At 55.6% G+C, this 68,880-nt stretch overlaps 2 protein-coding genes and 1 non-coding gene across 3 annotated transcripts in view; 1 reads left to right on the top strand and 2 right to left on the bottom strand.

Annotated features, from left to right (window-relative positions):
* LLGL1 (LLGL scribble cell polarity complex component 1) overlaps positions 1-30,032 on the top strand; it is an 84,226-nt gene extending 54,194 nt beyond the window's left edge. The window contains exons 5-23 of the mRNA XM_029055148.2: positions 1,127-1,285; positions 1,614-1,776; positions 2,690-2,825; positions 3,428-3,482; positions 4,578-4,732; positions 4,842-5,059; positions 5,661-5,728; positions 11,520-11,673; positions 13,211-13,315; positions 13,842-14,134; positions 15,504-15,657; positions 16,067-16,220; positions 16,874-17,157; positions 17,504-17,768; positions 19,284-19,398; positions 20,468-20,562; positions 21,254-21,380; positions 22,387-22,466; positions 27,197-30,032. Of these exons, the coding sequence (XP_028910981.1) occupies positions 1,127-1,285; positions 1,614-1,776; positions 2,690-2,825; positions 3,428-3,482; positions 4,578-4,732; positions 4,842-5,059; positions 5,661-5,728; positions 11,520-11,673; positions 13,211-13,315; positions 13,842-14,134; positions 15,504-15,657; positions 16,067-16,220; positions 16,874-17,157; positions 17,504-17,768; positions 19,284-19,398; positions 20,468-20,562; positions 21,254-21,380; positions 22,387-22,465 (2,779 nt within the window). The 3' untranslated portion in view covers position 22,466; positions 27,197-30,032. The remainder of the gene's footprint in view (positions 1-1,126; positions 1,286-1,613; positions 1,777-2,689; positions 2,826-3,427; positions 3,483-4,577; positions 4,733-4,841; positions 5,060-5,660; positions 5,729-11,519; positions 11,674-13,210; positions 13,316-13,841; positions 14,135-15,503; positions 15,658-16,066; positions 16,221-16,873; positions 17,158-17,503; positions 17,769-19,283; positions 19,399-20,467; positions 20,563-21,253; positions 21,381-22,386; positions 22,467-27,196) is intronic.
* LOC114809475 lies at positions 12,443-12,580 on the bottom strand. Its single transcript, XR_003757259.1, has one exon. It is a non-coding gene; the product is annotated as a small nucleolar RNA SNORA7 (small nucleolar RNA).
* A 2,576-nt stretch (positions 30,033-32,608) lies between the features above and the next one.
* On the bottom strand, positions 32,609-63,168 carry FLII (FLII actin remodeling protein). The gene is made up of 30 exons (XM_029056703.2): positions 63,022-63,168; positions 56,700-56,810; positions 56,449-56,520; positions 52,978-53,058; positions 51,475-51,560; positions 50,904-51,065; positions 47,869-47,972; positions 47,295-47,470; positions 47,015-47,172; positions 44,773-44,857; positions 43,914-44,061; positions 42,895-43,028; positions 42,183-42,395; positions 41,888-42,067; positions 41,395-41,477; positions 41,147-41,221; positions 40,705-40,788; positions 40,330-40,501; positions 39,974-40,078; positions 39,001-39,192; positions 38,570-38,758; positions 38,263-38,402; positions 37,652-37,889; positions 37,266-37,420; positions 36,880-36,940; positions 36,460-36,588; positions 36,021-36,127; positions 35,626-35,731; positions 35,290-35,355; positions 32,609-33,994 (listed from the first exon to the last, which is right to left on the bottom strand). Exons 1-30 carry the CDS (start codon positions 63,082-63,084, stop codon positions 33,860-33,862), a joined length of 3,810 nt encoding a protein of 1,269 aa, XP_028912536.1. The 5' UTR covers positions 63,085-63,168; the 3' UTR covers positions 32,609-33,859.
* Positions 63,169-68,880: the final 5,712 nt, after the last annotated feature.

Here is a 68,880-nt window from a genome sequence, read left to right as displayed (position 1 = left end):
GCCCCTGCCCGGATTAGGAAACCCTGAGATGGGGTCAGAAAGCCAAGCTCCCACAAGAAAAGAGAAGACTGTGGCCATTGACATCTCAAGGTGAGGCCTAGGGGATAGACCACAGGCCTGGGAGTCAAAGGACCAGAATTCTAATCCCGACTCTGCCACTTGTCTGCTATGTGACCGTGGGCAAGTCACTTCACTTCTCTCTGACCCAGTTATCTCATCTGCCGAATGGCGATTAAGACTGTGAGACCTATGTGGGACAGGGACTGTGTCCAACATGATTAGCTTGTTTTGTGCCCCAGCGCTTAGAACAGTGCTTGGTACATAGAGCATAACAAATGTCATTATTATTTTCATAGATAAGGGATTCACAGCAGCCTGACAACTCTTTGTTTCTCCCAGCTTTTGATTTTTACTTCTAATTAGCTGCAGAGCCCTTGGAAGCAAGTTTTCTGACAGAGAGACTAGAGCCGCATCCCCTGCCCCTTTTCTTCAATGTGATTCCACCTCAGCTCACTCTCTTCCCGCCTCCTGGGCCCTGCCAACTGAGGTGGATCAGCTCTCACACCACAGATGTTTTTGTTTGGTTCCTCCCCCCGCCACCAACTTGTGCCATCCTTTCTGCTTGGTTGTTCTGGTGATGTCCTTCTCATCGGGGAACGGAGGCCCGGCTCTGTTCGGTGGGAGAAGCCACGATCCTCTACTCCGCTGAACTATTTTTATAAGATTTCCCATGTCTTAATGAATAATTGAGTGTGATAATTATGGATCTTTGAGCAGATTTCTTTTTCATAATTCTCTCCTCCTCCTGCGTGTTCAAACACAGTAATTAGCCACTGGTAGGCACTTTGAAAGCACAAAGTGCTGGCTGAATGCTAATAAGGAGATAATAACCGAGGTCAGAATCCCCCCCCCCCCCCCGCCTCCCCACCCCCGTGTGGTGCACTCCTTCCCTGTGGGAATTGCACAGCCAGAGCAGAGTCGGCTGGGCAGCCCCCCCACCGTTTGACTGACTGAGGGAGGCCTTCTGGTGGAAACCAGAGCTTGCGTGTGAGTGGCTGATGTGTCCCGTCCCGACCCCCAAGCGGCCCAGGCTGGGACGTTCACCCCCACACACTTTTTCTGTCAGCTCGCCTGCCGGCGTCACCCGGGTGACAGTGATCCTGCTGAAGTCCACCTGCGACGTGGCCTGCCTGGGGACGGAAGGAGGCAGTATCTACTTCGTGGATCTGACCAGCCTCACCCTGCTCGACGACCAGATGCTCTCTCAGGATGAGATCCTGCGGAGGTGAGGCGGCAGAGGTCACAGATACCTGGGCCCTGGTGCCCGGCTGTTGATCTTGGGGTCTGCATGCCTCCCGGGTGTGCCAGGGCCTTAGGGGGTGGGGGCGGGGAGGAAATGGTGGTGGGTAAGGGTCCATTGTGGCGGCTCTGCCCTGGAAGGATTTTTACAGCCGGGTCCCAGTTCCCCTGCACTGTCCGGACTCCAAGTTAAGAGTTAGAGGTGGGAGCCTGGGCCTCAAGGGGGTAACTTGGTGACCTCCAAGAGTCTGTTCCGGTATTCTGCTCAAAAAGGCCTTCCTTCCACCTTGCCTCAATCACTTTGGTTTTCCCAGCGTCCCAGATGATTACAGGTGTGGAAAGGCCCTGGGCCCGGTGGAGTCCCTCCAAGAACACCCTCAAGACCCCATCAAGATCCTGATTGGCTACAGTCGGGGCTTGGTGGTCATATGGGACCAGAGCATGAGGCGCATCAACCACCTTCTGCTGGGAAACCAGGTATGGGAAACCAGGGCTTTGGGCTCTGCTGGGCCCTCCTGCTGTGGTGGCAGGAACAGCCGAAGAGCCTCCCCTTGAAATCTGGGAACTGCGACTCTCAGTGGCCAAAGGGCTGCTTCTTTAGCTCTCTGGCTTTCAGAGGCGTGGCATCTCTCCAGCTCCCTGTGAAGCAGAGAAGTGTAGTAGAGCAGTCCTTTTCCTCCCAAGGCTTCTCTGCAGTCATTTTGCTTCCTCTGGATGACATCCCCTTGAGACCAGTATGCCCCCAAGCCAGGGGCCTGGGCCCAAGTTTGGGGATTTCAAGAAAGCCCCAAAGGACTCCAGCTTGCTGACCTTCCCGCTGATTATTATTATTATTATTGTACTTGTTAAGCACTTTCTATGTGCCAAGCAGTGTTCTAAGCCCTGGAGTAGACACAGATTAACTTGGTTAGACACAGTCCCTGTCCCACATGAGGCTTTCACTCTTAATCCTCATTCTACAGAAGAGGGACCTGAGGCACAGAGAAGTGAAGCGACTTGCTCCAGGTCACACAGCAGACGTGTGGTGGAGCTGGGATTAGATCTCGCGTGGCTCAGTGGAAAGAGCACGGGCTTTGGAGTCAGGGCTCATGAGTTCGAATCCCAGCTCTGCCACTTGTCGGCTGTGTGACTGTGGGCAAGTCACTTAACTTCTCTGTGCCTCAGTTCCCTCATCTGTAAAATTGGGATTAAGACTGTGAGCCCCACGTGGGACAACCTGATTCCCCTATGTCTACCCCAGCGCTTAGAACAGTGCTCGGCACATAGTAAGCGCTTAACAAATACCAACATTATTAACATTATTATCTCAGGTCCTTTTGACTCTCAGGCCCGTACTCTAACCACCTCCCTTGCCTCCAGTTAACCACCCACCCTCTGATTTCCCCTACAGCAGCTGGAGAGCCTTGGCTGGGAGCGAAGCGGCAGTGCGATCGTGAGCTCCCACAGCGACGGTGGCTATATGGTCTGGTCGGTGAGTAGCGGCAGTCCTCAGACTCTGCAGCCGACCTCCTCCACCATCCCCTATGGTGAGTCTGGGCGCTTAGCTAGGCTTTAGAACACCTACTGGGCACTAAACGCCGGGGTGGGTGCAATGGTAATCTGATCGGACACAGTCCTCGACATTTGGGGCTCATGGCGTAAGGAGAGCCCGGATCTTCCCATTTTAGAGATAATTATTAGGCCCACACATAGATCTGTACACAGTCAATGCAGGGTGGATTTCAGAAGATAAATTCCTATGGACTCAATTGCATTTCAATCCAATAAACCTTCCATCCTTTTGTCAACTGATATTCTTAGTATTTTAGAAACTGGGATTAACAAGAAAGTTTAACTGCCCCAACTCTTCCCACTCCAGGAGACTAGAAAGGGTTGGATCCCAACATTGTCTGGGACATTGATACTGTCTTCTCAGCTGCTGTGGCTGGTTAAGCCCCATTGAGCCACCAGGAATCAATCAATGGCATTTATTGAGCGCTTACTATGTGCAGAACACTTTACTAAGCACTTGGGAGAATACAATACAACAATTAGCAGACACGGTCCCTATCCATAACGAGTTTACAGTTTAAAGGCACAGAATGAGACAGGCACACACCCTGAACCCTAACCCTTCTCTTCTTTTCAGGACCCTTTCCCTGCAAAGCCATCAACAAAATCCTGTGGCGCACCTGTGAGTCAGGGTAGGTGTTACTGGAGGTGATGATCCTAGAGGCTGAATGGGACTGTCGCAGACGAGAGTGTGAATTTGACTTCCCTGGGTCTGATTGAAGGAGCAGTGGGGAGTGATCTTTGGTCCGCCAACTCCTGCAACGAGAAGATTTATGGGGATCTGTGAAGTGACGGGAGGGCGGGGTCTGGAGTGGCAGATCCCTTGTTGGGGCTCGGGCCTGGGGCGGAAAGAATGGGCCGAATGAGCCCGAGGAGAGACCCCAGGGCCTTCTCATTGGGGTCCTTACTATCTTGACCATTCCTCTTGGCTGCTAATGTGATCTCAGACCAGACCTCCAGAACCATTGAATGGAAGTTCATTTCTTCTTCCCTTTCCCTGACTGAAAATTGCAAAAAATGGAAGAAATCCCGACATCATTTCCACCTTTCCAAGGCAGAGCTGAGCTTCTGTCTTGTTAGTGAGCCCATCTTGGCCTCCACAGAGCCTCTCTCTCTGCCCCCAGAGACCGACACGCACTTGGACTAGCCCGTCCGGGTCTCCTCTGCCCCACTAATGTCGGGGCTGCCGACTGTCGTCTGGGGAGGTGGGTCAAGGTAGGGCAGGAGGAGTTACTGCCATGGAGGCTGACTAGAGCAAGCGGGTACCCAATTGGCTTTTTCAATCTGTTGTGGTCATTGACCCCAATCCCCTGAGACATGACTGAAGGCGTGTCTCAGTACGGAGGAGCAACTGAAAGGCCTCAGTGCTCCTCCTGAGGGCAGACACTGAGTGAACTACCCACCGGGCTGTACTGCCTTGAGGGTGGCCTCCTCCTGGCTCCTTGCCCTGAGCCTGGGAGACTTCTTTCCCTGGCTGATTGGCGGACACCCCCTCAGAGCATTCACAGGGATTCTTCCCTCTCTGCTCACCAGTATTGGTGCCCAGCACTTGTTAAATGGTGGGAAAGAGTGAGAGATGGAGATGGAGGGTAGTGGTGGTGTCTGGAGAGCTGTGAGGCGGGGGCCTAAGGGTCAGACAGCCTGGTGGGAGTGCCTCAGTACAACCGTGGATGATGCTTGCTTGCTCTCTGTCTCTCCCTCTCTTCCCTTCTCCACCTGTTCCACAGGGACCACTTTATCATCTTCAGTGGGGGGATGCCCCGAGCCAGCTATGGAGACAGGCACTGCGTCACCGTCCTGCAGGGCCAGACACTGGTCACCTTGGACTTCACCTCGCGGGTGATTGACTTCTTCACAGTGTACAACACAGAGGTAGAGGAGGGTATGCAGCCTGCTCCTTGACCCCCTCGTTCCCCCCGTCGTCTCTGTGTCTCCTCTCCCCTCTGGCCCCCATGTCTAATCCAGCCCTCGTGTCTCGTTCCGGGTTCCAGACTTCGATAACCCCAGCGCCCTGGTGGTGTTGGTGGAGGAGGAGCTGGTGGTGCTAGACTTGCAGACTCCCGGCTGGCCCACCGTGCCGGCCCCGTATCTGGCCCCGCTCCATTCTTCAGCCATCACCTGCTCCTATCACATCTCCAATGTCCCGCTCAAGCTCTGGGAGAGGATCATCAGTGCTGGGGAGCAACAGAGCCCCCGGATGTCTTCTGTGGTGGGTGACTTCTCTTCCCTCTCCTCCTCCCTCCTTATCCTCCTCCCTCCCTCTCCTCCCTCCTCCCTCCCTCCCCTCCTCCCTCCTCCCTCCCTCCCCTCCTCCCTCCCTCGCTCTCCTCCTCCCTCCCTTCCTCTCCTCTCCTCTCCCCCCACCCTTCCTTTCCTCTCTCACTCTCTGTCTCGCTCTTTAGCTCACTCTCCCACTCTCACTGACTCTTTCCTCCCTCTGAAAGTTGGGGGCAGACATGGGGAGGTGGGAGGGCTTGTTCGGATACCTGGCCTAAGGGACCCCAAGGTGGATACGATGGATTATGATGGATTCTGGATCTGTGCCTCTGAGCTTGAGATGGAGAAATATCTGGGTTGTTGGGTCTTGTGGGATGAGGTGGCCAGTGGGGTAGAGAGTGAGGACCCTGCATATTGCGGCCTGGCTTTTGGTGGGGTGTGTGGTTTAAGTGAGGTGCCCTATTTGGGGTCCTCCCTCTGGCCTAGCTGGCCCCTGCCCCGAAGGCCACGATAGGGAGGGACAGGGAAGGAGGGGTAGTAAAATTTCTAACTAATTTTTTTTCCATTTCTCTTGGGGTGGGGTCTCTCTGCAGAACTGGCCAATTAACGGAGGGAAGAATTTAGCTCAAGAACCCTCACAGCGGGGGCTTCTCCTGACAGGGTATGGACTTCAGGCCCTCCAAATCTGTGCTTTCTGCCCTTACTGATGCAGCTCCCCAATCCCACACCTGCCGCACCAGAGACCACCCACCCAGGGGCAGGAGACGGGGTGGGTTTGGACAGGTGACAGCCATCTTGGGGGCCGGGAGTGGCGGCAGCTGCAAAACCATCCAGTCCCCAGGGAGGGAGGGCCCGGACCCTCAGCTGATTGAGGAGGGAGTGGAGGAGGAAGGGAGGGAGTAGGAGGGCAGCCCCTCCCCCTGCTCAGTTGTTGGGTGGGCTAATGAGCCCCTTTGTTTCATTTGGCAACTTAACAAGAATGCCTCACTTTCTCCCTCTTCTTTCCCTCCTTTCTCTTGTGTGTATGTGTGTGTTTGTATTTTAATCTTGGCAAAGTGTACGTCAGCTGAAGCCAGACACATCATAAGCTTAATTCTGTGCTGGGCTTTCTGAATACACAAGCACAGTTTGTCAGTGGCGGCAGATGTTTGGGTTGGGGGGAGGAGAAGGAAGAGGGGGTGGAAGACAGGAAAATTCAAGACAAATAATGTGGTTGGAAAGAGTCAGCTTTCCAGTGACACATACATAACCTAGATCGATCTCCCTCCTCTCCCTCCCTTCCCTGCTTTTCCCTGGCTGGGAGTGCCTCCTAAAGTCCACGTCACTCAGTTCCAGGAGCATTTCAGGGACAGCCACACCTAGAGCCCGGAAGACAGCCATACTGCGGGCGGGCTGGCGGCCCGCTGGTCTCCCCGAGGCACGAGAACTGGAGTCGGTCCTCGAGGCTCATCTGCAGTTGAGCCGGCCCGGGGAGGGGGAAGGCAGAGAAACACAGCCTGAGGTGGCGAAGGAAGCGTCGTCGTCCCTCACCAGAGTTGAGAAATAGGGCGGGCCCCAGCATTGGGTTGGAAGTGGCTGGCTGAGCCGGGTCTCTGAATTCCCACCGGAAGGAAACCGAAAGCCAGCTGGGCAGCTGAAAGCTGTTGCAGCCCCAGAATCTGGAAGAGGCTTCCTTCTCCTTCTTCTCCTTCTCCTTCTCCTTCTCCTTCTCCTTCTCCTTCTCCTTCTCCTTCTCCTTCTCCTTCTCCTTCTCCTCCTCCTCCTTCTCCTTCTCCTTCTCCTTCTCCTCCTCCTCCTCCTCCTCCTCCTCCTCCTCCTCCTCCTCCTCCTCCTCCTCCTCCTTCTCCTCCTTCTCCTCCTCCTATCATCATCTTCTTCCTCTTCCTCCTCCTCTTAGCAACTTCACGTTCGGGCTTCTTCCCATTTCTCTGCTGCTCCGGCCCCTGCTTGATGTCTGACAGGTGCCAGCTGCTGCCTACTCTCGGGCATCCCTAGAAGGATAGTGTCTTCCATACCAGCTGATATGGTGTCCAGCCATATTCCTCTCGCTCCTGCCCCGAGCCGCCTTGGAGGGGAGGTCGTGCTCTTGCCAGGGAAGATCCCTGGGATGGCATTCAGTTGGAGCCTGCTATCCATTCTCTCCTCCTGCCCCTGTCTAGGGGAAGGAGTGACCTGGAGTACTGTCTCGTGACCTCTCCCCCTCTAGTGCTGCTGTCTCTTCTGGGGCTGGGGAGGGGGTGTCCTCTGCATTGACTGTGTCTGAGACCGAGACCGGGCCTGTGTAGGCATCGGTCCACCGTTTTGGGCCACGCTGCCGACCCCCACCTGCCCTGAGTCTGTGAGTGATGGGAAGAAGGTGCCGAGTTGGTGCTCTCCAGCTGGCCCATGAGAAAGCCTTACGGACTCTCTGCATTCTGCAGACCGCACGGCCGGCAGGCGGCTTGAGAGCAACTTGAGGTGGGCTGCCGACAAGCCGGAAAATGTAAATGCAGGGGCCTGAGCTCACTAAATGGTGGTAAAAGGCTCCCGGCCAGGCAGAGGACTCACCTTCTGCCGCTCTCCCCTCAGCCCTGGCCCTGGCACGCTCCGTGGGACGTGGCCCAAACCCTTCTTGCCAAAAGGCAGTGCCAGAGCAAGAGGAGCCCTCTGGGCTGCAGCCGCTTTTTACCGCCCGGTTTCACTTTGGGAGTTGGCTTGGAGGGACCCCAGTGATAATGCAGGCATGCCGATGCCCCTCTCTTCCCGGACCTTGGGGAGGGCCGGCAGGGACTGACGCCTGATTCTGTACAAACCTTCTGAGTAAGAGGCCAACGTAAAGTTTGCCTTTACGTTATCCCACCATGCTTGCGGGCTCAGAGCGGCTCTTTCCAGGGAGGTGAGATGAGAATAGTTAGAAGGATGGGTGTCCTGAGGGGTCTTGGATGAAGGAGGAGGAGGAGGAGTAATAGTATTTATTAAGTGCTTACTATGTTCAGAACATTGAACAAAGCCCTAAAGGGGATGAGAGGGCAGGATGGAGCAGGGAAGACCTGGACAGAATGTGGATCTGCTTTAACTGGGCCAGTTTGCTTGCGTTCTGACACCTGGACTTGGGCTCCAGTGTCCCTAGTTAGTGGCTCCCCATTCTGTCCTCTGGGAGGAAAAAGGCTCCACCTGCTTGTGCATGCTGACCCAGAGGCAGCCCAGTAGTCAGGATCTGGAATATGGTTGCTCCATGTGTAAGGCTTCTGGACTAAAGGCCTTAAAGCTGATATTTGAATCACTTCAGGAAGTCTTTATCGGAGCAAATGAAATTGAGGTCACCTCCTTTTGAGTTCATTTTGACTGGCCTCTTCTTTTCCCCCCTTCTTCTTTCCCTTTTTTCCCTCCCTTTTCCCTCCCCCTCCTTCCTCTCCTCCTTTTCTTCCCACTCTGGGGTGGTGAAGAGGGAAGAGACAGACCTCTGAATCCTTTTCCATGAGTCAAGGCGTTCCCAGCTGTTCGTCCTGATCCCACCCCCTGATTCAGAGCAGATGTACCTCTCCGTCTTCCCTCAGCCTTGGGACGGGTCAAGCCCGAGCCAGACTCTGGTCCCGGCTCTGGGCCCTGGGCCTCTTTCTCTTCCCGTGAGTGTCCAGATTCCTCTAAGTCCGTGCTCTGGGTGTGGATGGGTGGGATGGATTATATTTACCCTTCCCTACTGCCATCCTGCTTTGAGGACCTAGGATGTACCCCTGGCCCAAATCGGGCAGATTTTCTCCCACTGGAGCGGCACTCTTCCTCTCTTCCATCTCCCTCTCCATGGATTGAGGATTGTCTCATCTCAACTCTCAGAGGAAGTCTGAACTGCAGTCCTGAAAATGCAGACCGGGGAAGACTGAGGCTTCTTGCTGACCAGTCACCCCCAAACATCATCATAATAATGTTTGTGGTATTTGTTCAGCACTTACTGTATGCCAAACAGTAAGTTACTTACTGTGCTAGTAAGTAACTTACTGTGTGCTAGTAAGTGCTAGGCAAGATGAAAGATAATCAGATCTGGCACAGTTCCCATCCCACATTGGCTTCAGTCAAAGGGATGGGAGAACAGATTTGTAATCCCCATTTTATAGATGAGGGAAACTGAGGCCCAGAGAACTTGTCCAAGGTCATATAGCAGGCAAGGGGTGGAGTAGGGAATGGAATCCAGATCCTCTGACTCCTTGGCCCCTTGCTTCCCACTGATCCATCAACTTCCTTCTTAATAATAATAATTATGGTATTTGTTAAGTGCTTAGTAAGTGCCTGGCACTATTCTAAGGCGCTGGGATGGATACAAGCTAATCAGGTTGGACACAGTCTCTGTCCCACATAGAGCTCAGGTCTTAATCCCCATTTTACAGGGGAGGGACCTGAACCACAGAGGAAGTGAAGCGACTTGCCCAGGGTTACACATTAGGCAAATGGTAGAGCCAGGATTAGAACCCAGGTCCTTCTGACTCTTAGGTCCATGCTCTATTCACTAGGCCACGCTTCTTTGTCATATCAGCATGCCTCAATGGAAAGAGCACAGGCGGGGGCGTCGGAGATAATGGGTTCAAATCCCAGATCTGCCGCTTGTCAGCTATGTGACTTTGGGCAAGTCACTTAACTTCTCTGTGCCTCACTTACCTCATCTGTAAAATGGGGATTAAGACTGTGAGCCCCACGTGGGACAACCTGATCACCTTGTATCCTCTCCAGAGCTTAGAACAGTGCTTTGCATACAGTAAGTGCTTAAATGTCATCACTATCATTATTATTATTGTTATCTGCCAGTGGTGTTCTTTCTCCAGTTTGCCCTCCAAATTTGAACTCTTGTCTGCCAGGACTCCCCCTCCAGACTGAGGCCCATGGGGATGGAACGTCTGAGGGGGTCGAGGGGTGGCGGAGCATCGTGCTAGGACTCTTGGGACCTCAGGGCAGGGCTTCCTCTAAAGATCAGGGCAGGCTGGAGCAGCCTAGCCTTTGCACTGTCAGCAGGAGAGAACCTGCTCCTCATGGAAGGCATCCAAGTTGGCTTGGCCTCGCTCTAGGAATTATTCCTTCATTCTGGCTTCTTCTCATTTCCTGACTCCCTCCCCTTCCTCTGGCTGGGCGAAACCCCTTCCTGGTTCCTGGTGGATCATGACCTCTGGGTTGGATGCCGGAGCAAGTGTCCCAGACCGCAGCAGGCGGCTGTGACACCTCAGGGGAACCAAAATGACCACCTGGTCCACTGAGGTTGCCCCCAAGGCCAGCAAGTTCCACAGCCCTCACCACTGTCTTTTCCCTCCTGGATCTCAGTAGCCCCCAGGGCTCTGCCTGACCCCTTGGGTTTGGGTCGGAGTCCCTTTCTGAACAGGACGGCTCTAATCCCAGTTCCACCACTCATCTGTTGTGTGACCTTGGTCGTCACTTAACTTCTCTGGGCCTCAGTTCCCTCATCTGTAAAGTGGGGATTAAGACTGTGAGCCTCATGTGGGACAGGGACTGTGTCCAACCCGAATATCTTCTATCTACCTCAGTGCTTAGAAAAGTGCCTGGCACATAGTAAGTGTTTAACAGACATCACAACTATTATTATTTTGGCTGGGTAGGTGGGCTACGAGAAGCCAGGCAGGTTCCCTAGACCTGAGATCCTGGGCAGGTGGGTTAGTATGGCCTCTCTGCCCTCCCTCCTCAACTGATGGTTGAGTTTCACCTCCGGTCAGAATTCATTCGGTCCCCTCCCTCCCCACAGGATAAATTGCTAAGCATTAATCTGACCCTGTGCTACAAGGAGTGGGACTGAGGGCTGCGTTCTTTCACACCCCCACCCCGATCTCAGCTCCCCCTCCTGAGAGCTTTACTGGCCCAAGGCACCCCTCTCCTTCCCCTCCAGGTGAAAGCAGGAAGCTGTAGGTGCCCTCTCCTCTTCTGCCCCCTCTCCCACCCTGTCTGCTTGCTTTCTCCCTCTTCCCAGAAAAGGATTCCTTGGCGTAGTCTGTCTGAGTGTTTTGCAGGACACGCACACGCGTGCGCGCGCGTTCTCTCTCTCTCTCTCTCTCTCTCTGTTATAACCACTGTCTAATTTGCTATTAATTGGATAATTAGGTGCACTTTGATCTGGGAATCAACTAAATATATTCTAAACACTTGTCAGGAAAGTCACTGGCCTAATTACTGACTGCCAAGTCAGCCACTTCCAACCCAACTTCTCCCCGGACCCATGGGCTCCTGTGAGTCCGGCTGATCCGGCCAGGAAGGGAGGGCCCGTGGCCACACCTGACTTCTTGCTCCTGTGTTCACTGTGGGATCATGTCTACCAACTCTGTTCTAGTGTACTCTCCCGAGCACTTAGTACAGTGCTCCGCCCACAGTAAGTGGTCAGTATATACGATTGCAGGCTGTGTTTGCCCTCCTTCCCCTCCCTCTCCCATCCCTACATTCCCCCTCTAACTGGTGTCTCTCCCCTCGGTGCTTCTCGGCCCCAGGCACGAGGATGGGACGGTCCGGTTTTGGGACGCCTCGGGCGTGTCGCTGAAGCCCCTCTACAAGCTGGGCACAGCCAACATCTTCCAGACGGATTGTGAACACGCAGACAGCCTGAACCAGGCGAGCGAGGAGGAGTGGCCCCCCTTCCGCAAGGTAACCTGCCTCTTACTTCCCTGGGTCAGATTGCCCACTGGGCTATCAGGGATGCTGCCCCCTCTGTCCATCGCCCCCCCCCCCCCCCCCCCAGTAAGTCTCCATCCCCCTCTCCAGCCTCCTTTTCCCCTCAATAACCTGCAAGGTCAGAAAGCAGCCAACCTCTTCTAGGCTTCAGGCTGCTGGTTGTACAGGACAGATTTGAGAGTCTGAAGTAGCAGGTTCTGGTCCCATCTCCACCACTGCCCTGCTGAGTGTCCTTGGGCAGATTACTTAATCTCTCTGTGCCTCAGTTTCCTCATCTGTCAAATGGGGAGAAGATCAATGCTTAGGCTGTGAGTCTTGGGTGGGACCGGGACCATGTCTGATCTGATTATCTGGTGTCTACCCCGGTGCTTAGCACAGTACTTGGCACTTAGTAAATGCTACTGTTATTATGTTGATGAAGAGGTGGAGGGGAGGGGTCAGGCCTGAGGTCAGCTCAGCCTCTCTGCTCCACTGGCAAGGGAGGGAAGAAATTCGTCAGGAAGCTAGAGTTGAGTCCTTGCACTTATGCTGTCGAATCGTTTCTGACCCATAGTGATACCACGGACACAGCTCTCCGAGAATGCCCTGGTCTCCATCGACAATCATTTCGTTAGTGTATCCATAGGGTTTTCTTGGTCAAAATATGGAAGTCGATTACCACTGCCACCTCCTGTGCGGTAAACTTGAGTCTCTGCCCTTGACTCTCTCCCATGCTGCTCCTACCCAGCATGGGTGAGTTTTGACTTGTAGCAGATGGCCTTCCACTTGCAAGCCACTGCCCAAGCTAGGAATGGAATGGATAGGACTCTGCTTGATTCTTCCTTCCGTAGCCAAGACTGGTAGAGTACTGGAAACTCTCCAGTTGCGACCCTGAGTGGGGTGGCCTTGCAATGTCAGCCCCAAAAAGCCTCTCCTCTTAGCCATTTCTTGAGGTGACCATCCGCCTCTGAGAGTTCCAGGGTATAAGGAAGAGACGGTGCCCCAAACTCAATTTCTGAGACTTCTAGACTGTGCACTCCTTTTGCTGGGAACGTATCTACCAACCCTGTTATATTGTACTCCCTCAAGCGTTTTGCACAGTGCTACATACACAGTAAGCACTCAATAAATACAGTTGATTGATCGAAACTTAGCTGATGCTCCAGGACCTCAGCACTGTGACTCCCAGAATCATTACAGTAATAATTGCAGTTTTTGTTAAGCACTGAGATAAAAACAGTTCAGTCAGATCGGACACAGTCTGTGTCACAGATCCAGGTTATGGTCTGAACGGGTATTAAAGTGTATTCTCCCAAGCGCTTATTATAGTGCTCTGCACAAAGTAAGCACTCAATAAATGCCATTGATGATGAAGAAGTGGGCAGTAGAGGGTTTATTCATGTCTTGGTTGTGGAAAGCTGAGTAGTCCTTTGCTGGGCATCAGTTAGCCTAGGAAAAACTCAGTTGTTCTTTATTGTTATTGCTCTCCCTCTGTACCCATGACCCTTCACCTTTCCCTATCTGTACTCAGGTGGGCTGTTTTGACCCCTATAGCGATGACCCTCGGCTCGGCGTCCAGAAGATCGCGCTCTGCAAATACACTGCCAAGATGGTGGTGGCGGGCACAGCTGGACAGGTGAGAGAGACTCTGAGATGCCACTGTTCGTGTGCCTGCCTCCCCAGTGTGTCTGGGGAGGTCTCTGGCTCCCCTCGCCTTTGCTGCCGGCCCCCTGGCTGATGGGAATCCCGGGAACCCACTTGAGGTTGGTGGGAAGGCTTGGTGGTCAAGAGACGAGTCTCTCCCCGCTTCCTGGCCAATGCTCAGGCCCACGGAGAAGCAGTGTAGCTTAGTGGAAGGAGCATGGGCATGGAATTCAGAGGTCATGGATTCTAATCTCGGCTCCACCACTTCTCTGCTGTGTGACCTTGGGCAAGTCACTTCACTTCTCTGTGCCTCAGTTATCTCATAAAATGGGGATTAAGACCGTGAACTCCATGTGGGGCAGGGGCTGTGTCCGACCTGATTACCTTGTATCTACTGGAGTGCTTAGAACAGTGCTTGGCACATAGTAAGCACTTAAAAAATACCACAGTTATTATTATTATGTCCACGTCCTGGTTCCGGGGCCCTGCTGATGCCGCCCTGGCCTCCGCTTCTCCAGGTCCTCGTCATGGAGCTGAGCGACGAGAAGTCAGAGCACCTGATCAGCATCGCCACCATGGACCTGCTGCAGGACCGGGAGGGCTTCACCTGGAAGGGGCACGACCGGCTGACCCCGAAGAACGGCTCTCTGAGCTTCCCCGCGGGCTTCCAGCCCAGCGTGCTGGTGCAGTGCCTGCCCCCCGCCGCCGTCACCGCCGTCACCCTGCATTCCGAGTGGAATCTGGTGGCCTTCGGCACCAGCCACGGCTTTGGGCTTTTCGACTATCACCGGCGGAACCCGGTCCTGGCCAGGTATAGGGGCGGGGAGCATCCCGGGAGGAGGGGGCTCCTGCCAGACCTGGCTCGCTGGCTGCAGGCTATCAGTCAGTCATTCAATCATATTTATTGAATGCTTACTGTGTGCAGAGCACTATACTAAGTTCTGGGAAGAGTACAGTATAACAGACACATTCCTTGCCCACAACCAGCTTACAGTCTAGTGAGGGAAGCAGACCTTAATATAAACAATACGGCAGGAGTTGGTGGCCGTGCTTGCCAGGGTCCGTCTTGTTGGACCCCCGCCCATCTCCCCTGGTGGTCGGTCTGGTTTGCCACAGGGGTCTTTTTCTGGAGGAAGGGACTGCCGGAATAAAGTAGATTTTTTTTCTTAATAGTATTTGCTAAGTGCTTACTATGTGCCATGCACTGTTCTAAGCCCTGGGATAGATACAAGGTAATCAGGTTGGACATAATCCATGTCTCCCTTGGGGCTCCCAGTCTTAATCTCCATTTTACAGATGAGGTCACTGAGGCACAGAGAAGTGAAGTGACTTGCCCAAGGTGACACAGCAGACAAGTGGCGGAGCTGGGATTAGAACCCAAGTCCTTCTGACTCCCAGACCCGTGCTCTATCCACTAGGCCATGCTGCTTCTCTACGTGCATGCTCTTAACGACGAGCTCCCTCGAGGGGCCCCCACTGATCTTGGAAGTGGGTGAGCAGGGGACTGGGCCCCCCTCTGGATCACCGGACCCGGTGTCTGCCTGACTCCAGCAAAGCCTGGAGCAAAGCCCGCCCTCCACCCCAGACAGCCAGCATGTCACCCAAGAGAAGCTCCAGCATGTTGGGTTATAATAATAATAGTCTTATTTAGGGTCCACTAGGTGCCAAGCACTGTATTATACACTGGGACAGATACCACAGTACCGCATAAGCGGACCGAACACAGTCTCTGTCCCAGAAGGAGGTCTGAGTCTAAGAAGAAGAGAGAACAAGTATTTCATCTCCCTTTTACAAATGAGGAAACTGAGGCTCAGGGAGGTTAAGTGACTTGCCCAAGCAGGCAAGTGACTGAACTTGGGTCCCTTGGCTCTCAGGCCCATGGGGGTTCCAGTAGGCCACACTGCTTCTCACCAGCCTTCGCAGGGAGGGGAAGTTCATCCCACAGGCCACTGAGTTCCACTGCCCCCCCAGGTAGAGTGGTCTGCTACCCCTCCCGTGCCACGCGCCTGGCCGCTTCCCCCTTTGGGTCCCCAGCACTCAGGTCAGGGAGCCGGGCTTTTGGCCAGGGACACCACCGCTGGCCCGGGGAAACCCCCCCAACCTGGGCAAGGGGTGGAAGGAAGGGCCCGGGGCCAGACCGTGTCGCAGGGTGAGCGTCTCCCCGTGGTCCTGTGTCCCAGGTGCACCCTTCACCCCAACGACTCACTAGCCATGGAGGGGCCGCTGTCCCGCGTCAAGTCCCTGAAGAAGTCCCTGCGCCAGTCCTTCCGACGGATCCGGAAGAGCCGCGTCTCCGGCAAGAAACGCATCACTGCCAACAGCCCCAATAGCAAGGCAAGGGGCGCTGGGGGTCTCGGGTCTACCGGGCGGGAGAGAGCATGCAAGCAAGAGGGAACCCGAGGGTGTGGGCTGGTGCCTGGGGACTGCTGGGTCAGGGAGCGGTGGATGAAGGGGTGGCCAGGACTTGGTAGTGTACACAGAGATCTCTGCCTCCTCCGTACCTCTCTGGCGGGCTTCTCTCTGGACACGGCCCGTGGAGAAGCCTCTCGGCTCTTGTTGCTGAAGACATAGGGGGAGGAGAGGACTGATCTTCCTCTTGCCCGAGTTGGTCTTCTGCGCCGGCTTTTGGGGAGGAGGGTTGAGGGACTAGAGTTTAGTATCTGAATGAGCCGAGCACGGGCAGAGCGAGGTATGGTTTGGGGGTACAGCCCGGTAGGCTGACCACCGGGCCGGCCCCCATCAGGTGCAGGAAGCCAATGCCCAGCTGGCGGAGCAGGCCTGCCCCCACGATGTGGAGATGACGCCGGTGCAGCGGCGGATCGAGCCCCGCTCAGCCGATGACTCGCTCTCCGGGGTCGTGCGCTGCCTCTACTTTGCCGACACCTTCCTCCGAGATGGTGAGGCTTGGGGAGACGCGACCCGGCGGGGGACACCTGGGAATGAGGCCGTGGGGTGGTGCGGGGCCTCAGCGGGGGCGGGGAGGCACGCCAACCACCCATCCCAGCAGCTTTTTGGAAGTCGCCTTCGGAGCCCATTCCCCGATGCCAGCCCAAACCAGGGGCTTCTGGAAAAGGCTGCACATTTCCTCGCCCTGGTTGGGGATCAGAAGCCCGCTCCGAAGTCCCAATCTTCCCTCGCCCGATCTCTGGTGCAGGACCTCCCTCTCTCCGCACTGGCAGGCTCTGAGACTTGCACAATAGTGATAATAATGCTAGTAATTGTGCTATTTGTTAAATGCTTTGTCCCCAGCACTGTAGTAAACTCTGGGGTAGATAAAAGCTAATAGGTTGGACACAGTGTATGTCCCACATGGGACTCACAATCTTAATCCCCATTTTACACATGAGATAACTGAGGCACAGAGAAGTGAAGTGACTTGCTCAAGGTCACAAAGCTGACAGCGGAGCTGGGATCAGATCCCAGGTCCTCACTTCTAAGCCTTTGCTCTATCCACTAGACCACGCTGCTTCAACAGTGGGTGGACCGGCCTGGGCGGGTTTCTGCCAGACGCGGGTCCCGCCCATCTGGCTCACCCCCCTCTCTCTGACAGCTGCCCACCACGGCCCCACCATGTGGGCGGGGACCAACTCCGGCTCAGTCTTCGCCTACGCCCTGGAAGTGCCGTCCCAGGAGAAGTTCTCGGAGCGTGCGGTCGAGGCCGTGCTGGGGAAGGAAATCCAGCTGATGCATCGAGCGCCCGTGGTGTCCATTGCGGTGCTGGATGGGCGGGGCCATCCCCTGCCCGAGCCCTACGAGGTCTCCCGGGACCTCGCCAAGGCTCCGGACATGCAGGGCAGCCACGCGGTGCTCATCTCCTCCGAGGAGCAGTTCAAGGTGAGGGGGGCTAAAGGGCTGTAGGAGTCCGAGGCCTGGGAACTGGGCAAGGCTGGGGCGGAAGGTCCCCTCCGACCTGCCCAGGGACTCCGAGGGAGGTGCTGGCTTCTCTCCTTTTGGATCAGTGATTGGGACGTGGGTGAGAAATGGTGGTGGGGCAGAGCAGTTGGCAGGGGGTGTGGACTGGCCACCGGCACCCGGTGCCTCAGCCGGCCTCCCGGGTAGAGGAAAGTTGGCCGCCCGGTCACGTGGGATATAATGGGCGGGGTCTCTTGTCTGTACCCGGAACCTTGGGCTCTTAGGCAGCCCTGCGTCCTGCTCCATAACCGGCCTCCTTCCCCCGCAGGTCTTCACGTTGCCCAAGGTCAGCGCCAAGACCAAGTTCAAGCTGACGGCCCACGAGGGCTGCCGGGTGCGGAAGGTGGCCCTGGTGAGCTTCACCGGCGTGGCGTGCGAGGACTACACGGAGAACTGCCTGGCCTGCCTCACCAACCTGGGAGACATCCACGTCTTCACGGTGCCGGCCTTGCGGCCCCAGGTCCACTATAACTGCATCCGCAAGGAGGACATCAGCGGCATCGCCTCCTGCGTCTTCACTAAGCATGGCCAAGGTGAGCTGGGGGACCCCGGCCGGTGCAGGGGGTGGGGCGGTGGGCGTGGTGGCCCGGGGAGCCCCGTGACCCTCTCCGTCCTGCCCCATTGGTGCATCATTTTTTTTGTTTTGTTTTTAAATGGTATTTAAGCGCTATGTGCCAGGCACTATACTGAGCACTGGGGTAGATACAAGCTTACAGTCTTAATCCCCATTTTAGAGATGAGGAACTGGGGCACGGAGAAGTGAAGTGACTTGCCCAAGGTCACACAGCAGCCAAGTGGCAGAGCTGGAATTAGAACCCAGGTCCTTCTGACTTGCAGGCCCTTGCTCTGTCCTCTAGTCACACTGCTTCTCACAGTGTGTTCAGGAGTGACACCTGTGCCTGGGCAATGAGGAGCCTGTGCGGACATGTGACTTCAGAGTTACCCATCTGCCAGGCTTTATTCTAGGCCAGCTGACCGTGGATGGGGTGGTCCTGTCTCCTTTCCCCTGCCTGGTGGGCTTCCCCAGGGCCCCCAGCAACCTGGCTGGGTGCGGGGAGACCCCACCTCGGTGACTTTTGCTGATATATGTGCCGTGGGGTGGCTTGGAAACTCCTTCATCATAGATGGTAGTGTGCGTTCTCGGTGGCTTTGGCGCCGCAGGGCTGGCTTGGAGTTCCGATTCCACCGAGGGGGAGAGAGTTGTGGCGGGAGGAGGGAGGAGTTTAGGGGGAAGACGATAGCACGTCCTTAGTGCTGCCTGAGGCTTTCCCTCCTCGTAGTTGAACGGTGCCTCCAGGGCCGCAGATTCAGCCTGCGGCACCGAGGGCCAAGCAGAGACCTGCCCCTTTCTGGGCCGGTCGCCAGCAGGCTGGATCCCCTGAGGTGGAACTCTCCGCTGCTCCTCGGGAGTCTGACCACATGAGCCACCGTCCCGCTTGGACAGGAAGCAGTAGGCCGAGGCTTCTTCTCTGTCAGGGACCGAGCCTTTCCTCTCCGCTGACGGTGGCTTTGGACGCGATCCAGAGTTCTGTTCCATGGTCTCTTGGGGTTTGTGGTTCCTGAGGGTGGTTGTGGTTCCCGAGGGTGGCCAGAGAAAGGTCTGGGACCTGTGGAGAAGATGAGGAAGGCACCCAAGAAAGCTCTCACACCCAGAATGCCTCCCTGGCCTTTCTGGTGGAGCCCGAGGGCCCCTTTCCCGAGCTGCCAGGAAGGGAGTGGAAGAGTTAAGCCTTTCACACTACATTTCCGTGGGGCTTGGATCGAGCCACCAGTCTCCTGGGACTCCCACCATGATGGACAGCTCTACCTCAACCAGTCTGCCCTCTCTGAGCCTGTTTGCTGGCGGAAGTCTCCTGATGGGAAATGATAGTGAACGAGACTCTCCGGTTGACATTTCGAGCTCGGTAGAGAGAGACGCCGAGAGGGCTCTAGGGTTTGTCACCTTCCGGTTGTCACGTGGATGTTGCCGGAGGCCATCGGTCGGACGCTCTAGGCAGTGGGTAATCTGGGCATCTCTTCCCCTGTCCTTCCTGCTGCCCTCCCCGCAGGTTTCTACCTGATCTCCCCATCGGAATTTGAGCGCTTCTCCCTCAGCGCCAGAAACATCACGGAGCCGCTCTGCTCGCTGGATGTCGCCCGACCTCTCACCTCCGTCTGTCTCGGGTATGTGTTCCCAGGAGGAGGTGTTCCCGTTCTTAGAAAGCGGTGACCGCTCTCTCTCCCCACTTTGGTCCGGGGACCTCCATAGCTGCAGTCCTGCGAGGGGGGCTTCACGGCTGGGGGCTCTTCCATGGCAGTTTCATGTGGGCCCTCTGGTTCTCATCCTTTCCTCCCTCCTCGCCCGGCTCCAGGGGCGGCTCCTTTGAGCCCTGACCTTCTGAGCCGCTGCACGTGGGGGCTGGCCTGACATTTAGCATGAGAAGTCTGACTGACTCATGTGTGGGGATTCGGCTGCCCCGGAGCCCGGAATCGTGGGGATTCCTTCCCTTCTAGCAGCCGTGGTGGGCAGAGCGATTTTATATCCTGCCTGGGATCGGGGTCCCCAAGAACTCCATCCTCCGTGATAAAGTCCTGTTGCTAAGCAGTGGGTTGGGGTGACCTGGAACTGGGAAACCAGGAGCCAGAGGGTGAGCACCACAGCCTTGCTAGTGGGATCCAGCGATCCTCTAGTCTGTAAGCTCGTCCTCTGGACTGTGAGCTCATTGTGGACAGGAAAAATGTCTGTTCATTGTTGTATCGCCCTCCCCCAAGGGCTTAGTACAGTGCTTTGCACACAGTAAGCGCTCCATAAATATGACTGACCTAATGAATGAATCCAGGGGCAGCCATCATCCATTCATTCAGTCGTATTTATTAAGTACTTACCGTGCTTGTATTAAGTACTGTGTGTACTGTGTGTAAGCACTTGGGAGAGTACAATATAACAATAAACAGACACATTTCCCTGCCCAGAACGAGCTTAGAGTCTAGGGGGGAGACAGACATTAAATAAATACATTACAGATATATATGTATCTATATATACATTCACTCTGAGCTCTGACCTGCCGTCTCAGTGGCCGGGCAGAGCCGGTGTGTGGTGACCTCGTGGACTGGACTCTTAGAAAGCTCTGTTGGGTGGTCCACTCCCTCAGCCAACCCTCCCACGCTCCCAGCCATTGGTCCCGCTCCCCGCCCGGGCCTGGTAGGGGGACCCGTGGTCACGTCTCCCGGTCGCCCCTCTCTCTTGCAGTAACAGTTGGAAAGGATCTCCCAAACTGAGCCAGGCCAATGGTACCCACCTGCTGCAGAGCTCAGCTGCAAACCATTCCCTTGGTGATGGAGCTGGTGAGTGAGCAAAAGAGATGAGAGTATGTGTGCGTGCACACGTGCATTTGTGTTTCCAGTAGACTTGTAGGGTCCCAAGGTGACCACTGTTCATTTCTCCCCATCCACCTAGGACCTCTTTCAGCACAAACCTCATGGAGGGGGTGGGAGGCATTCTCAGAGAGGGGACTCCATGAAGATTATGGTAGCACGAGACAGAAGCCAAAACCACTCCAGGCCCGACTTGCCCCAGCCCAAGGATGGTCTCTGCTCCAGGCATTTGAGCCTTCTCTGAGCGATGCTGCAGGGCCAGGCGTTGTCCATTTTCCTCACTCTCAGTGGGCCAACTGTTCTCAGCTTGAAACTGTGCCCGAGCCTGATGTCCTCCCCCAGAGCCTGCTTTCCTCCCTGGGTGTTAGAGGAGGCCTGGCTGCCCCTGCCGGTCAGCATTCCTTCCCTGCCCGGAAAGATCGGGACTGGCCGGCACGCAGCCAGCGTGGCCGACTGCTTTAGCCAACTGACCGCCCTTAACTCCATCTTCCCCCTGGTGGGAGGGCATGTGGAGGAATGGGACGGCTCAGCCAGCATCTCCGGGATGCGGCAGAGTGCTTGAGGCAGAGAAAGGGGTAAATGGGAGGCCATTCGGGCCTGGGAGGTGTCTTGTTGTTAGGGCTGGTCCCCAGCCTGAACCCCAGGCCCTTCTTCCACCCAGGGACACCACTGGAGCACCCCCAGGCAGCCTTCTCCCCGGCATCAGTGGGCTCACCCAACAGCAGCACAGAAAACCCCCTGGACACCACGGGAGACATCACAGTAGAGGACGTGAAGGATTTCTTGAGGTGAGTGCCAGGGGAAGAGGGCTCCCGGGCAGCAGATGATTCTGTCTCTGCTTTGGGTGGGGATGACCCTCGGGTTGCTGAAACCTGAGGTCATCTGAGGGACATCTTGCCCCTCCTTCCCCTCCCGATGAACTCTGCCTGGCCTGAGCCATTTCCTGCTCTGATTGAATCTGAAGCCAACGCAGGGGTCCCATTCAGTGATCCGTGAACCTTAGTGGGGGTCCTTTCCGGACGACTGAAAACAGGTCAGGGGAAGCTGAGCTTCCCCTGGAGGGCCGGAGGCGAGAGTTTGGAGGCCGCGTGGTCTATAGTTGGACTCTCCGGGGCAAGAGAGTGACTAGCAGGCCTCCTGTCGTCCTGTTGGGCGTGGCATGGCCTCAAGATCAGATTTAAAACTGCATGGCTTAGTGGAAAGAGCACGGGCTTAGCAGTCAGAGGACGTGGGTTCTAATCCTGGCCGGGCCCACCACTTGTCTGCTGTGTGACCTTGGGCAAGCCACTTAATTAGCCACTTAACTTCTCTGTGCCTCAATGACCTCATCCGTAAAATGGGGATTAGGACTCTGAGCCCCACGTGGGACAACCTGATTACTTTGTGTCCACCCCAGCACTTAGAACAAAATACTATTATTATAATTATTGTTATTTTGCCAGAACCAATCTGGGAACTTGGCACCTCAGGAGCCCTAAAAGAGAGGGAGCAGTGTAGCAGCAAGAGCCCCTTATTTGGTGGAGGGCAAAGGGGAGACAGGATTCTTGAGATCCAAACCCCAAATCTGTCCAGCCCTTGGGAGCTTGGGGAAGCTTCATTTGGCCGACTCCTTTCTGCTAGGTGAGGGATGAAACTCTACTTCCTGCCCCAAAGAGCAGGGGGCCCAGTGGCCACCTTGGGACCCAGAGGGAGGGAGGGAGGTAGGAGCCTCACGGAAAAGCTCTAATTCGCTCTGCCTTCCCCCGTGGGTACGGACCCTCTCTCTGCCTCTCTGTCTTGACTCCCTCCACCAAGTTCCTCAGAGGAAGCAGAGAAGAACCTCAAGAACGTGACAGAGGAAGACAACCGGTCTCCAGGGATCCTGATTAAATGAGGTGAAGTTTGACTCGGGCAGGACGGGTGGGGCAGGAGCTGCTGCGGCCGGAGGGGTCGGGGCATAGAGTAGCGAGGGGTGCCGTGGTAAGAGAGGATCCCTAGACGCTGGCCTCCACGGCTCCTCCTCCGTTGAAGAAGGAGCTTGTGCCGGGCTCCCGTGTTGCCCTGGGCCAGCCGGAACTGGAACTTTTCCCGGCCGGATGTGTAGATATCCCCGAGGACTCCCGAGGCCCACGGCGTCTTCATTCCACCAGTGGGAGAGGGCCCTGGGAACAGCCGGTTGTCATCCCCACCACACACACACTTCCCTATCTGTCCCTTGCTGCCAGATTGAACCTCTCGTGCCGAGACCCACCTAAGGGCCGGCCTCGCCCAATGTAGAAACGGGGAGAGATGCTTGTTTTTCTTGTATCCCATCATCTGCTCAGCAGTTTGTTGGCCTTCCTTCCTCCAGCTGTGGGGCAAGAACCACTGCTCCCGTAGGAAGGCGGAGGAGGCGAGAGGTATGCGGCAGCAGGTGCCGAAGCCAGTTAGGCCAGCCTGGAGGGTGGCACTCTGATGGCTAGGGAAGCCCCCCCAGCCTGGAGGGGGAAGCAGGAGAAGGACAATCTAGTCCCAAATTTCCTCTTTCCGTTGGTCAACCGGGGGACGGGCCTGAACACCGTCCTGCTGGAAATGGACTCCTGGAGTCCCCCCCCCAACAGCGGGCTCTCCCCTGGGCATAGGGAACCGAGCCTCCTGGCCCCAATCCTGGTGTTCCCCGAGCTCCACCCAAGCTTTTCTGAATGAGCGCAATCTGGCATTGCAATTTGAGGAAGTTTAAAGTGGTTAGGGCAGGGAAGGGGGAAGGGGATATTCCAGGAAACCAGCCCAACCCGTCCCTCCAGGAACCGGTTAGCAATTGCCTAATCTCAGCTAGGGGGGTGACGGCAGCAGGGGCAGGGTAGGGCCGTGTACGCCAGGATCACGGGGCCATATCCAGGGCAGGCTGGGAAGCATCCTAGAAACCCGACCCGGGGCTTGGCTCTGGCCCAGACCCCGTCTGTGGAATCCTCGGGGACCCGCGTGCTCACTCGCTCCACTGGGAAAGATGCGTGGGGCTGCCTCCGGGACCAGGCCACCGAAGGCTCCCACTTCCCCCGCTCCCTGAGACGCTTCACCGTTGGAACCTCGCTGGGACTGGAGGGGTGTCCAGGGTGCTGAGAGAAGCCTCTTGGCCCCGAGAAGGCTCAGGTGACAACACCCCCCTGCCACCCAACACCTCAAATTTCTGAGACTTGGGAAAAGCAGAACCAGGAAGGTTGGGGAGTTCTTCCAAAAGAAAAGGAACTTCTTGTGAGACACAGAGTGGTCTAATGGAAAGAACACAGGCTGGGTGTCTGGGATCTGGATTCGAATTGCGCTCTGCCTGCTGGTTGACCTTGGGCAAATCGCTTAACTTTTCTGGTCCTGGGTTTTATCAACTGTGAAATGGGGAGACTGAGTCCCGTGTGGGACAGGGTCTGTGTCCAACTTGATTTATTCATTCATTCAATCTTATTTATTGAGCACTCACTGTATGCGGAGTTCTGTAGTAAGCACTTGGAAAGTATAACAGAGCAAATAGAGAGAGACAGTCCTTGCCCACAGTGGGCTCACAGTTGCATATCTCTCCTACCCTGTGCTCAGAACAGTGCTTGGCCCAGAGTAAGCACTTAACAAATGCCAGTTATTAAGTGTGCAAAGCGGGAACCCCTCATGGTTCATTGATTTTTCAGTTCCATCCTGACTATGCCCTCCTTCCAAAGCAGAGCTGGGCCTAGCTTGGGCACTGGAGCACTACTTCTACTGAGACCCTGGCTGGCCTGTTTGCCAGGACTCAGGACAAGGGTGGGCAAGGATCCTCTATCTCTCTCTTCCCCTGACCGTCTTCCCCTCTAGTCCTCCCTGTCCTGTCCCAGTCTTTCCAAGACGGAAGACAGGGGCTGGCCCTTCTGTCCCTTTCACCTGCCTTCCGCACAGCCCTTCACTCCTGGCACGGTGCCCACCCCAGCACCCGCCAAGTGGCTCTGGGAAAATAGCTGCCTGCTGAATCACAGCCTAGACCTCCCCTCCCCATGTGTATTTGTGTGTGTCCCTCCCTCCCTCTTTCTCTTTCTCTTCTCTCTCCCTTCCTCTCATTCCTTCTCTCTCCCCTCTCTTTCCCTCTCTCTCTCCCCCTCCCCGCAAGACAGGAGTCGGGTTGGGGTATAGTGCAGAGTGTTTATTGAGCTCCTGCCCGACCGGGAGATCTGGCCTTCCTCTCCCTGGTCCTCTCCTACTCATCCGACTGCCCAGACGCCCAGCAGGAAAACCCGTTCTATTGGAGAATCCGAGTCCAGAGACAGGAGAGAGGGTGTGGGCTCTCTGGTCCTGTGTGTCTGACTCCCTCTCCTTCCTTTTTTCCCTCTGGGGCTCTTGCCTTGGGACGGCATCCCTGGCGCTTCAGCTCAGGCCGGTGCCCGGGAAACGGCCCGAGCCGAGAAGGTGGTTGTGTTTCGCCAGGGCCCTCGGTGTTGGGCGGCTCTCTGGCTGACTGGCCTCGTGCTGCCCCCGGGTGGTAAGCTCCTGTCCCTCTGCTCAAGACGGCCCTTTTTTAAAAAGAAAAAAATCGTTAAACCATTACTCTGTGCCGGGCGCTCTGCCAGGCGCTGGGGTAGATACAAGCTAATCAGTCTGGACACAGTCCACGTCTCATGGGGGGCTCACAGTCTTAATCCCAATTTTATATCTGAGAGACTGAGAAATTAAGTGACTTGCCTGTGGTCACACGGCAGACCAAGTGGAGTCGGAATTAGAACCCAGGACTTTCTGACCCCCCGGGTCCGTGCTCGCTCTACTTGGCCACACTGTATCTGGGTTAATCCCGGGTATCCCTTGCTGTCTGGAGCCATCCAGCAGACTCTCTCCATCCCTCCCCCCACCCCGCCCCGCACTTAACAGTGTTGACTTAATGGTTGACCTCCGGTGGAGCCGACTGTCTCCCTTTATGGCCAGGAGTTGTTAATTGGACCTCAGTGGCAATTTCAGAAGTCTCTGGGGAGACGGCTCTTATTGCACATCCTCCGGAGGAAGGGGATGGGCGAATCTAGGGCACTGGCAGAGCGGCTTCGGCTTTGGTTGATTTCTGACTCCCCCCTCTTCACCTCGTACTCCAGTGTGTTGATCGGTGGCAACATCCTTCCGCCGTGCCCAGCGCTGGCCCGTTCCCAGCCCGGTGGGAGCCGGGGCAAGTCGGGGACAGGAAGAGAGAGAGGGGCAGCTTGGGACAACCGGAGACGTCCGATCTGCTCCTGCCGCTAGAATTCGGGGGAAATGGCGGTGCCTGCCAATCTGTTGGAAATACCCTGAAGCCTGAAACTCGACGGGTGCTTTTTGGCTTGGAGTCAGACCCCCTTTTACTACCTCGTAGCGTTAACGGCACAACCCCCTGCCCCGAGCAGGGGTCTTTGGGTGAAACTGAGCCGTCTCCGTTCCCCGGGCCGCTGCTGGACGGTCAGGGTGAGATGACGAACGGTTTTGGAAGCGATGAGGTGCGTCCCGGGGCAAGGCACGGTGAGAAGCAGCGTGGCCTAGTAGATGGAGCTCAGGCCTGGGAGTCAGAAGGCCCTGGGTTCTAATTCTGCCTCTGCCACTTGTCTGCTGTGCGACCTTGGGCATCAGTTAACTTCTCTGGGCCTCGTCTGTAAAATGGGGATTGGCTGTGAGCCCCTTATGGGATATGGACTGTGTCCGATCTGATTAGTTTGTGTCTACCCTAGTGCTTAGTACAGTGCCTGGCACATAGTAAGCCCTTAAGAGATACCATTAAAAAAAAGAAACCCGGAAGCAGGTTGGCCTTAATGGGAAGAGCCTGGGAGTCGGAGGACCTGGGTTTTAATCCCGGCTCCGCCACTTGCTTGCTCTGTGTACTTGGGCAAATCACTTAACTTCTCTGTGCTTCAGCTTCTTCGACTGCAAATTAGGGATTCAAGACCTGTCCTTCCTCCTATGTAGACTGCAACCCCTATGTGGGGCAGGGACTGTGCCCGCCCCCATTAACGTATATCTTCACCAGTGCTTAGAATAATGCTTAGCTCGTAGAAAAGCAGTGGATAGAGCAAGGATCTGGGAGCCAGAAGGCTGTGGGCTCTAATTCCGGCTCTGCCACTTGTCTGCTGCGTGACCTTGGGCAAGTCACTAAACTTCTCTGGCCCTCTCAGTTCCCTCATCTGTAAAATGGGGATTAAGACTGTGAGCCCTATGTAGGAGAGGGACTGTGTCCAGGCTGATTATTTTGTATCTACCCCAGCATTTAGAACTGCGCCTGAAACATAGTAAGCACTTAACGAACACCACAAGTATTATTATTATAATTATCTTGTGTCCATCCCAGCATGTAGCACAGTACTTGGTACAGAGTAAGCATTTAGCACATGCCACCACTCTCATTAAATTTCAGTGGGTGCCCCCTTGTCTTGGTGCTGTGAAATTTGATAAACAACAATTCTTTGGCCCGTCTGTCACCCCATTTTCAGGGTGGCTGAGCCTCTGGCGGGTGAGTTATCGAGGGCGGGGCCACAGGCAAGACTGGGAGGACTGGTGGTGGCCGAGAGAACCATAAGTCTCTGTTTCCGCAGTCCCTAACTTCACCCCAAACGACTCTCCCCACTTTTTCTTCCTTCCCCGGGCGCCCTCCCCTGCGCTGACATATTCTGTCCTACTCCCGCAGGGAGGACGCCGCCTGGATTGCTGTCTTGGGGCTTGGATTCCAGGGACCCAAGCCTGGCCTGGGACCACGTTGGGACCGGAACTACCACTCGACTTCCTGGCCCCTCCCCCGTTCCCCGAACCTTCTTCGTAACTTTAGACTCGCACCTTCTAACCCCAGGACTGGAAGCGCCCACCACCCCCTCCCAATCTGTCCGTCCGTCCACCCAAGCTGGGCCCTGCATCCCTCCTGGACAACACTAAAAACTCTTTATCGTTAGAGCCGGGGGCCAGGGCGGAGGCAGGAGAGTCCGGTGGCCCCTCGGACCCAGGAGGGGTTCGGAGTCAAGCGATCCATGGTAGTTTTGATTTTGCTCTCCCCTTCCCTGTCTCTCCCCGCCTCCCTCCTCCCGCCCCACCCCATTTCCCGTGGCCGAGTGCCACCGTTTCTTCGTAGCAGTCACGTCTCGCGTGCGTGGGATTATTTGTTTACACATTGAACTGTTGCCCGTCAGGGGAGCCTCCCCCCCCCCGCTTCCCTGCCGGCCCCCCACCTCGTAGGGTGCGGCGGCCCGGGGAGGGGAGGTGGAGGGGCTGTGGTCTCTACCGGCTGCCGACAGACCCGCCCCCTCCCTAACGGTCCCGGTCGTGGCTGGGCGAGGCACCCCGGGGCTGGTGTCAGCCGGCCAGAAAGGTGACCCGCTCCTTCTTCCTGCTTGTTTTTGGAATGTCTCCTCGGTAACTTTCCCACTCTGCCCCGCCTCCGTAATGCCACCCCCCGGCCCCCGAAGCAGAGAAAAAGGTGGGTGGAAATTGGGACCCCGGAGGGGTGACCTGAAGGGTGAATCCTGGGTAAGTTTCCCATGGGCTCCCGGGAGGCGTGCTATGGGTCCCAGCTGGGGCCTTCGCTCGTTGCCAGCTCTTACCCCCGAGGAGACACCGTCCAGCTCAACTCAGCTTTGGGCCTGGCTCATCCCCGCGGCTTTCCCCCTTTATCCCAGGCCTCCCTCCGGTCTGGAACCCAGGCCCTGGCGTTGCCCCTCTTCCCTCCCTCCCTCCCTCCCTCCCAGCAGGAGCACCGTTGTCCGTTGTCTTTGCATGGAGGAGAGGAGGGACGGAGTCTGTTTCCTGTTATGTGGGAGTCTCCGGTTCCAGTCCTCTCGGCTTTCTAAGAGAGCAAATGCAAGCCGCCAGCTTTCGACGCTCACATCCTCTCCCCTTCCCTGGCGCCTGTTGAGGCACGAAGTTTTCCCGTGTAGACTCCAGCCTCGGATCGGCCTCTGGTGTGTGGGGCGCTGCCCTGGAGAGGCCTCGGTCAGGGTCCGACAGGACGGGGGAGCGGAGGGCCAAGGGGATCCGGCCGGGAACGCGGGGGATCCCGTTTGGGGGTCGGCCGGGACGCCGGGCCCAGCCCCGAGCCGCACAAAACCTGTGAGATTCTGCTTTTTCTTTCCGTTCCCTTGTTGGGTGGCCCCAGTTGGCCAGCCGGCTGTCGCGGCCTGGCCCGAGCTCACCTTCCCCACCCCTCCAGATGGCGGTCGGGTGTTTTCTACCAGGCGAGGGAAGGAGGAGAGGGGCCGGGAGCTTTGCTCGCTGGGAACCTGGGGCGGGAGGGGACTTGAAGGCGAGCTGGGGCTCTAAAAGCTTGGATAAAGTTTCTGCTCTGCTGCTGGGCTCTATTTGAGCGGCTCTCGCTGGGGACGAAGGGAGGGGTGGGCTCTAATAGCCGGACTTGATCCCAGGGACAAAGTGGAGCCGGGTGGTTTCCCGGAGCCCATGTCCTCTCTGGGCTCGGGTTCCCGGGGGCCTAGGCGTGGCAAAATGGGCGCTAGCCAGTGGCCGTTCTGACCGGTGACCTCGACGCTGAGGCGGGCGGGAGTTGTTCATTTGGCCAGGGGGACTCGGTTGGCTAAGGGCCTCCGGGCTGAGGAATGAGGCTGGAAAAACTGGTCCTGACTGGCCGAGCCTGGGGAAGCGGGCCAGAAACCACCTCAGCGGTGGCAGAGCGGAGCAGAACCTCCACCCGTCCCCCTCTTCACTGTCTGATTTGTAACGGCTCCATATCGGCAATGCTTTCCTGGCACGGCGGGCCGGGTACCCGTTCCGTAGGTCCGAACCGTGACCCCTGCCCATCGCGAGTTGGGAGAAGCCGGCTGGCGCGGGGGTCCGCGGGCTCGGTTTCGGGGAGGAGACGGGGCGTGTAACTGCCGCCCTGCTCCTCCGTCCCGTTCCCCCTCCCCCGCAGCCCCTAAGGGGAGCAGCGGGGCCCGGGTCTGGGCTCCCGATCCGTGCCAAGCAGCGCGGCGTGGGATGTCACCCTAAAGGGGGAAGTTTGTGGAGGTGGGAAACATCTGGGGCCAGTATTTCTTTTCCGGGAAGGCACTTGATGCAGAGGATGGATCATCGAGCCAAATGTGGGTACGGGGTAGGTCCACGGCGCTGGGCTGGCCGGACCCTCCGAGCGAGAACCCTTTCCTTCTATTTGTGAATAGTATTTTTTTACTCCCGAGTTTCTCGAGTGAACTTTGGAACAAAAACAAGCGAAATGATTTCTAAAGCTATTTTGGTACTTGCTCCTAGGTGGTCCCTTCCGCCCGTGCGTGGGTGAATGTAGGTGTGGTTGGCGTGTGCGTGCGTGTGTGCGTGGGTGCCTGTGTGGCGGCCGGGAGGAAGCAGACACGGCCCTATGGGTTCTTAGAGGCGATCCCTGTTCCGGGGCGGGGGTGGGAGGGGAGGATCAGGTTATTTTCCCTGGTAGAATGTATTATGAATTTTGTCTTTGTTAAAGATGAATTAGCATCATTTAGTTATTAAAAATACTGGTTTTTAATATTGAAAATAAAGCATTTAATATCTTAGAGGGCCCACACTGTTACTTTCTCAGGCCGTTTAGTTGGACGGGATTGGACCACTCGGGGGGAGCGGCCCGGCTGGCCCGGCAAGGCGCCTCCCCGCTCTGGACCACAGCGCGTAATGAGGTGTCCCCGTCCCGGCTCCCACCCCGGGCAAACCACCCACCGGCCCCATTCACGGGGCTGGGAGCCCTGAGGCGGTTGCTTACCTCGCCTCGTGTCTAAAGCCAAGCCCGCCCCCTCCCCCCCCCCCCCCCCCCCCCCCGCCACGAGCCGGATTTGTTCGTTCGGTGGCTACCTACGCCTGCTGGGTCCAGGGCAGCATCCTAGACCCTTTGAGAGCGGTGGTGAAGCATCCCATCCCGTCCCAGGGATGCAGCGTGTCCTAGTGGCAAAAGCACAGGCTTGGGAGTCAGAGGATGTGGGTTCTAATTTGGGTTATGCCATTTGTCTACCGTGCACCCTTGTGCAACTCACCTAACCTCTCTGTGCCTCCGTTTTCTCATCGGTAAAGTGGGGATTAAGACTGGGAGCCCCATGTGGGACAGGGACTGTGTCCAACCTGATTATCTTGTCTCTACCCCAGTGCTTAGAACAGTGCCTTGCACATAGTAAGTGCTTAACAAATACCATAAATATCATCATCCATGGGCAGACATCAGCTGAACCACAAGCCCCAGAAAAGATAGACCTAAATGACCTCGCTTCTGCTTGCTCGTTGACCTCTTTCTTTTCCTCCCCCTCATAAATTGGCTCCTCTGCCTAAGTGAGAGGTGGCCTGCCCCTCTTCCTGCCGTGGATTTTTCTTCTGCCGAGGCTCGTCGAGGGTTGGGGAGGGTTGCACTGAAGGTTGACCCAGCCCAAGTCGCACCGAGTTTGGAAGCCAGAGGGAGCGTGCAAAAGAGGGGCCTTTTCCCCTTCTTTACTGCTGCCAGACACACACAGGGATTTATCCCCTTAGCCCATCAGGCCCCTGGCATTAATTGGAATGTCACTGCTGGTACAGGAAGGCTGCTAATGATGTATTTAAGCGTTTACTAGGTGCGAAGCACTGTCCTAAGGTTGGTATCCCTTTGTTTCACCCCTTCCTCTTTTCCCTCTCCTTCAAATGGGAAGTGCCACCTTCCCTCCCTCCCTGCCCCCCCCCCCCCCCCCAACAGAGCAGCTGCTGTCCCAAGGGCTGGAAATGAAGGCAGAGCTGCCTGGCAGGTGGAAGCAGGTTGGCTCGTAAGGTGGTGAGGCAGACAAGGGAGAGGGGGACCTCCCAGACCACTTAAAGTTACAAAGTGGCCAAGGCCCAGGCTGCTCCCAACTAGCGTGTGGCAGCGGGCGAGCAATGTTGGGGCAAGTTCAAGCACAAGAGACTGGGTCAGAGGAAAGGAGGTGGTGCAGCAGTTGGGAGGGGTGAGGGTAGGAGTGGTTTGGCATCTGGCTTTTCATCCTTTCTCCCGGCGCATTCATTCATTCAATTGTACTGAGTGCTTCCTGTGTGCGCAGCACTGTACTAAGCACTTGGAAAGTACAATTCCCCTCGAAGCACTGGGTGGAAGGGGCAGTCGCCCAGGGAAGCAGCATGGCTTAGTAGATAGAGCATAGACCTGGGAGTCAGATGGACCTGGGTTCTAATCCCAGCTCTGCCATTTGTCTGCTTTGGGACTTTGGGCAAATCACTTCACTTCTCTGGACCTGTTACCTCATCTGTGAAATGGGAATTAATACTGTGCATGCCATATGGGGCAGGGGCTGTGTCCAACCTGATTAGACTGTATCTAACCCAGTGCTTAGAACAGTGCTTGTCATATAGTAAGTGCTTAAACTATTATTATTATTAGGGGGCCTCTCACCCTTGGGACAGTGACCCAGCAGCCCTCCTACCCCTCCATTTTTTTTTAATGGTACTCATTAAGCACTTACTATGTGTCAAACACTGTTCCACGTGCTGGTCTAGGTACAAGGTAACCAGGTCGGACACAGTCCCCGTCTCACATGAGCTCACAGTCTAAATAGGAGGGAGTTGGATTTAATCCCCATTTTACAGATGGGGGAACCGAGGTACTGCAAACTGAAGTGACTCGTCCACCTAACACCATCTAACACCCGAGATGGAGTTAGATGTGGTGCGCTTACCTCCTCCACAAACCCAAGGGGCTCAAACTTCCCCCGGAGGTCTTGAGAGCGGAGCATATGTGCAGTCGTATGGTGTGAAGAAGGGGGTGGGGAACCATCCCCTTAACTCCCTGATCACACAGGCCTCCACCACCCATGGCAGAAAGGCCTTGGTGCGTTAATGCAGAGGGAAAAGGTCGGGAAGGAGAAGCACCTGGCACGGGGTGGGATTAGGCTAACTGATGTGCAGAAATGACCCCACCCCTTGCCAGCTCTGGGCAGGGCCTAGGAAGGACGAGAAGAGTTGTGGCCAAGGATACTAGGGTAGATAAGGGCTGCTCAGATCTTTGGTCTTCTGCAGCAGCATCTAGTAAAACACACACACACACACACAAACACCCACAGTCTCTCGCCAGTCCCCTCACTTATTCTACCCTGCCTTTCTCCCCTCCCTGAGCCCCCTAACACCAGTTGCCTTCTGTGCAAGTGCAATTTTTATTGCTATAATACCAAAGTTGGACACGATACAGATCTCTGGGCCCAGGCTCGTCTGCTCTGTGCCCTCTGTCACGTGGAGGAGCTGAGTGCAAAATATGCTCAAAGACCTTGGGGACGAAATATAAAAAACAAAATCCAGGAGCAGCAGCCACCTTGGTCCTGGACTGTCAGGCCAAAAGAAGAGGCCTAAAAAATGAAGCAGAGGTGAGCATCTGGAGTGGAGGGTGGGAGGGGGCGGATTGGGAATGAGGCCCCTAAATCTGCTCATCACTAGTGAATTACCAGTGCCCTCTCGGGAGAAAAGCCGCTGTCAGGGGTCAACACCAACCAGGGGTGATGCAGCTACCCTGACTGCTGCGCTTGTTCGCCCTAGACCAGGGCACCCTGGGATGGGGGAAAAAAAAGCCCAGGCTAGGGGACCCTGCCCAAGGTGGAAAGGGGACAGAGAAAGGCCGCAGGCTGAGGGAAGAGTGGAGGCCAGGAAACAACACCCCGCCTAAAGCAACTGAACCTGAAGCCAGGCTGGACGATGGCAAGCTGGTAGGTCCAGGGGAGGGTGGATTGCACCGGACCCAGCCCCCGCCTGCAGAGAGGAAAGGCCCATCACGCTCCGCTCCCTCTGGCAGCCGGGGGAAAATGGCATCAGGCTGAACTCAACTGCCTCTTTCGCTCATCTCCATCCAGAACCTCGGCGAAGATTTGTGAAGTTCAGAAAGTTTCGTTGGTAACTACAAATCTTTTCTGACTCCCCCTCTGTCTCCAAGAGAGCAAGGCTAGAGCTCGGCCCAACCCCTGCCTCGGCACCCGGGGCAGGGAAGGGGTGACCAGGGCTCTGCCCCAGCTTTGGCCACTAAGGGCTTGGAAGCAAAGCTGGACCTCAGTCCGTGAGACTGAAGGGGAGCCAGGAAAGGGAGCCCACATTGGCAGCAAAGGAATAGGGAGTCCCAACCCTCTTCTCAGGTGTGGGTGACCACTGACCGAGCGGGGGTGTGAACCTGCAGGGCTTGGAGTCGGCCGAGCCGCTGGTCTTTGGTGTGGGCCGCTGAAGGGGGCGGCGGGAGCAGGGAGATCCTACTTCCTCCCCCAAGGCTGCCTGGTGGGATGGGGTGTGGGCCGAGTGGGGAGGAGGGAGAAGTTGAAGGATCAAAGAATTTGGGTCGGACGGTCACCGTGCTGCCCTCCTGCCAGCGTGGGCCAGCGGTCGCCCTCTCCGGGTGGGCGAGGAGCTCCTAGGCCGGGGGCTTGCGGAAGACGCTCCAGGCGTGGAAGCAGCGGGTGAAGGGGTGTGCCTCGTTGCCCTTGCGCACCAGCCGCAGCTTGCGGGGCTGCTCGTGCTCCTTGGACCTCATGTGTTGGATGTAAACCTGGCAGGGTGAACGGGACAGGGTGGGGAGAGAAAGGCAAGGGTCGGGCTGGGCTCGATGCCCAAGGGGGAAGGAGGAGGGCCTGCGCCACTGCCAGAAAGCTGCCGGCCCGGCTTGATCTGTGGAAACTATGAGGGGGATAGGCCGGAGCCGAGGCGACTCATGGGCGAGCCTGGCAGGAGAGCACCAGCGAGGGGTGTGGAGGGAGGGGGTAGCCCCAGGTGGAGGTCAGCAGCCCCCAGAGGCGGGATGGGAAACGAGGAGGGGCACAGACTGGGGAAAGGTGGGAGAAACAGTAGGGATCCAGGAGCCTGGTCACCCCTGGGGAAGCAGCATGGCTCAGTGGAAAGAGCCCGGGCTTGGGAGTCAGAGATCATGGGTTCTAATCCCAGCTCCGCCACTTATCAGCTATGTGACTTTGGGTAAGTCACAACTTCTATTTGCCTCAGTTACCTCATCTGTAACATGGGGATTAAGACTGTGAGCCCCACGTGGGACATCCTGATTACTCTGTATCTCCCCCAGCGCTTAGAACAGTGCTCTGCACACAGTAAGCGCTTAAATACCAACATTATTATATCACGGGGTCCTAGGTTGAGCTGGGCCTGTTCCTCCCCATCCCAAGCCCAGCAGCCATTACAGAACTCAGGACCCGGCTCCTGCCACCCGCCACTCATTCTTGCTTTTAGTTTCCCTGTTAAACATGGGCAAAGCTACCTCTGAGGCAAAGGTCCCAAGGACAGAACAGCAGGTCAGGGCACGGCCCACCCTCAACCACTTGCTCTTGCGGTTTGGGAGATGAACCCCAAGGTAAAAGGTGAATTTGCTTGGTGCCACCCCCAACACGGGCAGGAAGCTGGATGAGGAAGGGTGAAGCTTATCAGTCTGGGTCCAGGAGTTAATGATGCTGGTATTTGTTAAGCGCTTACTATGTGCAGAGCACTGTTCTAAGCGCTGGGGTAGACACAGGGGAATCAGGTTGTCCCACATGGGGCTCACAGTCTTAATCCCCATATTACAAATGAGGTAACTGAGGCACAGAGAAGTTGTGACTTGCCCACAGTCACACAGCTGACAAGTGGCAAAGCCGGCATTTGAACTCATGACCTCTGACTCCAAAGCCCGTGCTCTTTCCACTGAGCCACGCTGCTTCTCTGGGTTGCTGACCAGGGCCCCTGGACGGCACCACGCCCCACCTCCAGGTTGGTCTCCCCGGTCCCGTAGCACTGCCGAAGGGGTGGACGATAGACAGAGGGAGCCAGGACTGGGACCCAATCCCAGGTGGGGCGTCTCACCTGACAGGCCTTGAGGCTCAACTTGATTTCCACTTGGCTGGTTTGTGTTCCAACCCACATGTAAACCTGCACCCGGGGGTGGAGAGAAAACTGAGATCAGCAGGCAGGCTCAGGGCAAAACCCCATCCCCTGAACCCCAGCGACCTGGTGGGAAGGATGCCCTGTAGAGACGCCTCCCGTCGCACTCTCCCCGCACCGCCGGAGAACTGGGGAGCCCACCACCCTGGTCCCAGCCCCGAGGACAGGATCCAAGCGAGGGGCTGGAGGTGGGGTGGGTGACATGAGTGAGTGGTCCCCGGGGAGCGGAGAGAGCTGGGGAGGGTTCGGAACGCTCACCTCCCGCCCGTTGTCCAGCAACATGATGTCATCGTCCGCCAGATCGTCCTGGCAGAAGTCCGAGCATTTCTCTGACACGGAGAAGTAGCCCTTCTCATTGGAGCACCTGCCCGGGAGAACCACAGAGACACGTACCATTTGGAGAGGGACAGTGCTGGGCCGGGCCAGGCCCAGGTCGCCCCAGCCGATCTCAAGCTTGCGTGCCCGCAACCCAGCTCCCGCCCCACACCGCCCATCACCCCAGCCCTGCAGCTGAACTTGGTTTCTCTTCAGGATTCCTACCCTTCCCAGCAGTGAAGTGGAGACCTGCACTCCTGTGTCCCCTCCCCTCCACAGACGCCCCACCAGGATCCCAGCTCCAAGGGAGCTGGAGAGAGAAGAGCCAGGCGCCTCACCTGAAGAGCCGGGCGAACTTCATGTAGTCGGCGTCTTCATCATAGGGCTTCTGGGCCCCGATGCCCACCCAGAAGAAGTTCTCTGGCTCCTCCCCTTCGTTGATCACCTGGCACAGGGAAGGTTTGTGGGGTGTTGATGAGGAGGATGGAGGGGAGAGGGGAAGAAGAGATGGGAGGTTCTAACTTCCACAGTAGGGTGACTTTTGCTTCTGCTTCACTGTTGCACTCTGCCTGGCCTGGGCAGAGCTTGAGGGACAAGGAAGGGTGAGGATGCCTGGGGCAGCCTGTTCGGGGGTCCCAGAAGATGGAGCGAACCCTCCTTTTACGGCTCACGTGAGGCGGGGGCCGCCTCAAGGGATCATCAGACCAGCCCCCCCTTCCCTCTGCTCTAGCATGCCTCGCCCCCCACCCCACCCTGGGGCCCTCCCATCCTCATCACCTGTTTGCTGTATGACTCGTCAAACATGTGGTTCATGATGTCCTCTGCCAGTTTGGCCTCGTCAGGATCGGCAGCCCGCCCCACCCAGGTGTAGACGATGCCCTGGTTATCGGTGCTCTCAAAGGGGACCTGTTCCGGATGGGAGAGGCGGGGAGAGACAGTTTACTGCGTTCACCCAACCCATCACGAACCCCACGCCTACTGCCCCAAGGAAAGGAAGGAGACCCAGAGTTTGGGGTTCGGCGTGAGGGAAATGGGAGTGCCCATCTCCACCCCATGCTGGGCTAAGGAGAGGCTCCTTCCCCACTGCACAGCGGCCCCACCCCGCTCCCCAGCCGGGCAGAGGTGGGGGAGGCAGACGGGTGGTCCCAGGGATCCCGCCTGCCCCCGAGCCCTAAGCCTCCAGGGCCCTGACCTGACCTTGAGAATGAAGCAGAACTCAGAGTTGAGCAGGCTGGAGTCGGTGTTGATCTGGATGCACCTGCAGGAGGCGCCCAGGGGCCGGGGTGAGTAAACCAGAGGGCATTGCGTGCCCTGCCCTCTCCCCGCCCAGACAAGCCCAAGTCCTGGGCTCCGCCGCCCTCCTCCCCTCTCTCCCAAATAGCTGGCCAGAGCCCAACAACTTTCCCCTCCTTGGGGGCAAAGCTGCCATCTGTTCGAGCCCGGCTGTGGAGTCGGTCGGGGGAGGTGCCGTTGAGGGGGAGGAGACCAGTGGGCTGGGGACCCGGCAGCCTCTGCCCAGTGAGGGGCCCGCTGGGTGAATCAGGGCCGGAGAGAAGCCTGGGAGGCGGGGAGGGGGGACCTACCGGGTGCAGAGGGCACTGCCGTTGGTTCGGATGTGGTAGAGGCTAGGCTGCTGGACGTTGTCCTTAGCCTTCCTCTTCCCCTTGTGGATAATAAACTTCCTCTTGAAGTGGGAGAGGAATTTGGGGTTCTCCTGCTGCTGGGTCATCCGCACCACCTGATGGGGGCCCCGAGACCATGAGCAGCCGCCCGCTCCTGGCCTGTCCCTCTCTCCAAAGGAACCAAAAGCCCAGGGGGCGGGCGCTTCCTTTTCCATCAAGGCTGCCGCCCGTTGCCTCTGGTTTCGAGTGGCCCGCCCACCCTCCCTCCACCCCCCAGGGTTTGGTTCTTCGCGAGGACGTGGGGCGGGCCGGGCCGGGCCGGGCGTCTCTCCGGGAGGCCCCCTCACCTCCAGTTTCCCCGGGAAGAGGCTCTCAAATTTCTTCTGCAGGCTGAAGGTGAAGGTGAGCCAGCCCATGGTGGAGGCCTCGCGGCCCTGCCAGAAGTACACCACGCACTGGAAGTCCTCCTCGGCCTGCTTCTCCTCCTCCTCTTCCTCCTCCGCCGCCTCTTCCTCTCCCGAGCCCTTCCCCGCCTCTGGCTTCTTCTTCTTCTCCTCTTCCTCATACTCCACCGGAACCCAGTATCTGGGGAAGGGGACCGTGGGAGAAAGGTGTGGAAGGTCAGTAGGGAGCCCCCCACCGTACTCACCGAGTCACCCTTTCCTCAACCAGGCTAATTCCCAGCCCCACCCTGGCTCGTCCGCTCTGGGGCAAAGGGAGTGAGCGGCTGGGACCCACCCATTCCTCCGGTTCCAATGGCCCACCTCCCACCCCACCCCCGCCCAACAGCCCCGCTCCTGACCGCTTCGCCCCACGGCCTCCCCTCAGAGCTGCTCCCTCTCGGACACCTCCCCGGGGGCCCCCGTGGGAAGGGGGAGCCTGCACCGGGGACCCGTGAGGGAGCGAGTTCTGACTGAGCTGGGGCCGGAGACGGGAGGAGAGGCGGAAGCGGCTGTACCTGCAGAGGAAAACGTAACAGTCCTGGGTGTGGAAATGTCCGAACTCCTCCTCGGGCAGCCGGGCGAATTTCTTGCCCTCCAGGACGAATCCCTCCATGCCGTCCAGGTCTTCGTTCCACTCTTCCATCAGCTGCTCGGCCTGCCCCGCACCGACAGGGCCCGTCAGGCTCCCGCCTTGCTTCTCCCGGGGCCTCCTCGGCCCAGGCTAGTCTCCCTTCCCCTCTCCTGGTCTGAGCTGGGGGGCCCCTCTCTTCCGCCCCAGAGTCCAGCCACCCCCCAACCCCCACCCCCTTCTACGGGTCGTACCTCGGCCAGGGGCATGGTGGGCTGGCGAGGCACAAACAGGGCCGTCAGGTCGGCCTTCATCTGGTCCTTCTTCTCTGCATCCTTCTTCACCTTGCCCGCCAACCCCTCCCCTTGCAGCACGGTCTCGGCATTGCGGGTGTAGTCCACCTTCAGCACGTCGTCCCAGTTCTTGAACTTGGCCTTAAACACCTGGACGATATGGAAGAGGCAAGAGTGGAGACCGCAAACCATGAGAGGTCCAGGCACCAGTGGGACTCGGCGACGGTGGGTCGGTCCTCGGGGCAGGCAGGGAACGTGTCTAGCAACTCTGTTGGGTGTACTCTCCTAAGTGCTTAGTACAGTGCCCTGCACACAGTAAACACTCAAATACCACCGACTGACAGGTCCAAGATGGGTGGGTGGGGCGGGGTGGGTGGCAAGACTTCCGGCACCTGGCACTCGGTGCCCTCCAGGTTGCGGCTGACCATGGCGTGCTTGGGCCGGTGCAGCATGCTGCAGAGTTCCTGGCCCAGCTTCAGGGCCGCTGCCCGCACCAGGCGAGGGGACTTGCGGCCGATCCAGATGAAGACGTCCGACCAGCAGTCCAGGATGTACACGGACTTGGTGTCCAACAAGCTCTGCAGCTGGAGGGCAAACCCGAGGAGGAGGAGTCACTTCCTGGAAGTTCCGGCCGTTTTGCTGACAGCCTCTTTGGACAGAGCTGAACCGCCACCCGCCCCCGGGGCCCTGCCCTGGACACTCGGACTTCCCTCTCACACAAGGACATTCGCTTCCTTGGTAAGGTAAGGCAAGGCCATCCGTGGACCGCAGCTGGAAGGGTCCCTGAGGGTCAGCGCCCTGGCCACCCTCCCAACACACCTACCCTAGGCTGGGCATGGGCATGGTGCCAGCTGAGCTCTCCTTGCTGGCCCCGCCTGTCTCCCCCCCCAACCCCTACTCCACCTCCCCCCCAACCCCTACTCCACCTCCCCCCCACCCCCTACTCCACCTCCCTCTTAGAGCACATCTCTATCTTGGGGGCAGAGAGACTGGCGCCTCCCACAAGCAGGTGAAGCTGGTGGGGGATAGCTCTAGGCCCCAGCAGATCCGAGTGGGGAGACAGAAAAGGAAGGCTGGTAGAGTCGGGTCTATGCCCGACTCAACCCAGACAGTGCCCTCCTGTGCCTGCCCCACAACCTCTCACCCTCGACACAGAGAGCAGGCTCCCGAGAAAGCAGGGACATCTGAGAAGAGGTGAACCACCTCTGCCTGCAACCCCTCAAGTCTCCCACTGATGTTTTCCCTGATTCGCCCCTAGGTCCTTCTGTGGGCGGGCAGCACCCTCGCTTCAGTGAGACAGGATGGCCTCCCCAGCCCAGGGACAGAGATGCTCTCGGGGCCCCACGGCCGGACCCCAAATCATACCAGCCTCATCTGGGGCATCAGCTCCACCTTGGGCCTCTTCTTGTGCTCCACTGAGAGCTTGTAGTTAATCTGGGGCAGCTCCAGGTACCCCAGCCCCAAGCCGACCTGAGCCAACAGAGACCGGGCGAGGGAGTCAGGACAGCCCAGTGGCGGCCGGGGAGCCGGGGAGGGCCCACGAGCTGGCGCTGTCCGTGTCTAGGACAGAAGGGTGACGAGCAGGTGCATAGGGGATAGTAGAGATTAAGCCCTTGTCCAACTTACTTCCAATGAGGAGTGCCCCCCCAATCCCCACCGCTGACCTAGGGAGTGGGAGGAGGGCGGGGGGGGGACGGGACATGGGTGGGGGTGGAGGCCACCTTATAGAGCTTGGGCTTTGCCGGCTGGAAGTCATCCGGTACGTTCTTGTTGATCACCTCCGGCTGCCCCCCCAGCACCTCCCAGAACTCGGGCACCTCCTGGCTGTGGGTCAGCAGAGTGATCTCCGCCTTCCCTTTCCGCTCGTTCTTGTTGATCTTCTCGGCAAACAGCCTGGGAAGGTGGGAGGGAAGACACTGTCAACCCAGTGCTGGGGTGGGGGGTGGACTGGTGCCAGGCCCTATCTCTCCTCCTGAGTCTTGAGCAAGGAACGAGGGATCTCCTCAGAGTCCCTCTCCTGGCTGCCCAGGGTGGACTACTAGCTGGCGTGGGAAGGTGGGGATGGGGTGAGGGTAGGGGTCAGTCCGGCACTCTACCTGGCTTTGGTGGTGCCACTCAGTGTGGCCTGGGCACCCCTCCAGATGTAGATGTTCAGCCCATGGTCCAGCAGGAAGACAAACCTAGGCAGTTAGACCAGAGACAGATGGGAGCCCAAAAGGAGCAGATCCAGCCTCTTGACTGACCCAAGCCAGCAGCTCCCGCGACAGCCAGCCCCTCCTCCCCTTCTTGGCCCAGGGGCAAGGTCAAAGGAGAAGGGAAGAGGAGGAAAGGAATGAATTCCACACCTGGAGTCCTGATGCGGATGGGAGAAGTTCAGGAGCTCCTCTCCCTCTCCCCCCACCAACCCCAGGTGGCCCTGAACCCAATCCCAGCCTCTGCCCGAGACCTGCCCTGGCCCCATTCTGCCAAGCCAGGAAGCAGAGTTTGGCTCTGTAGCGTGGGGAGCCCCAGACTGGGCCCAGAGTCCGAGAGACTGACCGAGGGTCCAGAGACACGGCCTTGAGGGGCACGGGCTCCAGTTTAATGTTCTTCTTCCCGTAGACACGATAGAGTCTGCATTCAGAGGGTAAAGCGAGAGCACGATCAGCTGGGGACCGTGGGCAAGACCTCCGTCAGGGCACCGAGAGGATCTGTCCCGCTACCGGCTGGACCGCCCCTCCATTAGCAGGCTTCAGCAGGCCAAGCCGGACTCTGGCGTCCCGAACCGCCCCCCCTCGGCCCCTCACCGAGTGGTGTAGTGCGTGTCCTCCACCGTGTAGAAGCCGCTGGCTGTTCCGCCCTCGATGTACGTAATGTCGTTGTCGAACACCTAAGGGTGGAGACAGAAAGATCAGCGCCCCGGGCCTTGTCCCGGGAGAAGGGGTCTTTATGTGGGGCAGGGGAGGGACAGGAGTAGGAACACAGCTCCCAACGCCCTCTTCCAAAGCCCACACCGACGCAGCCGGGGGTACCATTCGTTGAAGACGGGGCCTGGTGGGCCAGCGATGGGACCATGGAGATCTACTGGGGATAAAGGAGAGGAGAAAGATGGGGGGCAGCCGGGGATTCCCCCAAAACTCTGCTTGAGGGTGTTCAACCAATACCAGTGCCCGCTGGCCGAGTCCTCAGTGCTAAGCCCAGGTCAGTGCCCATTGAGGGGACGGGGTGGAGGAGGGGCAGGGATGGGGAAGGAGCAGGGATGGAGGAGGGGGCGGGGATGGGGGAAGGAGCAGAGACTACCAGGAGGAACTCCTCGCTCTCGTCCCCCATCTCCTCGCGGATGGTCCGACACTCGGCCCCCAGGTAGTTGCGCAGGTTGACGGCGTGGATAGCGGAGCACGCCTTCTTGTCCAGTGTCGACTCCCCGCCGATCCAGTAGTAGATCTCCCAGTTCAGGGAGCCGCTCTCATCTAGGAAGGTCTAGAGAGGGCGGGGGGATGGGGGAGAAGGTCAGAGCCCCAGAAGGCTCAGGGTTACACCCCGCACGCCGGAAGAGCCACCCCTCCCCGCATCCTCGGACCCAGCCCCCTCTCACCTTCAGCACAATGTAGCAGTCGGCCTCGTAGAACTTGCCGTGGAAAGCGTCATCCACCTGGGTGGGGACGAAGTTCTCGATCTGCCAGATGGTCAGGCCGGGCAGCTGCCCCACGTCCTCCGTGAAGAACTCCGAGTAGTCCAGCTGGGGCTTCTCCAGGCTCTGGTCCCAGCGCCGGGTCTTAGAGTCTGCAGACCTGGCATCCAGGTTCTCCTGGGGTTTGGGGAGAGAGGTGGGGAGGGATGGGAAGGGGGGGCGTGGAGGACGGGCCGGTCAAGGTTGGCCTCTCCCACAGTTGCCCGAGAGGGCCAGTCCTAAACTGGAGTCAGAGAGGGAGTAGGGTGCAGAGCTGGTGGGAGGCGGGGGGACCACAGTGGCCCTGGGGATGGGGGGGGTGGGTCCCAGGCCAAATCCAACCACCGAAAGCGAGTGGAAGCCAGCCCGTCCCAGGCCAAACCCGACCACCGAAAGCGAGTGGAAGCCGGCCCCCTTGGCTGATGAGGCGAGGGCAGGCTGGGAGAGTCCAACCCAATTCCTCCTCCCGCCCTGAGTGCCCACGGGTCATTTCCCCAGCTGCCGGCCACTCGGCCGGCGCCCCAGAGCACCCAGCGCCTCCAGGTCCGGTGGTCCGGGGCACCAGGGGCTCCCAGCCCCTCACTGGGAAGACCTGAGCCCTGGGGGGATGGGACCTTCCCATCTCCGCAGCTCCTACCTCCAGCTTCTTGTTCTTCTCCTGCGCCACGTCCGACATGCCTTTCAGCACCTGCTTGGCCTGGTCGTCTTGGGCCGAGTCTTTACGTCGTCGTAGGCGCATCTTGCGAGCCAGGGGGTCTTTGGGGCCGCTGCCTGAGGGACGGGAGGGAGAGGGAAGTCGCTGAGTATATTGAGGTCTCAGCCAGTCCCCTGGCTCTGTCCACTCTTCTACTGAGTCAGGACAGGGTAAAAGGCTGCAGCTGGCCCAATGCCTGGCTGCTGGAGTGAGCCAAGAAATCTTGTTCGATTGGAAACTCCCCGAGAAGCAACGTGGCCTAGTGGATGATGATAATGATGATGGTATTTGTTAAGTGCGCACTATTTGGCAAACACTGTTCTAAGCGCTGGGGTAGATATGAGGTAATCAGGTTGTCTCAGGTGGGGCTCACAGTATTAAACTCCATTTTACAGATGAGGACAGAGCACAGGCCCGGGAGTCAAAAGGTAGTGGGATCTGATCCCAGCTCCTCTACCCGTCGGCTGAATGACCTTGGGCAAGTCACTTTACTTTTCTGTGACTGTTACCTCATTTGTAAAATGGGGATTAAGACTGTGAGCCCCATTGTGGGACAAGGACTGTGTCCAACCTGATTAGCTTGTGCCTACCCCAGAGCTTAGTTCAGTGCCTGGCTCATAATAAGCCCTTAACAAATACCATTAAAAAAAAAAAGATTAGATATTTGGTCCCTGTTGCTTCCTCCCTAGGTCTTAGGACAGGGCCCTGCCCTGAAGCACTCAGTAGATACTAGTTGTCCGTTGACCAGAGTCCCACTACCATCTTCCTGGAAATCCCAGCTGCCCCCATCCAGCTGGGGGGCCTCCAAATCCCACCTTGCCGCCTCTGCTGCTTCTGGCCAACTAGCATCCCTACCCCCACGGCCTGCGGAACATGGCATCCTGAAGGTTATCATGCTTGGGGGCACCCAGGAAGGAGAGTGGAGGGGAAAGGGATGGGGCACGAGGGAGAAGAGAGCTCACCCGCCCCGGCAGCTGCCACGGTGGCCGGGGAGGCCCCCGCCAGCCGCAGCTGGTTCTGCAGGGAGAAGTCGATGTTGTACCACTCCGAGGTGCGGTCCACTGGCTTTGGGGGCATCACTAGGTTGGGGTTCTCTCGCACATCCAGGATCTGGGGGAACAAGACCACAGGGTATGCTGGGAACCCATGTGGGTGCTCCCTCTCCTTGCCCTTTTAGGGAAAGAAGCTCTGGTCTGGGGGTCGAGAGCAGTCAGACACGGACCCAGGGAGCCAGTAAGAAACAGAACCAAGAGGGATGCTGGCTCAGAGGCTCCTTTTCTTCCTCATGAACACAGGCAACAGAAGATGCCCTGCTCAGGGAAACACTCTTGGTTTGCTTTAGCCACTTTCCCTTCCTCCCCATTAAGCCAAGGAAGTAGAAAGCAACACCCCCATTGCACAGATGACAGACCGTGGGAAAGGGACTGTGTCCAACCTGATTATCTGGAATCCACCCCAGGGCTTAGTACGGTGCTTGGCACGTAGTAAGCCTTTAACAGATAGCACAACTATTACAGATGGAAAACTTTGGCGGGACTAAATCAGAGTGGCCAGGGCAGCGTTAGGACAGGACCCAGCATTCCCAGGGCCTCCAGGACTCTGGTCAAGGCTCCACCCACAGAACCGGTTTGGTTCCCTCCCCGCATCCCTGGGGAAGAGAGTTGGGGCAGAAAGCAAGGAAAGAGATGCCCTCCCCCAACACAGAGGGTGCCTTCCTCCACCTGCACCCAGATGCTCGCCATGGGTGGCCAACGAAGGGAAACCGGGACCCTGCCATGGCGACAATGCCTAAGAGGGAGGGACCCCGCCCCCCGGGCTCACCTCGACTTCCGTCAGGAAGTGGATGGCCTCTGGAAGCGTGATGAGACGGTTCTTGTTGAGGACCAGTTTCCTCAGCTTAGTGCACCTGCGGGGAGGGGTGTCCTGAGACGGCGGCTGGGACGCTTGTGGAATCCAGGAAACCCTCCAGGCCCAGCACCCCCAAACCCAGCCCCCCCAGCCCACAGCAGCAGGACAGGCTCAGGCAGCGGGAACAGGAGGAGAGGTGACTTCACGTGGCCAGGTCCTCCTTTGTTCTGGTTTTAGTTCCCCGGCTTAGCAAAGACAAAAGTCCCATTGTCACGCCCATCCAGCCTCTCCCCAGTGCCGAGCCAGACGGAAGGCAGGAAGAGGGGTCAGCGGGCTGAGGCTCCCCAAACTCGACTAGGTTGAGTGGACCTCACCCGGCCCCAGACACTTGTTCCCTGGGACGGGCAGCCCGCCTGAGTCCCCTGCAGACCTCCATGCCATCATCCCTCCCCCCTGGGCTGGGGGTATCTGCCCCAGAGATAGGGGACAGTGCTGGCTGGAGGGTCTCAGAGAGACAGACTTCCTGGAACTGACAAAGATTAAGAGTCCAGCCCAGCAGGGGAGAAGGACATGAGCAAGTGCTACTAGTCACCCCACTGATCACTCCATTTGCATTTATTTTTATACCCATCCCAGGACCATTTCCGCCTGTCACTCCCCGTAGAGAGGAGCACGGCGTAGTGGACAGAGCCCGGGTCTACGAGTCAGAAGGTCATGGGTTCTAATCCTGACTCCACCACTCATCTGCTGTTTGACTTTGGGTAAGTCACTTCACTTCTCTGGGTCTCAGTTCCCTCATCTGCAAATCGGGGATCGAGACTGTAAGCCCCATGGGGGACAGGGACCATGTCCAACCTTATTTGCTTGTATCCACCCCAGTGCTTAGTACAGTGCCTGGCACACAGTAAGCACTTAAATACCATAATTATTATTATTAGAGCGTAAAATGCTGGTGGACTTGTGTTGCTGCTGCCCTTTCCCAGGCTTTTAGTACATACAGGTCATCAGGTACTCAGTAAATACCAAGACTGAATACTAGCAGAGAAGCAGCATGGCTTAATTCATTCAATCGTATTTATTGAGTGTTAAGCTACTAAGCGCTTGGGAGAGTTCACTACGACAGACATATTCCCTGCCCACAGAGAGCTCAACAGTCTAGAGGGGATGGAGTACGGGCCCGGGAGTCAGAAGGACCTGGCTTCTAATCCCAGCTCTGCCATATGGCTGCTGGGTGAACCTTGGGCAAGGCACTTAACTTATCTCGACCTCATTTACCTCATCTGGAAAATGGGCATTAAGAGCATGAGCCCCATATGGAACAGGGACTGTGTGCAACCTGATTAACTTGTATCTATTCTTGATTCTATTTAGTTGCCATTGTTTTTACGAGATGTTCTTCCCCTTGACTCTATTTATTGCCATCGTTCTTGTCTGTCCGTCTCCCCCGATTAGACTGTAAGCCCGTCAAACGGCAGGGACTGTCTATCTGTTGCCGACTTGTTCATTCCAAGCGCTTAGTACAGTGCTCTGCACATAGTAAGCGCTCAATAAATACTATTGAATGAATGAACAATGATTAGCACACAGTGTTTAAAAAATACCGTAACTATTATCATTATTATTAGCAACAATTCTGCTCCCACCAGCATTTCCCAACCCCGGGTCCAGGAGAGAAAGCAACCTCAAGAGTAGGAGGCAGACTCTCTGGAGAGGGGTCAGGAGACAGCACGGATTAGGGTTGGGAAGGATGGGCGGGGAATGTGACTGCTGATTCTTTCGTGTTGTCCTCTCCCAACCACTTACTACACTGCTCTGCACATGGTAAGTGCTCAACAAATATCATTGATTGACTGATCGATCAAGGGTTGGGAAATGTGTTTTAGGAAAGAAAAGTTAACGGTCCTGGGATGACCTTGCTTGGAGAAGAGAAGGCTGTGGGAGGGTTTACCATCAAGCTTCCGGTGCCAGGGGCAGTTCCGTGAAGAACAGAACTACAGCAGGCGGGATCGGGAGTAGACCTCGAGGCTTCCTAACCACGGGTTATCGGACCCCGGTGTGAGACACTGAGGGAGGTCCCTGGGTCTCCTTTCTCAAGCGGTCCCCAGAACAGGATCGGCTCTGGTGCTTCAGGTGCAGAGGAGACTGGGAGGGGAGGAGGGGCCAGAGGAGAAGGCAGCGATCGGCGCCTTCCGCCATTCGGGGACACGACTCCTACCTGCACAGACTCTCGGGGATGAGCTCCAAGTTGTTGTTGGCGGCCATGAACTCCTCCAGGTTGGCCAGCTTGCCGATGCCCGAGGGGATGCCGTCGAAATCCACCTTGTTGGAGTTTATGTAGAGCTTCTTCAGCTTGGTCAGCTTGCAGATGGCTGACTGAGGACCAAGATGAAGGTCAAGGGGAGAGGGCCAGCTCCTCCCCACCCCCAACTCCTGGCACGTCCTCCAGCCCCAAGCCCCAGCGCCGGGGACTGGGGGGGACCCCGGCAGTCACATACGGGCAGCGAGGTGAGCAGGTTCCGGGACAGATTCAGGGTCTCCAGCTGGGTCCACTGGTCGACGCACAGGGAGAGCTCGGCGATCTGGTTGCCGCTGAGGTTCAGGCGGCGCAGGCCGGAGAGGGTGTACAGGCACTCGGGGACCCGGGGCAGGTCGTTGCAAGACAGGTCCACATCTGGCCAAGCGTGGGGCAGGAGCTGAGTGCCAACTCCCCTCCCCACCATCCCCTGCAGCCGGCGCCCCCACACTTAGCCCAGCCCCGCTGCTGGGGAAGCCAGGGGATTCTCGATCCCGTCGGGGATCTCAGCGGCGGCAGGGGGTGGTTCCTTCCCCACTTCCAATGCTCCAAGGGGAAACAGGCCCCGGGAGGTTTCATGTCCAGGATTCCCAAAGGAGCCTGGAACAGGAGGGAGGAGCCCTGCCTCCCTGCCGTCCCCAGCAGCTGTGGAGGTGGGCAGGGAAAAGATGACCGACGGGACCATCCCTGGGCTCCGGGAAAAGGGAAGAGCTGCGGGCAGCGGGGAGGGAAGGGAGAAGGGAAGGAGGAGGGGTGGGGGGAGGAGCGGTCAGTACCTGCAAGGCTGCTCAGGGCTTCCAGGCTAGTGGGGAGGTTGTTGTGGGTGCGCTGGGTGTTCCTCAGGTGCAGGGTCTGCAGGGCCGTCATGGCGGGGAGTTGCCTGGAGGAGGAAGAGGCGGCAAGGGGGTGTTGAGCCAAGCCCAAAAGCGCTCCTGACCACCAAGGACAGAGACTTCTCCCTCCCCCGTCAGAGCGGGGGAGAGCTTGGGGCGCGGGGGGAGTTGGGATGGAGAAAAAAGCGGGGCTGGGTCTCAGCGGGGAGCCAGGCTCTGAGCCGCCCGGCCCCAAATCAGGACGGGCCCGGCGGAGAAGGCAGGCGAGCCCTGAAGGAGCTCCGGCGATCCCGGAGTCCAGCCTGCCTTCCTCACTTCACCCAGGAGGCCAGGAGGGGAATCCAGAGGAGTCCAGCCTCCCCCTCCCACACTAGACTCAGCGGGGCCCACAACTGGCTGCCCCTCGGGGAGGAGACGGCAGCGTGGCTGAACCGGGTTCACGACACAGGAAACATAAATGAAAGCTTGTATCTCGAGACTGAAAGCTTCTTCAATCAATCAATCATATGTACTTGGCACTTACAGTGTGCAGAGCCCTGTACCAAGTGCTTGGGAGAGTACAAGAGAACAGAATTGGTAGACACTTTCCCTGCCCACAATGAGTTTACAGTCTAGAGGGCTGCTTACCATCAATGATATCTACTGAGCACTTACTTCGTGCAGAGCACTGAACTAAGCCCTTAGGAAAGTACAATACCATGGAGTTGGTAGACACGCTCCCTGCCCACAGTGAGCTCAGAGTCAAGGTGGATTCCTTGTGGGTAAGGAACATTTCTACCAACTCTGTTGTACTGTACTCTCTCAAGCGCTTAGTACAGTGCTCTGCACACAGTAAGCGCTAAATAAATACCATTGATTGATCTTACTCCACTTAGTAAGGAAGGTAGAGATGTAATGTCCCAGGAGATAGTTTGTTGCTGTTGCCCTCATCTGCTTTTACTGCAGATGGCTTGTTAACGCCCAAGGCTCTTTGCAAAAGGGGGTCAGTATGGACAAATTACAATTGCAACCTTCCACGCTTCCATCTGGCCGCCGACCCCTTTCCCTCATCCTCCCCCTAACCTGGTATTCCCTCTCCTTCCACATAGACCAGACCACCACTCTCCCCACCTGCAAAGCATTATTAAGGTCCCATCTCCTCCAAGAGGCCTTCCCTGATTGAGCTCTTTTTTCTCCTGGCTCCCGCTCCCTTCTGTGTCACCTATGCACTTCGATCTGTGACCTTCGGGCATTTGATATTCGCCCCACCCTCAACCCCGCAGCACTTACGTGCATAATCTTTAAATTATGTATTATAAATTATTTACTTATATGAATGGCTATCTTCCCCCTTCTAGACTGTAAGGTCTTTGAGAGCAGGGAATGTTTCTGCCAACTCCGTTGTACTGTACTCTCCCAAGAGGTTGGTATGGTGCTTTGCACATTGAAAGGGCCTGAAAAATTCCATCGACTGATTTCTCGCTCTCTCTGCTGCTTCACCAGCCCCTGCTGTGACTCTCACAGGGGCAAGGAAAGAGGAGGAAGGGCAGGGGCGGACAGAAGACTGGGGAGGTTGGGAAGGTTCCAGGGGTCGGGAGACCTGGGTTCTAACTCTGGTTCCTCCACCTGCTTGTTGTGTGACCTCAAACAAGTCACTCAACTTCTCTGTGCCCCAGTTTCCTCATCTGTAAAATGGAGATGAAACACTTCCCCCTGAGAGTGAGCCCCACTTGGGATGAGGACAGTGCCTGGTTGGATTTTACTCTTGCCCGATGCTTAGCACGGTGTTCGGCCCATAGTGAGCACTTAATTGTCACAACTATTACTATTGCTATTATTATTATTACTTATAATAATGATAATATTTGTAAAGCTCTTTGTATGTGCCAGGCACTGTACTAGGGCACTGGGGCGGATACAAGGAAATGGGGGTGGACACAGTCCCCGACCCACTTGGGGCTCACAGTCTTAATTCCCGTTTCACAGATGAGGGAACTGAGGCACAGAGAAGTGAAGTGACTTGCTTAAGGTCATACAGTAGACAAGTGTTGGCGCTGGGATTCAAACCCAGGCCGTTCTGACTTCCAAGCTCATTATTATGGACAGGAGAGAGATGGATAGACAGAGGGAACATCAAGTTACTATGAATGATTCCTTAATTACAGCAGGTTGATCCACCCATCTTAGATAGAGGCTGAGGAGAGATGGAGAGGGAAAGACCTGTCTCCAGGAGCCAAAGTTGGGGGACTCAGGTCTTCTGGGCCTGGCGCCTCTCCAGGGGGCCGGGCTGGTGCCAGAGTGGGAGGGGAGGAGTTCCACCACCCTGGGCCTGGTGCCCTGAGAATGGGAGTGAGAGCCAACTCTCCACTCCCAACTCACTTCTAAGGGAAGGATGGGACTTTGGACGGGGAAAACCGCTCTCTCCCCCTGGAAGCAGTGTGGCCTAGTGGAAAGAGCTCAGGCATGGGAGCCGGAGGACCGGGGTTCTAATCCCCGCTCTGCCACTTATCTGCTGTGTGACTCTGGGCTAGTCATTTCACTTCTCTGGGCCTCAGTTCCCTCACCTGCAAAACGGGGATTCGAAACCTGTGATCCCTCCTATTCAAAACCTATGATCCCTCCTACTTAGACTGTGAGTCCCATGTGGGATCTGATCATCTTCCCAGTGCTTAGAACAGTGCATGGCACATAGTAAGTGCTGAACAAAAACCACAATTATTATTACTGGAAATCCCCCACCCCACAGTCCTGGTGGCTCTTGGAGTACATGACCCCCTACCTTCCCCCAAGAGGGGACCAGGACAGCCCCGCCCCTTGAAGGGAATGGGAACAACTTTCTTGGGTCACCATCAGGGAAGGGGCCGAACCCCTGAATTTTAGCACATAAGTGCTCCCTCGTGCTCCCCTCCGAGGCTCTCGTCTCACATCCCAACCACGGAAAGGGCAGAGGTCAATAAGAACGGCACCCTGCGACCCGCGGGGACCGGAGAAGGCAGTACCTGAGCTGGGCATGCAGGAGGGGGTTGTTGTTGAGGACCAGTGTCTGGAGGTGCACCAGCCGCCTCATCTGTGGCGGAAGACTCTCGAGCTGGTTGTCGCTCAAGTCCAGGTACAGCAGATCCGTCAGATTGATGAAGAGCTGGTTGGGGATGTTGTCGATGCTGGTGGGGCAAGGAGGAAGGCGATCGGGTCTCCCCACCACCTGTAAACCCGGATGGCTGCCCCTCCCCTCACCCTGGCCTGAGGAATTACTCTGGCAACCCCCATGGGACGAGGTGGTTCCCCTTTCCTGTCTCCATGGCAATGCTCAGATCCCATCTGAGCGGTTTTCCCAGGAGGATTCAACGTGTTCCTGATAGAGGGGCTTTTGAGTTGACCATTCTTCTGGAGGCAATGAGCGCTGAGGCAGGATGAGGGTTTGGGGAGGACAAGGTGATCTCTCTCTCTCACTGTCTCACACATACACAGACACACACACACCCCTTCCCCCCAACCCCCCGCCACACCACCCACCCTCCCCCAAGCCCTGTGGCCCCCTGCAGCCGGCCAGGACCAGCCCCGGACCCTCACCCATTGTGGCTCAGGTTGAGGACCAGCATGTTCTTGGCATTCTCCAGTTCCCGGGGACACTCTGTCAGCTGATTGTAGCTCAGGTCCTGGGGACGGGAGCAGAGGGGCAGGCTGAGACCTGGAGTGGAGAGGCTTGCCCATCTCGGGACCCGGGTTCGAGGAAAGCACAGTGAATAACCAAAAGGGGCACTGTGACTCTAGACTGTAAGCTCCTTGTGGGCAGGGAATGTATCTAACCAACTGTGCTTTCTTGTACTCTTCCAAAGGCTTACCACGGCACTCTGCACACAGTAAAGTGTTTGGGGACTAGTGGATTAAGCAGACTAGGGAATTAAGCATGGGCCTGGGAGTCAGAAGGACCTGGGTTTTAATCCTAACTCTGCCATTTGTCTGCTGTGTGACCTTGAGCAATCCACTTCACTTCTCTTTGCCTCAGGTAGCTTATAATAATAATAATAATGTTGGTATTTGTTAAGCGCTTACTATGTGCAGAGCACTGTTCTAAGCGCTGGGGTAGATATAGGGTAATCGGGTTGTCCCACGTGAGACTCACAGTTAATCCCCATTTTACAGATGAGGGAACTGAGGCACAGAGCAGTTAAGTGACTTGCCCACAGTCACACAGCTGCCAAGTGGCAGAGCCGGGATTCGAACCCATGAACTCTGACTCCCAAGCCCGGACTCTTGCCACTGAGCCACGCTGCTTCTCTAAGTTTATCTAGCTTCTCTAGCTTATCTGTAAAATGGAGATTAAGGTTGTGGGCCCTGAGTGGGAAAGGGACTGTGTCCAACCTAAATATCTTGTATCCACCCCAGCTCTTAGAACAGTGCCTGGCACATAGTAAGCGCTTAACAAATACCATAAGAAAATACCAACATGGGGCTCACAGACTAAGGGGGAGGGAGAAGAGATAATGAAACCCCATTTTACAGATGAGGAAACCGAAGCCATGGAAGTGAAGTGATTTGCCCAAGATCTCACAGCAGGTGGAGGCAGGATTAGAGCCCCGGGCCCAGCCCCCTGACTCCCAGATCCAGGCTCCTTCCACTAGGCTGCCCTGGGTTGGCATCTGTACAGGACAGAAGAATATGGTCCAGGGACAAAGGAGGCCTGGGGTCACAAGGCCCATTCCTACTGTCCTTTGGATATTTGAACCCAAGCCGTCACCCACTCGGGATAGAACTTGTGGATGGGAGAGAGCTCAAGTCCTCCCGCAAGGCCAGCAGGGGCCTGACTGGGGATGCTCGGGGTGAGCTCACTGGGGGCAGGGAATGTGACTGTTTATTGTTGTACAGTATGAGCACTTAGTACAGTGCTCTGCACACAGTAAGTACTCAATAAATATGACTGACTGACCCATCGAGAGCTTCGCCTCTCAGGGCACCTGCTCAAAACCCTGGGACAACTCTCCCAAGCTTGACCCATGCTTGAACCCAAGGAGGGCCGATCCGGGTGGAAGCCACTCCACCGCTGCTCCTGCCGGGGGGCCCGGGGCCACTTACCAGCACCGAGAGGTCATCCAGCTGGAAGATATCGTCGGGGACTCCAGAGTTCTTCAGGCTGTTTGCTCGAGCCACGATCGCCTGTAAACAAGGGAAAAAAGGTATTGGGATCTCTGAGCTCCAAGCCTGGAGCAAGCAGGGAACGTCAAAATCGGTCCCTCCGACCCACCTCCTCCTCCCACTCCCGGCTGGACCAGGCTCAGAGGCCCATCCTGGACAGGGAGAAGACTGCCTTGGCAGTGAGGGCAGGAGGAGCGGGGATGCGGAGAAAGAGGGAGGGCGCGGGGCGGAGGATGGCGGAAAGCACTCTGAGCAGGACTCTTGTAGAGCAGAAACCAGCCAAAGTGACCCTATCGGGCCCAGCCACTCCCAGGGAGGGCAGCCGGCAGGCATTGGAGAGGCAAGGTCAGAGGGGTCAAGCCTAATGGACTCATTTATTCATTCAATCATATTTACTGAGCACTTACTGTGTGCAGAGCACTGTACTAAGCGCTTGGGCCAGTACAATATAACAATAAGCAGATGCATTCCCTACCCACAATGAGCTGACCATCTAGAAAGGGAGACAGACCTTAATATAAATAAATTACAGATATTTACATAAGGCTTTCGGGTTCAGGCGGGAAGCCAAAAGGAGGCACCAGGGGAGAACCCAGACACCAACCAGACAGATAGAGCCCAGCCCGGCTCCTCGGGGCCCTGACCCGGCCGCAGGGGACTACTGCCTTTCGGCTAGCAACTCTTGGCCTCGTTGTTCTTGGGCCCGACCAAACTGCAAATTCCTGCCAGTCCACCCAGGATCCGCCCAGAAGTGCACCACCCACCAGGGAAACCCCAGTTTCCTCCTTTTCTCTCTCAGGCCCAGACCCAGAGGCAAAATGGACAGAGCTACGAGCCAACCAACTGGGGCTGAAGACAAGGCTGAGGAAACAGTGAAGGGGAAAGGGGGAGGAGGGTGGAGGAGGAGGGAAGAGGAGATTAGCCATGACTCTTGGGGGAGCAGGGCTCAAAAGACAGTAGCCACTGCATCAGCTTGGGACAGAGGCCCAGAGAGAGAGCAGGCTACTGCTGCTTATCTCATTTCCCCCGGAATGAACTCAGCTACTCCGACTGACAGACACACTGTCAGGCTCCCCTAGGTGACTCCAAGGGCCAGGACCCAGGTTGAGAGAGAAGCATTGATTCCAGACTGCTCCAGTGAGAGCATCTGTTGAAAGAGACCACCCCTCCGGCCAGTTTCTGAGCCCAGGGAGGAGGGCCGCCCGGAGCTCAGTTTCTTCCCGCTAGACACCATCTCTCCCCAACGCCTATGGTCCTGGGGTTTGCCAATAAGAATACTCCTCTTTAGAGCATTTTGGATCTGCAGGTCCAAATTTCACCACTGCCTTCCTGGTCTCAGGCCTCCTCCTTTTCCTTATAGCTGGAGAACACAGGAGCAAGGAAGTCCGTGAGGCTGAAAGGGCCCAGGAGAGGTGAGTGCCCAGGAGCATTAAGGTAAGGTCCAATTCAGCAGGGGTTCCTCAGGGTGGAATGGTGGTGGTCATGGGGCAGCCTACAACTTTAAAACACGGAGTCCAGAAAACAGTTTTTCCGATGGGGATTAAAGAGGCAGAGACAGTTGGAGGGAATAAGCCCGGCCCACCTGCCCAAGGACCCAAAGAAGGAAGAAAGTAGCCCTAGAAGAAATGCAGTATTCCCCCTTCCTCTTTTTTCTACAGCCTACAGTTTGGTTTTCTGGGGAATCTGGGTTGTGACGACTGAGTATCTGTTGGAGGCAGATGCTTGGCTTCTCTTAATCTAGTGATGTGGGGCGCAAGAGGAAAGGATGGAGATGAAAGGATACACAGCAGTTGGGTGAGTTTGGTATCTGAAGATAATTTTAGGGGGCTACTGATTTTTTTATTTTTTTTTTTAATGATCTGCAAGACCATGGGGGCTGAAAATAAGTGATCTGAACTAGAGAGCCTTGGGGTTGGGACATGTGTCCCACCCCTGCTTCTCTGTTCTGCGCAGTCTGCTAGGAAAGGGAGTGCCGCAACCCCAACACACACGAAATCTGCCTCTAAGGCAGTCGAGATGCCTCCAACCACAGCCCGAGGCCCTCCCTGTCCGTCAGTCAGTCAACTGTTCTTACTGAGCACTTACCATGTGCAGAGCACTGTACTAAGTACTTGGGAGAGTACCATGTAGTAACAGACGCATTCCCTGCTCAAAATGAGCTTACAGTCTAGAGGGAGACAGACAATATAATTAAATAAAATTACATATATTTATGTAAATGCTGTGGGGCTGGGAGGGGGAATGAATAAGGGGAACAAGTCAAGGTGATGCAGAAAGGAGTGGGAGAGAGGAAAGGATGGCTTAGTCAGGGAAGGCCTCTTGGAAGAGATTTACCTTCAAAAAGGCTTTGAAGGAGGAGAGAGTAATTGTCTGTTGGATATAGAGAGGGAGGGAGTTCCAGGCCAGAGGCAGGACGCGGGCGAGAAGCTGGCGGTGACACAGATGAGACCGAGGTACAGTGGCACAGCCCACTCCTCTAAAGTTGGCATTAGAGGAGTGAAGTGTGTGGCTTGTGCGTGTAGTAGGAGAGTAGGGAGGTGAGGCAGGGTCGGGCGGGGGGGACGACGACAGGTGATTGAGTGCTTTGAAGCCAACAGTGAGGAGTTTCTGTTTGATGCGGAGGTGGATGCTCGAACTACCCTCCTCCTTTCGCAAGGTCCTGGAAGGATGGAGGGGGCTGCTATGGAATCTCTAAGGTTTCAGGACTCTAGGTTGGCTGCAATCCAACACTGGAATCCAAGACCAAGCCCCTTCCCTCACATCTGCCCACATGCATGCATGCATGCATACATACATACATACACGTAGGGGGGTGGCAGCTGGGGTGGGCGAAAAGGGAAACAAGACCCAGCTGCCATGGCCAGCTGACTCCAGGGCAAGGAATTGGGATAGCACTTTCCTTCCTGTTCCTCCATGCTCTTCCCCATCCCCCTGCTCTTGGGTGCCTAATGCTGGGCTCCCAGAAGCCTCAGCCCCTGCTCTTGGGGGTTCTGGCCCCTGGACAGTTGGGAAGGCAGGAGTTTCGTACCACCTCCTGATACCAGCCTAGTGAGAATGAGTGGGTGCTAGGCTGGAAAGGAAGTAAAGGCCCAGAGAGGTTAAGCCCCACAGCCTTTGGTTCCCTTAGTAGCAACAGAGGATTCAAAACCAGGCCTTCTGACTTCTAGCATTGGGCATCCTCCATCAGATCCCAAATTCTGCTCCCAGTGCTAGGGCACAAGGAAGCCGCGGCAGCCTGGGGACTCCAAGGAACTTAGTTCCGTTGCCACTTCACAGAGCCCGTGCTGCCCCAGGACCTTTATCCTGACACCTCCCCAAGCAGGGACCGACCCCGAGCCGGGCCACTTCCTCCGCCCGGCTCCGGGGGCGGCTCCCGAGATGCCACGTTAATGCCGCCGCCGGATCACTCACCCTCAAGCAGGGCAGACTGGAGAGCTCGCCATGGAGCGTCGTCAGGCTGTTGTGGCTCACAGACAAGTGCTCCTGTCGGGGAAAGCAACAAAGCCAGCTTTATTCTGGAGGAGCAGAGGTAGCGCCTCTCGCCCTCCTCCCGGACAGCGCGACCCCACATCACCACCCCTCCCTCCAGAAGCTCGGCGGCCCGGGCTGGAGCTTCGGCCGGGACACGGAGGACAACGTGTGGCCTAGGCCAGGATCCTTACCAACTTCTGGAGGGCGGCCAGCTCCTCGGGCAGGTAACACAAGCCTGTCCGGTTGAGCTTCAGCCACCGTAGGCTGGTCATAGACTTGACATGCTCGGGAAAGTAACCCCCCTGCGAATGAAGGAGGAGAAGGTGGGTTAGGGAATCCTGGGACAAGCTGGCCCATCTGGGGTCCAGTCTCCCCAAGGAAGTGACAGATGCCTGACCTCCATGGTTGGCACAGTCAGGATCACCGTGCTGTACTGGGCACCACACCGGGTAGGTAAAATAGCCCTGGCCCCTGCCCTTCAGGGGGCCACAGTGGAGAAGGAGCCTCCATCCTGAAAAGCAAAGACAGGAGGGCTAGCCTACTCCCCAATCCCCCCCTCCTTAACTGGGCATCTCCTGCAGATCACCAGGCCCACCCCCTGCCCCTTAAAAATAATAATAATAACTGTGGTATTTGTTAAGTGCTTACTATGTGCCAGGCACTGTACTATGCGCTGGGGTGGATACAAATCAATTGGGTTTGACCCAATTTGGTCACATCTATTTTGTTACCAGGCCCTGTGCGGTTCGGCAGCAGAGTGAGGCCCCACCAACCGGGTTTGTGCCTAGTGGACAGAGTATGAGTCTGGGAGTCGGAAGGACCTGGGTTCAAATCCTGGCCCCGCCACTTGTCTGTTGGGTGACCCTGGGCAAATCGCTCAACTACTCTTTGCTTCAGTTACCTCATCTGTAAAATGGGGATTAAAATTGTGAGCCCCACTGTGGGACAGCGAACGTGTACAACCTGATTAGCTCGTTTCTACTGTACTTAGTATATTACTTGGCACATAGTATAGAAGTGGGAAAAAAAACCAAACCCAAAACTATGAGGGGGTCTGTGGAACCATCGTAGCTTAGCGGAAAGTGCACGGACTTGGGGGTCAGGATTTTCTAAACCTGGCTCCGCCACTTGTCAGCAATGTGACTTTGAGCAAGTCACTTCACTTCTCTGTGCCTCAGTTACCTCATCTGTATAATGGGGATTAAGACTGTGAGCCCCACGTGGGACAGCCTGATCACCTTGTATCCCCCCAGCGCTTAGAACAGTGCTTGGCACACAGTAAGCGATTAACAAATACCAACATTATTATTACTATTATTATGTTTGTACTGGACTTGCTTATATACCTTTTACCGATTTAGCAAAATCTAATGCAGCAGAATTTCAGAAATAGCAGGGTAGCTGGCACTAGGGGTTGTCCCTACCCAGAAGTCCGGAGAGTGCCCCGGACACCTCCCCCCGGACCTGCCGCTGGACACGCAGTCCTCCTCAGGCCACATTCTTTAACCATGACGCAGGTTCTTCCACTCTAAGAGGGGATCGTGAGGCCGAGGCCCCGCTCCCTGCCCCGCTCAGAGACAGTGCCCAGCCCGGGAGCTCTAGGTAAGGCAGACGCTGCTTGAAAGGGAGGGATTGGGGAAGGCTCAGTCCTTACTGTGTGCAAAGCACTGTACTAAGCACTTGGGAGAGTACATTATAACAATAAACAGACATTCCCTGCCCATAACGAGCTTACAGTCTAGAGGAGGACCTAACTTTAATTAAGAACTCCCTCTCCATATCCGACAGTGCACCATTCTCCCCACCCTCAAAACCTTATTAAAATCACATCTCTAAGAGAAGCAGCGTGGCTCAGTGGAAAGAGTCCGGGCTTGGGAGTCAGAGTTCATGGGTTCGAATTTCGGCTCTGCCACGTGTCAGCTGTGTGACTGCGGGCAAGTCGCTTAACTTCTCTGTGCCTCAGTTCCCTCATCTGTAAAATGGGGATTAAAACTGTGAGCCCCATGTGGGACAACCTGATCACCTTGTATCTACCCCAGTGCTTAGAACAGTGCACTGCACATAGTAAGCACTTAACAAATACCAACATTATTATTATTATCTCTAGACTGTGAGCTCGTTATGGGCAGGGAACGTGTCTGCAATATTCTGTTGTACTGTTCGTTCCTAAGTGCTAGTATAGTGCTCTGCATATAATAAGCGCTCAAATACCACTGATTGATTGATCTCTTCCAAGAGGCCTTCCCTCTACTAAGGACTCATTTTCCCCAACTCCCTCTCCTTTCTGCGTCACTCTTGTTCTCAGGTTTGTGTCCTTTAAGGAGCTGATCCCTCCCTCAGCCCCACGAGGCCTGTGTACATAGCCATAATTTATTTTAATGACAGTCTCCCCCTCTAGACTGGAAGCTCCTTGTGGGCCGGGAATGTGTCTACTAACTCTGTTGTACTGTACTCACCCATGAGCTAAGTACAGTGCTCTGCACACTGTACATGCTCAATAAATACCATTGACTGATCTTGATTTAATTAGATTTAGCACTGGCAATTAATCAATTGTATTTACTGAGTGTTTACTCTGATCAGGGTACTGTACTGAGTACTTGGGAAGAGTACAATAGAATTAGTAGGCAAGATCCCTAACTTCAAAGAGCTTAAAAGAGCCAGAGTGCCCTTGGAATAATAATAACTGCAGCATTCTTACTGGGTGCCAAGCACTGTGCTAGAAACAAGATAATCAGGTTGGAGAGAGTCCCTGACCCACACAGGTCTAGCAGTCTATATGGGAGGAAGAACGAGAATTTAATCCTCATTTTACAGATGAGGCTCCGAGAAATTAAGTGATTTAACCAAGATCACAGAGCAGGCAAATGGCAGAGCTGGGATTAGAACTGAGGCCTTCTGGCTCCTGGGCTGCACGCCTTCCTCAGCAGCAAGTGAAAGGTCATCTAGTCCACCCCTCTGCTTCTGGGCAGAATAAATCCTAAACCACCCAAGACAGCTGAGGGGTCTGCTGGACATTTAAAAGGCCAAGCAGAGCCCCTCTCCCCCTTACCTAAAGAAATATGATTGAAAACACAGGAACGCAACCTGACGGGATGAAGCTTCCAGGCCTGGCAAATACGACAAAATAACCTTTGGGAAACCTGGAAACGGGGCAGCAGAGCTCTAAAATTCCCGGCGCCCACACCTCGGAGTGGCCCTCATATAGTGTCAAACACACGGACAACCCAAAGTCAACGTTCTGATGGGCTGAAAATATGTCCTGCTTTAAAATGATGTCCAAGACAGTCTTTGCTTCGCTTGGCCTGGAGTCCCATGCATATTCTGAATAATACCCAGCACATTGTGGACTCCTAGGAGATATCGGGGTGGCGCGTCCTGTTGGGAACGACAGATGAGCCGGGATCCTGAAACTCGGCATGAGGGAACGGATGATAGTGCAACACCACTGGGGCTCCCTCGCCCTTGGCCAGTTGTGGTCCCGCTGGGGGACAGAGCACAACAAGCAAACAGGCGGACGGGGTGCGGCACGTTTACGACTTAAGAACTTACGACGTAGCATAGAGGGGTATCACCACGTCCTGGCAGGCGGTTCAGTTGGCACGTTAGCCAACTATTCGTCAGGATTTCTATGGGGCCCGTCCACCTCGCGGAATGCCCTAGGTGGATCTTTGGTCAGAAACCTTCACCGCTGATGGCCTGGGAACTGCGGCTAGAACCCAGAGCTCTTGACTTCCAGAGCGGAGCCCCTTCCCTTGGACCAGCGGCGGAGGTCTAAAAGTCGTGACAGTATTTATTAATAATAATAATGTTGGTAGTTTTTAAGCGCTTACTATGTGCAGAGCACTGTTCTAAGCGCCGGGGTGGATACAGGGTAATCAGGTTGTCCCAAGTGAGGCTCACAGTTAATCCCCATTTTACAGATGAGGTAACTGAGGCACAGAGAAGTGAAGTGACTTGCCCACAGTCACACAGCTGACAAGTGGCAGAGCCGGAATTCGAACCCATGACCTCTGACTCCCAAGCCCGGGCTCTTTCCACTGAGCCACGCTGCTTCCTGGATCCAGAGCACTTCACTAAACGCCAAGAGAAAGATATTCAACAACAGAGAGTTATTCGGCCCAATTATTCTTTATGTTCCTGAAGTCCCTCCTTTGACAGCTTATAAAGAACCATCAAGTTAGCAGGGGCCCTCGAGAGGTCTGTCAGTCCATCCTCCTGCTTCCGCATTTAAGCCATTCCAGCAGACCAAGCTCCTTTCTTCAGGCAAATTAAAAATGGAAAGGTAGACTCGAATCTCTAATGGGAAATCACTGAAGTAGGGTGACCAGGTTAGAAGTCAAGATGCCCTGGGGTATGTAGGCCGGGAAACCCACCTGTACATTTAGCTGAAAAATGAGCTAGAGATACCCACATGTAGTTGTAGATATTCACGACTCTTCACAAACTCCCTCCAGCTTACATATATGCTCTCTTGGCTCTTTATTCCTCAGCTTCCTTCACCAGCCTGGGAGTCAGAGGACCTGGGTTCTAACCCCAGCCTGCTCTGTGACCTTGGGCAAGTCACAACTTCTCTGTGCCTCAGTTCCCTCACCTGCAAAACAGGGGTTCATTACCTCTTCTCCCTTCTATTTAGACTGTAAGCCCCGCACGGGACCTGATTATCTTGTATCCACCTCAGCACTTAGTATAGTGCTTGGCACACAATAAGGGGTTAGCATACCACAGTATTATAATAATAATGTTGGTATTTGTTAAGCTGGGGTAGATATTATCATTAGTATTATTTTTATTATTCCTCTCAAGCTCAGCTTCTACCTGTACCTTGTCCACACTGTTCCTCTAGCCTGGATCGCCCTCACCCCCCAAAGTGAATTGACTCCAGTGCTTTCCACATTCAATTCTCTCCTTAACATCCAACGCTTTTATTAAGCCTTCCCCAATTAGTTCCCAGCACCCAAATTATATGAGCTCACCACCCGTCTTTTTTTTTTAATTAATTTTTATGGCCTTTGTTAAGCACTTACTATGCCAGGCACTGTACTAAGCACTGGTGTAGATATAAAATAATTGTGTTGAAAAGTGGCTTCTACCCACTCTGGGTTCAATAAATACTACACTGAGACATAAATACGTACGCAGTTTAGCAAGAAAATTGATTCCACCTTCCTTTCAGTGACATCTGTTTAAAACCCCACACCCAATTCAGCTTGGCTGTTCCCAGGGAATAAAGACAGTGTCATCTTTGAACAGGCCAGCCAGACCCATAATAAACGACGTCTCAGTGACGAGGACGTAACTAGTCATATCCAAACCTAGCTGGTGAGGAGACGTTAGCTACAGAGACACTTCTCTGCAGGGAAGCAGCATGGCCCAGTGGAGGGAAAACGGGCCAGGGAGTTACAAGGACCTGGGTTCTAATCTCAGCTCCGCCAACTGGGTGACGTTGGTCAAGTCACTTTGCTTGCATCCATCCCAGCGCTTAGTACAATGCCTGGCACACAGTAAGCGTTTAACGAATACCACAATTATTATTATTGTTAACTTCTCTGGGCCTCAGTTGCCTCAACGGTAAAATGAGGATATGTGTTTATTCGTATTTATCGAGCACTTACTGAGGGCAGAGCATTGAATTAAGCAATTGGGAGAGCACAATATGACAATTAACAGACACATTTCCTGCTCATAACGAGCTTTCAGTCTGGGGGGGCAGGGAGACGGACATTAATATAAATAAATGGCAGATAGGGATGGAAGTGCCGCGGGGCTGGGAGGAGGGATGAAGAAAGGGAGCAGGTCAGGACGATGTAGAAGGGAGTGGGAGGAGAGGGGAGCTTAGTCAGGGAAGGCCTCCTGGAGGAGGTGTGCCTTCAGTAAAGCTTCGGTAAGTCCCCTCTCGAAGATAAGCCCACCTATTCATTCATTCCAGTCTTTATTGAGCGCTTACTATGTGCACAACACTGTACTAAGCGCTGGGAATGGATAACTGGGCAACAGCTAGAGCCCCATGATGGGCTCACAGTCTCCACGGGGGAGCCGGACAGCAGAGCAAAAGAGAACAAAACGAAACCAGACAACATCATCGAGCTAAATTAATTCTGCTGGTCTCTGCTCAGCGCTTACTACGTGCCAAGCACTGTTCTAAGCGCCGGCCGGATCAGGGGGGATGTACACCTCGTTAACGAGATCGCAGCGCTGTCCTCTCCAAGCGCTTAGGCCAGTGTTCCGGACGCCGTAAGCGCTCAATGAAAACGACCGAATGAATGAAGAAGGGGCAGCCTCTCCGGGGGATCTGGGTTCCAATTCCGCTTCCGCCAAGCATTGGCTGCGTGACCTTGGGGAAGTCACTTCCCTTCCTCTCCAGGGGGGAGAAAGTGTCCGTCCGTTTATAGGCCGCGGGCCCGGTGAGGGGTCGGATGGGGTCCGATGGCAGCAGGCCGCTGAAGAATTGGGGCTGCGACCTAGGCCCCGGGGAGGGGACCGGGGGTCGGGCAGGGGCTCCGGCGACCTCACCTTAAAGTCGTTTCCGCTGAGGTCGACGCCTCGGATGAAGGGGAGGACGCCGGTGGCGGCCATTGCTCGCTCCAGCCCCAGGAGGAGGAGGAGGAAGAAGAGGACGAGGCCCGGATCCCGGCAGTGCCGGAGGAGGCGAGCAGGAGCCTGCAGCCCCGCCCCGCCCCACCAGGAACACGGCCCACGCACCCCCGCCTCCCCGAAATACAGGCCTCGCCCCCCAGGAACTCCGCCCACACCCCCGCAGAATTACAGGCCACACCCCCCAGGGACACGGCTCACACCCCTGCAGAAATATACCCCTCGCCCACCAGGAACACGGCCCTACCCCACCAGAAATACAGGCCCACGCCACCAGGAACAGGGGCCACACCCTCTCGGAAATACAGGCCTCGCCCCCCAGGAACACAGCCCACACCCCCTCAGAAATACAGGCCACACCCCACCAGAAATACAGACCCCCCCCCCACCAGGAACGGGGCCACCCCCCCCTCAGAAATACAGGCCTCGCCCCCCCAGGAAACACATCCCACATCCCCGCAGAAATTCAGGCCACTCCCCCCTCAGAAATACAGGCCTCGCCCCCCAGGAACACGGCCCACACCCCCGTAGAAATTCGGGTCCCACCCCACCAGGAACACGGCCCAACCCCCTCAGAAATACAGACCTCGCCCCCCCCAGCAACACAGCCCACACCCCCGCTGAAATACAGGCCACATCCCCTGAAATAATAATAATGATGGTATTTATTAAGTGCTTACTATGTGCAAAGCGCTGTTCTAAGTGCTGGGGGGGAATACAAGGTGATGAGGTTGTCCCACGTGGGGCTCACAGTCCTAATGCCCATTTTCCAGATGAGGTAACTGAAGCCCAGAGAATAATAATGGTAGTATATGTTAAGCACCTACTCTGTGCCAAGCACTGGGGAGGATACAAGGTGATGAGGTTGTCCCATGTGGGGCTCACTGTTTTAATCCACATTTTACAGATTCATTCATTCATTCAATAGTATTTATTGAGCGCTTACTATGTGCAGAGCACTGTACTAAGCACTTGGGATGAACAGGTCGGCAACAGATAGAGACAGTCCCTGCCGTTTGACGGGCTTACGGTCTAATCAGATGAGGGAACTGAGGCCCAGAGAAGTGAAGTGACTTGCCCAAAGTCACACAGCTGACAAGTGGCAGAGCTGGGATTAGAACCCATGACCTCTGACTCCCAAGCCCGGGCTCTTTCCACTGAACCACGCTGCTTCATAATAATAATAACCTTGGTATTTGTTAAGCACTTACTCTGTGCAGAGCACTGTTCTAAGCGCTGGGGTAGATACAGGGTAATCAGGTTGTCCGATGTGAGGTTCACAATTAATCCCCATTTTACAGATGAGGTAACTGAGGCTCAGAGAAGTGAAATGACTTGCCCATAGTCAAACAGCTAAGTGACAGGATTCGAACCCATGACCTCTGACTCCCAAGCCTGGGCTCTTTCCATTGAGCCACATGCCTGGCACATAAGAAGGGAAGTGACTTGTCCAAAGTCACCCAGCTGACAAGTGGCGGAGCTGGGATTAGAACCCACGACCCCTGACTCAGGAACAGCCCACACCCCCCGCAGAAATACAGACCACGACCCCTGAAATACAGGCCACACCCCACCAGGAACACAGCCCACACATCCCAGAAATACTGATCACGCCCACCAAACTACAGGCCACGACCCCAGGAAGACAGGCCACACACACACACACACACACCCCGCAGGAATACAGGCTATGACCCCAGAAATACGGGCCACTGTGGGTCAATAGTAAAGCGCTTACTTCAGGTTTAGCACTGTGCGATGCCCCCGGGGCGGATCCAGTTTAATCAGCCCAGACCAAATCTCTGTCCCAAGTGGGCCTCACAACCCAAGGGGGAGGGACAACAGATATTGAATCTCCATTTTACAGAAGAGGAAACTGAGGCACCGGCAAGTGAAGCGACTTGTCCAAAGTCACAATCAATCAGTGATATTTACTGAACAATTTACTCTGTACAGAGCATTGTACTAAGTGCTTGGAAGACTACAGTACAGCAGAGATGGTAGAGAGGTCCTTGCCCAAAACCAGCTTACAGTCTAGAGGAAGAGACTGACATTAAATTTAAATAAATAAAGTATAGATATGGACATAAGTGCTGCGGGGCTGGGTACAGATCCAAGTGCAGGCAGGTGGTAGGGCGGGGATTAGAACCCTGGTCCTCTGTCTCCAGATCCCACGTTCTTTCCTTGAGCCCACGCTGCTTCTCCTGGTCCGTGAGTCCTTATCTGAGGAGAGGGAACCCATTCATCCCAGAAATGAGTAAAAGCGGAAAAGCGCCTTGAGATGTGGTAAGCGGGAGGGATTGGGAGATGCATCACCGCCTTGGAGTTTCTATTTCTGTTTCCTTACTCCTGTGCAGTTGGAGTTGGACCGATGCTAATGGTGTTTTCTTAAACTAGAGAGGGGAAACCCCCCTCTGGAGTTGGCGTCCTGGTGGACTGGTCCACAGCAGGTGTGCTTGTCCATTCAGTTGCACAACTTTTGGTTCTGTCAAAGGGACTAGGCCTAATCCACCTGGAAAGAGTAGCAGCCACTCTAGTTTTATTGCACTGCCTCCCTGACCAGACGTTAAAAGCAAGGAAAAAACAACCACCCCCTCAAGGGGCTCACATTCTCTTTCCATCACCCGGGAACTGCGTGGCCTCATGGAAAAAACACGGAGCTGGGAGTCAGAGGAACTGAGTGCTAATCCTGGCTCCCCCACTTGTCTGCTGTGCGGCCTTGGCAGAGTCCCTTCACTTCTCTGGACCTCACCCGCAAAATGGGGATTCAAAACCTGTTCTCCCTCCTACTTAGACTGTGAGCCTGATGAACTTGTATTTACCACATAATAAGTGCTTAACAAATACCATATTATTATTATTATTAGCTGTTAGATTCAGTTCTGTGCAGGACTTTCCCCCCATATAAGTAGATAGAAAGAGAAACTGGCATAGGAACCTCCAGCACTAATTGCAGGCCTGATTACTTTCTGGTTTATTTTCCATGTTGCTGCTCTTTCAGGACAGTAAGTCATGCCTTGCTTTGTGCATCTAGTCCTGTACTTTGGATGACTGATACCATCAAAAGATGTCTGTGATCCTGGAGGATAAGGAGTAATGTGGTGGTTTCACTGCTTCAGGAAGAGTATTTTGTTGAATTTGTCTAAAAAATTAATCATGAGTTAGGCTAACTGTAGCAGGATAGAGCAGTAAATGAAAAATAGTTGTGCCATCTGCTAGAGCATTTTATACCATCAGGCTCATATGCTAAATCCCAGTTGATGCCCGAGAATGAATCTGTGACTGTTTCTATTTGGAGATCAGGTCCCAGGGTTAGCGCAAGAAGCAGGAAGGGTATTCTTAGATCCTGTTGTATGACCTTGAACAAACCAACTTCCCTCTCTTCTCTATCCCTCCGTTTCCCTTTCCTTGATCCAAAACCAACTGCCCTGATATTGAACAAGGTTTTGAGGTCTCTGAGTAAAATGACTTTAAACCTTTGAAATTGGGTAGTGATTAGGATAATGAGACCAGACCATAGGCAGAAAGACTAGGCTCAACTCTGACCCTACAGTGATATCTATCTGCCTCACTGTGTGAATATTTGCATCTGCAGGGATTGATTCTAAGAAGTTGACTTACAGATAAAAAGAAGAATCCCTGAAAACCACCCCAAGGTCATCATGGTAGATGGGTGTTCCCCAGACTCTTTAGCCTAGGGCCTGGGCCCTTTTGGCCTACAAGCCTCAGTGCCATCGTACCTAGAAATTAGACTAGACCAATAAGAAATCGGAAGAAGAGCATGTAAGAATTTTATAAAAACTGTAAATGTGTCCCAATCAATGGTATTTATGTCTGCAGAGTAATAATAATACTGACAATAATTATGGTCTTTGTAAAGCACTTACTATGTGCCAGACGCTCTACTAGGCACTTAGGAGAGTTCAGTATAGCTGAGTTCTCCACCCACAGAGCCTCGGTAGAGTTTCTTCCAATACCTGCTGCTTTCAACTGCTGGAAACTTCACTTTTAGGACACCTCAGTTGGTGGGGAGATCAAGGGGATTCTGTAAACCAGGAAAGCTGCCCCTGCTTGAGCCCTAACACAGGTGGTAACCACCCTCCTGCCAATCAGGGGACAAGGACCATTTCTTCTGTATGTTTGGGGCAGCTGCTCTAAGAACTAAAAACTTAATGAAGATTCACTGAAGTTCCTGTGCTGCCTCACAATGAAAACTGTAGTGTTAAAAAGGACTCCGTCACCCTGCCTGCCAGGTCTTGCAGAAAGATATATTATTCTTTGGAGGCCGGTGCTTACATCAGGCAGAATCTTTGAAGCCGCGTGGCGTAGTGGAGAAACAAGGGCCTGGGAGTCAGTAGGACCTGAATCCCGGCTCTGCCAGTTGCTTGCCTTGCAACTATGGGCAAGTCACTTCACTTCTCTGAGCCTCCGTTTCCCCAACTGTAAAATGGGATTTGATATCTGTTCTCCCTCCTACTTGGACTGTGAGACAGGGATGGTGCCTGAGCTAATTAATCTGGGCTACCGCAGTGTTTAGAACTGTGTTTGACCCAGTAAGCACTTAGCAAATACCATAAGACAAAGAAACCATGACACAAACATTCAGGACTGATTTTTTTGTGAGGTGCAGCCAGGGAAGTACTACCTGGGAAATGTGACCCTGGCTCTGGGGGAATTCCTCTGCCACTGGAAAACTGAACCCCTCAAGAGGCAATGGAGGATGAGTCCAATTTTCAGTAAACTGGCGTATTGAGTTGATGCAATGCTCCGAATCCTAGGGGGGGGGTTTCCTCTAAAAGAATACTGTTTGTTATTGTCTTGGCAATTCATTCAGTCATTCGATAGTATTTATTGAGCGCTTACTGTGTGCAGAGCACTGTACTAAGCGGTTGGGAAAGTACAATGCGGCTATAAAGAGAGACGATCCCTATCACAACGAGTTCACAGTCTAGAGGGGGAGAAAAGAGGGGTTGGTTCTTGGTTCCTACATTTTCTTACATTGGCAGCTCATTCTTACATTTAAGCCTTCCAATCACTTCACGGACACTAATTCGCCCATCTTAAGTTCCTAGAAGGTCACGGGTTCTAATCCCGCCTCTGCTACTTGTCCGCTGTGAGGCCTTGGGCCATTCACAACTTCCCTGCTCCCCAGTTACCTCGCCTGTATCATGGGGATTAAGACTGTGAGCGCCATGTGGGACATGGACTCTGACCAACCCGATTTGAGAAGCAAGCGTGGCTCACTGGTAGGAGCCCGGGCTTGGAAGTCAGAGGTCAAGGGTTCGAATTCCGACTCTGCCACTTGTCAGCTGTGGGACTGTGGGCAAGTCACTTCACTTCTCTGGACCTCGGTTACCTCATCTGCAAAATGGGGATTAACTGTGAGTTTCACGAGGGACAACCTGATGACCCGATACCTCCCCCAGCGCTTAGAACAGTGCTCTGCACATAGTAAGCGCGTAACTAATACCAGTGTTATTATTTGCTTGTTTCTACCCCGGTACCTGGCACATACTAAGCACTTAAATGCCGTCATTACTTATTTTTAGTCAAAATAACTATTCTTTGGGACCGTGATCTTTTTCAAGAGTGAGTCCAAAAGGGGTCCCTCCCCCTAGCAGCATGCGAAGTCGGTCCGGTCCCTTTAACGGGAAAGTCAGGCGTCAAACGAAGCCGCTCAGAGCCCCGAGGCCACGGAGGGGAAGGACGGTGATTGGCTCCTTGACGTTATATTTTAGAACGTTGAAGGGCGCTCTGATTGGCTGCGCGGGAACCCGG

This window comes from Ornithorhynchus anatinus, chromosome 2, assembly GCF_004115215.2.
Source record: "Ornithorhynchus anatinus isolate Pmale09 chromosome 2, mOrnAna1.pri.v4, whole genome shotgun sequence".
NCBI lineage: Eukaryota > Metazoa > Chordata > Mammalia > Monotremata > Ornithorhynchidae > Ornithorhynchus > Ornithorhynchus anatinus.
The sequence above is the reverse complement of the archived record's forward strand: the minus strand, read 5'-3'. Positions and strand labels throughout refer to the sequence as shown.

Excerpts from the sequence above, each read along its gene's own strand:
- FLII (XM_029056703.2), bottom strand. The coding sequence starts at position 63,084 with ATGGCCGCCACCGGCGTCCTCCCCTTCATCCGAGGCGTCGACCTCAGC. Across the intron at positions 47,471-47,868 it reads AGCCCTGAGCAGCCTTGCAG|ATGTGGACCTGTCTTGCAAC; the intron begins GTACTGACCGCT and ends ACGCTTGGCCAG. Across the intron at positions 41,222-41,394 it reads GACACGCACTACACCACTCG|ACTCTATCGTGTCTACGGGA; the intron begins GTGAGGGGCCGA and ends CTCTGAATGCAG.